This window comes from Microcaecilia unicolor, chromosome 6 (assembly GCF_901765095.1).
Source record: "Microcaecilia unicolor chromosome 6, aMicUni1.1, whole genome shotgun sequence".
Lineage (NCBI taxonomy): Eukaryota > Metazoa > Chordata > Amphibia > Gymnophiona > Siphonopidae > Microcaecilia > Microcaecilia unicolor.
Window position 1 is genome coordinate 317,013,939 of NC_044036.1, and position 72,089 is coordinate 317,086,027.

At 44.3% G+C, this 72,089-nt stretch overlaps 1 protein-coding gene across 1 annotated transcript; it reads right to left on the reverse strand.

Annotated features, from left to right (window-relative positions):
* Positions 1-3,886: 3,886 nt before the first annotated feature.
* On the reverse strand, positions 3,887-39,197 carry TSEN54 (tRNA splicing endonuclease subunit 54). The gene is given in 12 exon segments (XM_030208269.1): positions 3,887-4,324; positions 10,062-10,107; positions 10,110-10,196; positions 13,749-13,798; positions 19,874-20,521; positions 22,494-22,592; positions 26,797-26,849; positions 28,462-28,560; positions 31,883-31,966; positions 32,101-32,164; positions 32,279-32,443; positions 38,860-39,197. Coding segments are annotated over 12 exon segments (1,755 nt in total). The 5' UTR covers positions 39,069-39,197; the 3' UTR covers positions 3,887-4,173.
* Positions 39,198-72,089: the final 32,892 nt, after the last annotated feature.

Below are 72,089 nucleotides of genomic sequence, written 5' to 3' on the forward strand. Positions count from 1 at the left end.
TAACTTCTGCTATCACTGGCCCCTGCATCAGCCTGGGCAGAGGGCAAGTGGGACCGAGCTGGATTATTGACTTGTTGCACAGTGCTATGTTTGTCACCAAAGCGATAAGTTCTACTCAATGTGGAAACTTGGCAAAACTCCTATCAAACCATAACCTCAACCCATATATATACGCCGATGATGTAACAATATACATCCCTTTCAAACAAGACATGAAAGAAATCTTCAATGAAATCAACCAAAGTCTACACATCATGAACACCTGGGCAGATGCATTTCGCTTGAAACTAAATGCAGAAAAAACTCAATGCCTGATACTCACTTCCCAGTACAACACGAATGAATTCACCGCTATAAACACACCAAAACTAGACCTTCCAATCTCAGAAACATTAAAAATCCTTGGAATCACTATCGACCGCCACCTAACACTCGAAACTCATGCAAACAACACAACCAAAAAGATGTTCTACTGCATGTGGAAACTGAAAAGAATAAGACCATTCTTCCCAAGATCCGTCTTTCGCAGCCTAGTGCAATCTCTCGTACTCAGCCATCTGGACTACTGCAACTCACTATACGCACGTTGCAAAGAGCAAATACTGAAGAAACTTCAAACAGCCCAGAATACAGCAGCCAGACTCATCTTCGGAAAACCAAAATATGAAAGTGCAAAACCCTTACGAGAGAAGATACACTGGCTCCCATTCAAGGAACGCATTACTTTTAAAGTATGCACATTAGTCCACAAAATCATTCACGGTGAAGCCCCAGCCTACATGTCTGATTTAATAGACTTACCACCCAGAAACGCTAGAAGATCATCCCGAACTTTCCTCAACCTCCACTTCCCTAATTGCAAGGGCTTGAAATACAAGGCGCTGCACGCGTCAACCTTTTCTTACATGAGCACGCAGTTCTGGAATACACTGCCGCGCAACCTGAAAACGATCTACGAGCAAGCCACCTTCCGCAAACTATTGAAGACTCATCTTTTTGAGAAAATTTACGGAAAAAGAACCAAAACACATAAAGCCCACACTCACTGTTCAGTAATGCATCAATACAGCCACTTCTGATTTCTCATCCCCCGTAATCTCACCACACTCATACCTTTACTCACAGAAAATGTATACCAATGTTTTCCTGTTATTATATATTGCCCCTTTTGTTTCCGTTATTTCCTTCCAATGTTTCAGTGCTCTTCTCCATTATTATATTCCTTAACGATACTTTGACTTTGTCTCGCATAACTCATCACAATGTAATCCATAACAGAGTTGTAACAAATTGTATTTCCATGATTCATAATATATTGTAAGCCACACTGAACCCGCAAAAAGGTGGGAAAATGTGGGATACAAATGCAATAAATAAATAAATAAATTTCTTCCCGAGGGAAATATTTCGCAATCTAATACAATCAATGGTACTAAGCCATGCAGACTATTGTAACGGAATCTACACGGGATGTAAAGAACAACTCATAAAGAAACTCCAGACTGCCCAAAACACAGCAGTCAGGCTGATATTCGGTAAACACGATGCAAAAGTGCCAAACCCCTCTGGGAAAAACTGCATTGGCTCCCAATCAAAGAATGTATCACCGTCAAAATCTGCACCCTGGTCCACAAAATTATCTACGGCTACATGACAGACCTCATAGATCTACCAACCAGAAACAGATCTGGATCATCACAAACATACCTAAACCTCCACTACCCAAACTGCAAAAGACTCAAATACAAAGCAACTTATGCATCCAGCTTCTCCTATATACGCACACAACTATGGAACGCACTGCCAAAAACCGTGAAAACAGTATACGACCATTTAAATTTTAGGAAATCACTAAAAACCAACCTGTTCAAAAAGGCATACCCTACTGACCCATCATAAATGCCTAAACTCTGCAATACAGCAAAACCATAGATCGTATTGGACACTATATAACCTTCCTCTCTTCAACCCCCATAGTACCTGAAACACATGTACCTTATTCTACCACAACATCATCTTGTATCTGTCTCCCTACCGGACTTGGCGAATGTCTTCACGGTATTATGTAGGTGGGAAAATGTGGGATACAAATGTAATAATAATAATAATGTGCTAACTAATGCATAGGGAGTTAGTTTTCTCTTTTTTTTTTAATTCACACCAGTTCTACAACAAGCCCTCAACTCAACAGTACCTTTTTAACTCCACTGTCGCTCATAATGGTGAACCTGCCTGTGAAGAAACAGTGTGTTTTAAGCCTATAAATTGTATGGATATTTTCCTGCCTAAATTAATTCTGAAGAGTATTTCTCTAGTTTGGCCAGCTGATGGTTCATGTTTATGCTTAAAGCTGTTACAGAGACTGATGTCTCTTTCTTTTAAGTTGGCACACAGATAATAGGAAGTGCTTGTAGTGATGTAACCAGTTTTATTTGAAACTTGACTGTTCTAGGCTCTGATTGGCCTGGAGTTTGAAATTACCCAGCAGATGCTGGCTTTTGCTTCAGTCTTAACCCGGAAGGAAAGAGAGACTGATCTCTTTGCTGAGGCTCTGTGAACAGTTTATATCCTGACCTTCCCAGTTACCATTTAGACAGTATATAGATGTTTAGTTAGTGTTATAATTTATCCATATTTCAGTTACTTGTTACTTTTTGCTATCTGCACATTGTTTTTGTCCACTGTTCCAAGTTCTGAGAATAAACACAATTGTTTGTTCGCCCTGCTTGTCTGGACTGATAAAGAATCCTGGTGGTTTGTGTGTTGGGTCTGTGAGTGCTTTCTGGGAACTGTGGGACCACTGGAAGTATAGCTCCAGTAACCTAGAAATCACTGGGGATAATTTGAGAGTGGGAGACTCGCCCAAAGGTGGTTGTGACCCAGTCGGTGGAGGAGGGTGCTAGTGTAGAGCACGAGCAGCAGGTGCAGCTGCACTGTGCTGAGGACAGAACCTCTAAGTGGCCGCGGGGTAATCCCAGGCGAGTGGCTAGGTGTTTGAATGACACTGCCATTCCATTAAACATAACCCAGAATGGTACCAGCAAGTATGCCTATCTTTAGTCACCCTAGTAGTAGAATATGGCACCCATATATCAAGAACTCCACTCAACACCTCATGCCATTGAGAAATCTTTTCTTCCAATGGTAAAGCCATAAAGTCCTCCAAAAACCCCTCACAAATAGATCTAACTGTATTCCACCGAAATTACGAGAGTACACTTCTCCCAACTGACTACAAACCTGGATATCATTTACAAAGTATGTATTCTTTCCAATTAATACTTCCAAATTAATAAAGTGCCTTTGCTTATTTGGAAATACTAATTGGGAAGAATACACTCTGCCAGAGCCTCTAATGTATTTCGGTAACATAATTAAATGAAGTAATTACTTTTGAAGGTTATGGGTACACATGGGGAAGGAGATTACTTGTGGGGATGGGCAGGGATGGGTTAGATTCCAGTGGAACGGGCGGGATGGGTGAAATTTCTGTCCCTGTGCAGCTCTCTAGTTGGAAGGTGGGAAATGGGCATAGGGGACTTTGAGAATGAGGGAGGGGTGCTGGACTGGTGATGGGGATTTGGTTTTGAGATAGAGAGGGAGAACTATTGGTTGCAGTGTCGTGTGACTGAGGTGCAGCCATTCCTGTCTTCCCCTCCGGTAGGGGTTCTTTTTTTCCCTGGTTTGATTGCTCTCGATATGTTTGGCTCTTTCCTATTGCTATGGCTTTCTTTTCTCTGTTATTTTTAGACTGTAAACCGGTTTGACCTCATTTTGTAAAGGCGGTATATTAAGGTTTTAAATAAGCTATAAACAGACAATAAACAATACCAAATGGGGATGGAGGGAAAGGCTACTTAAAAGATCAGACATCCAAACATGAAACTGTTACTGAAAAATTTATTCTTTGTTACAGAAAATACATTTTTATTGCTTGGTTTTCCCCAAATAAAAGTGTGGTCAGTTATGCTGTAGCAAGGTTGGCACTGGTGTCCTTGCTGCTGTTGCATAGACTATTTAAAGAAAATAATTCATATGGGGATTCCAACTGGTATTACCCTAACTGAGTAATACAGAAAGCAGGGTACAATGAAGGCAGAATATTGCTTCAGTTAGTAACTGGAACCCCGAGTAAACAATCCTTTTGTTTTACCCTTGTCCTTTTCCACGATGTCAGTGATACACATCAGTGGGGAGTTTAAAGTCTTTGAAGGAGTAAAAGACAATGTCTCCATTGCCAACTAGCGCAAAGACAACTGGTACATCCTCACTCTGGTAAGCAAGCTGTTTCACCGCCCACAGATCTGGAATCTGCTCATCAAATCTGTAGAGAAACAAGAGTCTCATTTGTTTTCAGAAATTATCCACATCACTTCCAAGTTCACAAGTGATCTTGTTCCACTGTTCTAGGCTTTGAATTCTGTATGTACGCACACCTACTGGGTAAATCCCAAGGGGTGCCCAACTACAGCAGGGGCTGGAAGGTAGACTGAAAATGTATTCCTGAACCCAGCTAAACAAACCTTCTAGCAGGCACTACTAAGCATGATGTTCTCAACTCAACTACACACAGACAGCTTGGGATACAAAAAGGTGAAATTAGGTCTTACCTGCTAATTTTCTTTCCTCTAGACCCTTCAGACTGGTCCAGATGCTTGGGTTATGCATGCCTATCAGCAGAGGGAGACTGAGAACACTAAACTCTGAGCAACACTAAACTCTGAGCACTGTAGATGTAACCTGTGCAGAATCCCAACCAGCTAATATATGGAAAACAAAGCAGAGAAAACAAAAACAATCACAGAACCCTGTACATGGAAACTCTACTCAAACATAACTGTGCTTCTGCAGACCTAATGCAAAATAACGCTCAGAACTGCACTAGTCTAGCGCCAGGAGCCTGACGACTGCTAGACCGGTATTGCATAAAACATGCTACTCATCAGCCACAGTGAACCCCAGGCTCAAACCAGATCAGAATTACCTACAAAAGCTGAAAACAGGGTGAGTTCTTGACCGTTCTGAAGGGTCTAGAGGAAGAGAAATTAGCAGGTAAGGTCTAATTTCACCTTCCTCAGCGACCCTTCAGAACTGTCAAGATGCTTGGGAAGTACCAAAGCAGTACACACACTAAGAGCGGACCCCCAAAAACCAGAGGTCAAAACTGCTGTGCCAAAACCCAGCATCTTCTCTTGCTTGAACATCAAGTTTATAATGCCTCACCAAATGAATGGAGGACCAGACAGCTGCCCTGCAATGTCCTGCGTAGGAATAAAACTGCTTACCGCCCAGGAGGAAGCTACCCCCCCTGTGGAATGTGCTTTAAGGACTGGTGGCACATTGCGACCCCTACAGCAATTAAGCTGAGGCAATTGCCTCCTTCAGCCACCTGGCTTATTGTCACCTTAGAAGTGCCACCTCCTTTCTTAGATCCTCCAAACAAAATGAACAATCTATCCAAGGCATGAAAATCCTGCATCCTGCTCAAGTACGAACGCAAGACTCAAATCTCTTGAATGATCACCCAAAACAGGCAAAGAAATCGCTGATTCATATGAAGTCGGAAACCCCTTGGGTAGAAAAGACGGCACCAGTTTTAGCAAAACCTTCTCCTTGGAAAAAGACAAAAAGGAGCCCTACAAGGACAATGCCTGTAGTTCTGAAATTCTCTGTGCCAATGTAAATGGCCACCTGGAATAGTCTTCAGGGTAAGATCTTTGCAAGAGCACGTCTCCAACAGCTCAAAGGGAGGTCCCACGAGCACCTCCAGAACAAGATTCAAGTCCCATGGAGGGACAAACGGAACACCTCGACGGACGAAGCAGCTTTACTTCCCGCAGAAACGAACCACATCCGGAGAAGAAGTTAAGGCCATCCCCTGAACTTTCCCTCGGAAACAGGCCAACGCCGCCACTTGTACTTTCAAGGAGGACAAAGCGAGGCCTCTGTCCAAACCTTCCTGCAAAAATTCCAACACTTCAGGGATAGAGGTACGCAAGGGGAGAAAATCCCGATCCTGGCACCAATTCTCAAAAATTTGCCACACACAGACATAGGCCAAAGAAGTGGACCATTTATGTGACCGTAACATAGTGTCAATGACTCTGGGAGAAAAACCTTTCTTCCTCAACCTGTTCCTCTGAAGAGCCAAGTCGTAAGCAAAACGGAGAGGGGTCGGGCATCACAATCGGACACTGAAGCAACTGTACCGACTCCCCTAACGGAAGTGGTCCCTTCTCCACCAGATGCACTAGATCTCCGTACCAAGGCCAATTTGAAGCCACTAGGATTACCGGGCCTGAGTGATGCTCAATTTGCTGCAGTACCCGACCCACCAGCGGCCATGGGGAAACACATAAAACAACTCCTGAGGAGGCCACGGAAGTAACAAGGCGTTGATCCCTTCGGACAGAGGGTCCCTCCGTCGACTGAAATAACAAGGAATAGCCGTGGCCTTGGTGACCACAGTCACCACTGCATCTACAGTAGGAGGCTTTAGGGAATCCCTATCCTCCTGACGGAGAGGATAAAGCCTAGCCATGGCCCGAGACACCTTAACACAGAGAATCTGGGGAAGACCACTCTTGTGCTATCATCTCCCTCAGATCTTTATTCGTGGGGAAAGAATGGGAGGAGCGCTGAATCCCTTTAACCAAAGGGTCTACCTGCTTTACCTCCCCCACCGGTGCTTCTGCGGGCTCAAACTTAAGCGTGGATGAGACCTAGTCAATTAACTCCGCTAACTCATCTCTATGAAAAATCCTAACTACCGAGGGGTCCTCCCCTGGCAGGGAACAATCCTTCTCCTGGTCAACATCCAAAGGAAGGCCCTCCTCAGAATCCTGGGGAGAAAAAGGCTTAAGATCCTCTGCCCAGTCCAGGCGAGGTCTCTTTGTGACCACAGGGCCTGCTGCCCCACTGGGAGGGTCCAGCCAGGTGGAACCCAATTTCCATGCTTGAAACATCCCAATTAAAGTCCGGAGGGAATCCCATCCCTCCTGGGTTATCAGTAACCAAAACCGGACCAGGACAAGCAGGACCCTGCAACGGCCGTGCCGGCTCTGTCGTGTGGGAAGAGTCACGGTGGTGGTTCCTGACAAAATCAGAACCGCTGTTGTAACACCCAACTGTGTGGCTGAATCAACCCCCCCAGCAGAACTTACTGCGGAAACCTCCATGGTTAACTCCGTAGAAGTGGATGGCGGCGGCTTCATCTCCCCACAGAGACAATATTGCCCTCCTAGCGCTTCCAGACCCCGACGCAAGCAGAAATGGCAGTGGAGCAACGTCCCTGCTGACATCACCGTGGGAGAAGATTCAGGGCAAGATACAAACCGGAATAACAGGAGCCAGCCCAAACACAACCCCCAACTCCCCTGCACCAGAAAACTCAGCTCTCCCAGACAGCCCAGACAACAAAAGAGCTGGTTCTGAACCGGAACTTTTTTTTTTTTGGAGCCCCACTGCTGAAGGCTGAAGTGGCTATCAAGGTTCCTGCCTGAACACAGGAGCCGAGACACAAGGCTGTCTAAGGAGAGCACCCGGGTGTGACATCCCAGGGGAAAAAACGGGGCTCCACCAGACACACTTCCCTGAAGCACACAGAAAGACCAACTACAGGGTTATTTCTCTTTTTTTTTTTTTAATTAATATAGCCAAAGCCCAAAGAGAAAACCTAAGCAATCCCTAGGGCCTACCAGACCAGTCAGGCTGCACGTCTACCCTCTGCTGGAGACTGAGAAATACTGGCTGGTTGGGGTTCTGCACAGGATACATATACAGTGCTCAGAGTTTAGTGTTCTGTCTCCCTCTGCTGGTAGGCGTGCATAACCCAAGCGTCTTCACCGGACTAGAGGGTCGCTGAGGAAGGGGCAATTCTTTAAAGGGCACCAGAAGTTAGGAACCAAGTTGCAGAATGCCGAGGGCAAATTTTATAACAGCATCTGAGCACCAGATTCAATTACAGAACACTAGTGTAAGTTGGCATTTACACGTCAACATTTGGGTGCATCTGCTTATGCCATGTCAATAGAAGGTGTAAATGTATATGTTCCAAATGCAGCACTTTAGCATATAACTTACAGTATTCTGGTAATTTATGCACATAAATGTGGGACCTGCCAAAGCCCTACTCACATGTATGTCCCCTTTGCAAAAAAATGCACTGTATGTTGTGTACTTATGTTATTAAATACCAAGCATTTGGCTAGCCCTTATGTGTATAACAATTGTGTGTGAGGACCAGTGTTCTATCATTTATGTGCTCAGATTATCACTTAACTTTAGACAACCTCTTTTCTTTTATAATGATGGTTGTTTTGATTATACCTGGCCTAGCAGCTTAATTTCTACCTTTATCTGCTGGGTAAAATGGGCTGAAAAGTTACTGCTTAAAAAGTGCCAAACTTGTGCTAATTCAACCATCTGTTCAGTCTCGAAACAAAGCAACAATTTAATCTCTACAAGTTCTTCCAGCATGGCCACTGCCAGTATAGGTAGGTGCTGCTGTTGATTATCAGAAATACACCTGAAGTGCAAACATATAAAACAGATACAACAAAATAATAGACTTGGATTCAAGGTGCGCAGTTAATCCAAACTGTTACTGTCAGGGGCGTATCTGCGTAGGGCCACAGGGGCCTGGGCCCCCACAGATTTCGTCCTGGACCCCCTACCGCCGCCAACCCTCCCCCGCCGTTGCCGTGGGTACCTTTGCTGGCAGGGGACCCCCAACCCCCGCCATCAGAGGTCCGCTTCCTCCTGCCGCTTTTAAGTTATTCTTCGTCCTAGGCTCCATCGCTCCGTGCTGTTCAAAGAAGCTGGCGCTGCTACCTCAATCCACTTTCGGAATCTGTACAACGTGCAGTGACGTCACTCTCCGAAAGTGGATTGAGGTAGCAGCGCCAGCTTCTTTGAACAGCACGGAGTGACGGAGCCTAGGACGAAGAAACTTAAAAGCGGCAGGAGGAAGCGGACCTCGGCTGGCGGGGGTTGGGGTTCCCCCGCCAGCAAAGGTAGGTGACGGCGGCAGGGGGAGGGGGGGTCGGCAATGGCGGCGGGGGCTATAATGCGGTCCCTCACTCTTGGCTCCGGCCCCCCCGCTTACCGCCGACTTTCAGATTCGCCCCTGGTTACTGTTGCACTTATTTCTACTCCGCAACAACCTATTTAGTTCAGTGCAGATTACAATTTTAAGAGGCTGAAACACAATACCTTACAGCAGATAAAGCACACAAAAAAAACAGCTATCTATAAAAGGTATTTCTTAAAAAAAAACAAGTCTTAAGATGGCGACGAAAATCATTGTAGTCTGTGGTTGTTCAGATATATACTGCCAGCAAGTTCCAAATTGTTGATGCTTGGTAATACATAGACAGAGTAAAGATTCTATGTGATTTTACCCCTTTAAGTGTCGGAAACAGCAGAAACATTTGATTCCTAGTTTTGCAAATAGAGCTTTTGGCTGGTTCGGCCCCGGTAAGAGGGGGCGAACCAGCCAAAAGGGGGCCAAACATTTCTCCCAGCAAAACAGAAAGAAATCAGTAAGATCATCTTTTCTGGGGGTGTATTTTCCCTCTTTGATCTGCTAATTACAGGGATGTGCTGTTTAGACATTTATTACTGGTGGTTAATGCTGCAGAGGATATGTAAATAATGGTCGTCAAGAAATTGTTGGTGTTGTTACGTAGTGAATCCCAAACTAATCAAAATGTACACAGTTCCAAATTTACTGTTAACTGATATTCTTAAAATGATATGTTGGGCTGCTTCACTAATCATAAGCTGCTGGTATAAGGCCTGGATGTTACCTGTGGCCCAGGTAGAAAATACTGAAGACAGTGTAGCTCTCTGAGCTCCTGTGGGGAAGCCCAAGCAATGTACTGCTGGCCAGCTCAAGAAGAGAGCCCAAGGACATTCAGCATCATCTCAGCTCAGCCTCCAATAAGAAGGGAATATGGGAGATTGAAACCCACCCATATAGACGACAACAAAAAGTAACTAAAGAAGGACACTGCTCCTAATCCAAAGAAAACTAAGATGATGGCAGATGAACTCCTCACCTCCGCACGCACATTCTTACATAAGGTTTCCCTGGGCTGGATTTTTGAACTTTGCAGCTGCATCGGCCTGATAAACATCAAAATCTATCTTCATCTTCTCAGCGTTTCTTGTGGCCTGTGGAAGAGAAAAAAAATGTATTTATTTATTTATTGCATTTGTATCCCACATTTTTCCCACCTATTTGCAGGCTCAATGCAGTCACAGAGCAGATCCTGAGACTTCAAAGAGGTCACACTGTGTTAGTCTAAAGGAAGAAAGGCTTCTGAATCCTTCCTTTTCATCTCGGTACCTATCACTTACATACCACAGGTTAGTCTCAGTGCCAAAGCTCTAAGGGCTAGAAATGCAAGGAGAGGCAACAACAATTTTTTCAGGTACATTAGTAAAAGGAAGAAGTCTAAAAATGGAATTGCGAGACTAGAAGATGCTATGAACCGCTATGTGGATAATGATGAGAAAAAAAGCAAATGTGCTAAACAAATATACTTTTGTTCTGTGTTCACGGAAGGAAATCCTAGAGAAGGACCACGATTGACTGGCAAAGGTACATATGAGAATGGTGAGGATATAGTACCGTTCACGGAAGTGTTTGTGAACTTGGAAATTTAAGGTGGACAAAGCATGTGACCGGACGGATTTCATCCCAGGATATTGAGGGAGCTCAGAGAGGTTCTTGCAGGTCCTCTTTAATGATTTGGTTTAATAAATCCTTGTAGACAGAGGGGGTCCAGTGGGATGGAGTAAGAGCAGGATATGGTCCCTCTTCACAAAAGTGGTGACACCGAAGAAGCTGGAAACTACAGACGGTATGCCTCACTTTGGTATTGGAAAAGTAATGGAACACGATGCTGAAAGGATAGTGAATTTCCTGGAATCCAATAGACTACAGAATCCAAGTCACATGGTTTTACAAAGGTAACGTGCCAATGATTCTGATTGAATTCTTTGACTGGGTGACCTGAGAACTGGACTGAGGACGTGCACTAGATGTAATCTACTTAGATTTCAGCAGAGCCTTTGACACGGTTCCTCACAGGAGGTTCTTGAGTAAACTTGACAGGCTGAATTTAGGACCCAAAAATCGTGGACTGGATTAGGAACTGGTTGACAGACGCCAGAGGTGGTGTTGGTTAATGGAATTCACTCGGAGGAAAGAAAGGTGAGTAGTGGAGTGCCTCAAGGATCAGTGCCAGGCTGATTTTGTTCAATATATTTGTGGGCAACATTGCCAAAGGGTTAGAAGGTAAGGTTTGCCTTTCGCGGACGATACCAAGATTTGTAACAGAGTGGACACCCCAGAGGGGTGGATTGGCCACTGTTGGAAACAGGATGCTGGGCTGATGGTCCTTCGGTCTGTCCCAGGATGGCAATAATTATGTACTTATGTGTCCCGCAAATGACAAGACGGATTCAGATAAGCTTTAACAGCAACTCAGTAGTTGGAACATAAGGATAGAGCCAGGCGGACTTCTATAGTCTATGTCCCTGAAACATCAAAGAAAGACCATGATCAAGTATATAGCGTCACAATCATTGTTGATTCATCTAGAATTGAGAATGAATGAGACTGTTGGGCAGACTGGACGGATCATTCAGGTCTTTATCTACTGTCACTTACTATGTTACACGGCTATAGTGAATTAATTGTGCTGCAGGGCTCTTAGTAGCAAAAATATGAGCACCCCAGATATGTATATAACTAATTGTAGCCACAGATGACCACAATACAGTGATACTTATCTATTCCAAGATGTGTCATACTCTACTTCTCTTCTTTTAGGTTTTTGGAATGTTATAAGAGTGAAGTCATCTACAAAGCTGCCTCTCAGCTGGATCATCATCTCTGCACTGACAGTTTCTTCTGGACTAACTATTGAGGTCTGAATTAAAGGTGTACACGGGGATGGGGATAAAACAGTTATTAATACTGCAGGGACGAATCCAAAGTGAATGGGGATGACAAGGCATGGAACGAAGTGTATGGAGACCAGATTATGTCCTTGGGCGCACCTCAACTCAGAAACTTGAAACATCAACACCTCACCTAAAAAAAAGTTGTTGTTTTTTTTTAAATCTTGCATATTTAACAAAGTAATATCTATTATTTTATGTTAACTTTTAATGAGTTATAGGATGCATTTTATGTTTTGTTTGAATTTTAAAAATCTTTTAAATGTGGGTTGTGTACAGGGATGGGAAAGAAAACTGTGAGGATAAGGGAACCGTACCAGTATGATGGGGATGGGGTAAGAATGGTTGGGGGGGGGGGGGGGGGGGGACAGTAGCGATGATGATGATGATGGGGTAGGAATGGAAACAAATGACTGGGGATGGGGGACCTTGCACACATCTAGTTTGAATCCCTTGTTAATAATATTATGGTCAGAAGACCTGTGTGTCTTTATTTGATGTGGAATATATACAGATGGATGAGGTACCTTGCTGCATCTTAGTAGCCGCTAGGGCTCTTGGTAACTGGGTGGAATGACCCTTATCAGGGATCTCACCTGTGTACCTTTACTGCTAAACTAGCGAGAGGCTTGTGGTCACTGCCTCTTGCTAATTAATGTTTCAGGCTTACAATAATTATTATGGATGCCTCTTCTGGCTCTGACCTTCAGTATTTGTTTGTAGAAGTTGAAAGAAAGGCCCCTGTAGTCCACTTACTAGCCCCATTTAGGCCTAGTGCAGGCAAATAAACCGATGCTTTAATCTTATTCTAATATTAATCATATTATATAATTCCATCCAAGCTTTACCCTAACACTGTGTCTACATATTTAGAGATATAGGAAAACTGTTAGATATAAAAAAGAATACAGCATTATGGTTTTATTACATATACTGCCTGTGCCCATTTCTAAAATCATTATACATCACAGCAAATAAGTCTATTATTACTACAAAGTTATGGTGTTAATGCTGCAACCAGAACAACATTCTGGAAGTAATCTGGACACCCACCCAGGAATAGGCTGATAATTACAGACAGTGCCGTGCCAAACACGGTAAGCGAGGTAAGCATGGCAGGAGGGCACCATCCTCTGGGGGCGCCCCGCCGCACCATGCCTTACCTCGCCCCTCTTCTCCCCAGATCCTTTTCCTTTTTTGTTTAAATTTACCTCTGTCAGCGGCGTACTGTCAATGAGAAGGAGGCGGCGCTCCCCCGCCCCGACGGTCTACTAGTCTTCCCTTCGCTGTGTTCCGCCTTCTTCTGACGTCAGAAATGACGTCAGAAGGCGGGACACTTAGCGAAGGGAAGAAGACTAGTAGGACACGTCGGGGCGGGGGAGCAATGCCTCCTTCTCACTAATGCTACGCTTATGGCGGACAGAGGTAAATTTAAACAAAAAAAAAGGAAAAGGATCTGGGGAGAAGAGGGCGGGCAGTGTAGCGATTGTTTTCGGGAGGGGGGGCGGCAGCGTGGTGCCAATGGGGGGGGGGGGGCGCCAGAGACCCTAGGCACAGCCCTGATACAGAGCAACTGTGCATTTACCACCAGTAACCTCAGAGCTAACTGAACGGGCAACACCAGAGGCCAAAGCTTCCAAGCCAATAAACTACTGAAACTATCTAAGATAACCACGTTAAAATGGGCATTTAGGTTCTATGCTATGCACTCAAAAGAGAATAAAGGTATGGTCTGATGTCTTTCTGCACCAGCAAAGATACTAACCGCACTGCTCCATCCAGGATATGAGAAGACCGGAGAACAGAGATTTGCTCAAGAGTGAAGCTGGTTAAAACAAGCAGAAAGGGTTAAAGGTTAGGGCACGGAGTATATCAGCTTGGGAGAAAGTTCCCTAGACAACATGAGATGCAAAACTTTAAAGAAAGCCACGCGCAATCTCAGTGCAATCCCTCATTTAGGGAGTAAAATGGATGTCGCCCAGCATGTCTACTTTGACCCAAGAGAAAATCTGATTAAATACAGAAAATGGATGCATTACAAATGCAGAAATGTAGTCAGCTAGAGCAAACTGCTTGACTTCTAGACTGAAATCTGGAGATGAGTCCACCTACGTCACTTCCTCATGTATTCACAAAAGGTCCGATTTCAATTATTCTCAGTCTGTTGCTTTGCTAAAATTGGTATCTTTCAGGATATGTCTTAAGATCCCATTAATGTCAAGCTTGCCCTGGAGGCTCCCGCAATGATCACTCCCTTATCTTTAAAAGAAATTAAAAACCAGATCAATTTAATATTACATTTAATGATGTCAACATAGTTTACATCCTAAACTATGGGGCTGTAGAACAGTCTGTTACTGTGGGTATCTTCTAATTATCTAATACATATATGTGAATGTTTCTCTCGGGGGTTAGCTCTGCGCACACTGTGACAGTAATGCTTGAATTGGCAAGCAATCATGGGCCCCGTTTACTAAGCCGCACTGTAGGCGTGCAACGTTTTAGCGCACGCTACAATAAAGACACTCATTATATTCCTATGGGTGTTCTGTAGCTTTAGCACGTGCTAAGAGGCCATTTTTTCCCGCACGCCAGGGCCCTTTTTACCACAGCAGGTAAAAAGCTCCAGGACACCTGGCCATGCGGTACCGCATGGCCATGAAGTGAGGATCCCTTACCACCACCCATTAAGGTGGCAAAAAGGGCTCCCTGCACTAACCTGGTGGTAATGGGGGAAGCGCACAGCGATGACCGATTACCGCCAGCTCAAGCCATTTCCAGGGGTTTTCTTTTTTCCCTGGAAATAGCACACGCTCGGGGCATGACTACTGCTGGTGGCCTGCGTTGGGCTAGCGGTAGTCCCAGAAGAGCGCCGCTTTCTAAAAAGGGCCCAAAGTTATATAACCTCTGGAACTTTGTAAGTCTAAGTGCTTTAAAATAAGCCCCTATGTAACTTTGTAAGTCTATACGCTTGAAATGAGCACCTCAGACTCCCAAGTTTGACTCAAAGCATATTATGAAAGCTACAAAATTCTGAATTTTAACCATTTAGTTTTGGGTTGTTTTTTTTTTAATGTTTTGCACAAAATGAACCTAGCTCAAGTATGACACCATGAATAACAATCATAACTTCTAATTATGATCTATGACCAAACTTATTAACAGCACTACACAAAGATGAGTGAAACAACAGTCATGATCATCCCATGTGTGTAATATACATGTGTGTACACACAAAGCTCTTGCCTCCGTCACTCTGAATGCAAAGACAAACCATGGCCAACAAATGGAGGATTTGGCTGAGATGGAGCAGATCTGGACAAGCAAGAGGAGTCTGGGTATAAATACAGGAATAAACAGTAAAATAAAAGTGAACAGCAGAAGACATTTCTGCTGTCCTGATGAATACTTTTTTAATTCTGAATGCCCCCTCCATGGTTCTGTGTCGAGTCTTCAAGATGCATTAAATAAATATACGCCAACGACGTGTCAATATACATACCTTTTAATAAGAAGCTGAACAAAATCACGACCAGGATTACAGATGGCATAAACATAATGGAATCCTGGGCATCAACGTTCAAGCTTGATAATCACATCACCCCACAATACCGACCACTTCCCAACATCTCTGCCATGGGTACATCCCTCCCAATATCTGACAATCTAAAATCTTAGGAGTCACCATAGACCATCATTTGACCTTTGACAAACAAATCTCAAATGTAACGAAAAAAATGTTCCAACCATATGGGAACTAAAACGCATTAAAACTACTTCCCAAGAGAATGTGTTCCGCATACTAGTTCAATCCATGGTTCTCTCCCATGTTGACTACTGCAACGGAATCTACGCCGGATGCAAGAACAATCACTAAAGAGACTACAAACACACACAACACACAGCAGCAAGACTCATCTATTGGAAAAATAATTTTGATTCAAAAGCACAGACTACTATCCAAAATCTACACTGGTTCCCAATCAAAGCACGGCCATCCTTCAAGATATACTCCCTCGCTTACAGAATTACCTTTGACTTGCACCGGCATTACATGACAAAACCTAACAGAAACTCCCTGCACGCAATGCAATCAAGCAAGAGCAAGAACCCCTCATCCTCCACTTTCCCAAATGTAAAGGCCTGATATGTAAAGGCCAGTTCAAATCCCACTGCTGCTTCTCGTGATCTTGGCAAGTCACTTAACCCTCTATTGCCTCAGGTACAAACTTAGATTGTGAGGCCCTCCTGGGATAGAGAAATATCCAGTGTACCTGAATGTAACGCACCTTGAGCTACTACTGAAAAAGGGTGTGAGCAAAATCTAAATTAATAAATAAATACAAATCATCATACTCAACCAACTTCACATGCATTTGCCCAAAGACATGGAATGCATTACCGAAAGCCCATCAAATGCATGCACAGCTACTTAACATTCCGAAAACACCTAAAAGCTCACTTCTTCAGAAAATTCTTTCTCCATGACCCCGCATAATCAAACAGAACACCAACCTTCACACTAAGAACATGAATCAAGGACAGAGCTAACTAAGTAACTTGTAAGCCACATTGAACCGACTACCTGATTGGACAATGTGGGCGGCATATGTGTTAGGCACAAATAAATACATTTTCTGACTCACTCGAGTCTCTGGAAGTGCCATTCCCACCACCCTACTCCATTGATCCTTCCTGTCCAAATGAAATGACATCATGAAAGGGAGCATGTCTGAACAGGCAAGTTTTCACATAAATAAGTATTCTTATATCAAACTTTTTTTTTTTTTTTTTTTTTTTTTTAAGGACTGGCACAGCTTTCGGGTGAGAATTTGAAGATACTGCTTGAATTCTCATAATTGAGAATTAAAAAGGTAGACATTCCTTTACAGTTTCACTTTTACAAATGCAGAATCTTCCTAATCAGCAATTTAAATCAAATTCATCCTGTTCCTAATTAGTGAGTTTAAACTTGATCTGGTTTAATCTGTCCAGATTTTTTCTAAGGTTGAAAAACATTTTGTTTTCTATCATCTACCCAGGGTTTGGAGCACAGTGCGGATAGAAGACAAATACTGTCTCGTCTTGGATAAGGAGTGATACCCTAATAGCAGTCACACCCTTAGGCTGGGAGTTACAGCATAGGCAGGAATAACAGGGAAGACTGGATGGACTGGATGGTCTTTTTCTGCTGTCATTTATACACTGCTGTCAGAACATCTTAGCATGCCACAACCAATGCTATGCAAGAGACGTGGGTTCAATTCCTGAGAGCCTGGTTTCCCCAGCAGGAAAGGAAAGATCCCACCATTATGCATGTTATCTGTCATTCCTGGATGAGGAAATATCACTGTGAAATCTGAGTTAGATGGATAAAGGTTAGCAACAGAGGAAAATCCTAGGTGTTTGTAATAGCTCAAGATGTACAGCCCCAGAAGAGGCCCATTAAGAATGAAATGAAAGTGCAGAAGATAAATCTGCAAGCACCCCCCCTCCCACACACCCAAAATAAATAAATTAATTTGAAGCCCCTTTGGACACCAAGAGGAGGTTTTTTTTAAATGGAAAGTTAAAGGCTCTGGACAAGGTAATTGGTGTGAATCTCTTCATAAAGGCAGTTAACAAAGCTATGTTCTTTCCTCTCCAGATAGTATAGAGGCCCTTTTACAAAGGCGTGCTGAAAATGGCCTGCGGTAGTAGATGTGTGTTTTGGGCTGTGCGCAGAATCATTTTTCAGCGAATCTGTAAAAAATGCCTTTTTTTTAAAAAAACGTTGCCGAAAATGATGTGAGGCAAAATAAAATTGAAACGCATCCATTTTGGGTCTGAGACCTTACCGCCAACCATTGACCTAGCGGGTAAAGTCTCACAAAGTAACCACGCAGTAATGGTCCTAATCACATAGAATGACGATTACTGCCCAATACCGCCTGCGCGCCAGAAAATAAAAATATTTTCCAGCGCGCCTAGCAAATGCGCGTCAAAATGAAATTAATGCAAGGGCCACGCAGTAGGCGAGCAGTAACTCAAAACTGACGCGTGTTGGGCGCGCGTAGGCGCCTACGAGGGCTTAGTAAACGGCCCCCATAGAGACATTCCCCACTCGTGCAACTTTAACTAATTCCATCACAGGCCGAGTTGGTTAAAATACAATGTTGAATTTGTACTTCTCTAAAAAAAAAAAATCAATTAGCTTTTGTGGACAGAAGATAAATGTGTTCTCAAATGTGGCCAGAGCAACACAAGTGCATCAGAAATATTTCCTGGAGCCAAGATCTCATATCTTGGCCCTGGGGGCTTTTTCCTTAAGTTCCCTTGTAAATGCCTGGTCACATACAAAGGGAATAAATTTGTCTTTTTGGATCCAACTAAGAAAAATGTCTTTCTGAAAAATCTTTAACTAGATAATAGGTGGATGGGGTCTTTTTATAAATCAGGCTGCAGAAGTAATCAAGAGTTCCTAATCAATGATTTCAGTCCAGATACAACTCATAATTTTAATTGTTGCTTGATTTTTATTTTTTTTTCTTTGAAGGTTACTAAATCTTATATAATAATTTGCACCTCCAATGTTCCATCAATGTCTGGCTGCCTGGGTTCGTAACATCTCATGACGTCAGCCAGCCTCCAGCTCCAGTTCCATTCCCCCTCGCTGCCCCGCCCTCATGTCAAAACATGACGACGTCAGAGGGCGGACAGTGAGAGGGAAGGGAACATTAGAGGCGAGCTGACTTCAGGATGTTACCAACGGAAGGGAAGCCAGCCAGGCCAGCCAGAAAACGATGAGGTACAAAGGAAGAGAGAATCGTGGCACATCGAGGGGAGAGAAGGGCAGGGCAGAAGAGAAGAAAATCGCGGGACACGGATAGGAGGGCAGGGAAGAGGAGAATCGCTGGACATGGAGGGGAGGGGGGGGGAGGGCAGGGGAGAGACAAAAAATTGCTTACAAGAGAGCCTTTCTAGGGCCCGTTTCATTGTTGAGGAAACGGGCTGGGTTCCACTAGTCTCTCCATAATGTGGACTGGAATAATAATAATTTTGTATTGCTTTGTTTTTCTTTGTATTATTTCTGATTTTTTTCCTATTTTCCTTAACTAAATGGATATTCTTCGAAATGTTGTTTTAAAAAATGTTAACTACATCAACATTTACACATACCTGTTGCCAAGTTTTAAAAGCTGTAAAATAATTTGTGAATACAGGAGCACAAACCCAGTAACCAGACACTTGTTTTCTCTTTCCAAAAGGACTAGGAAGTTAATAACTTTGGGCCACATATACTAGAGCTTAGCACATGCTAAGTGTTGTGCAGCTCACTTTATTCGTATGGGCCATACAGAGAAAATATTTCTTCACTCAACATTTAAGTTCTGGAATTTGTGGCCAGAGAATGTAGTAAAAGCAGTTAGCATAGCAGGATTTAAAAGATTTGGACAAATTCCTGGAAGAAAAGTCCATAAACCATTATTAAGGTGGACTTGGGGAAAACCCACTGCTTATTCCTGGGATAAGCAGCATAAAATCTACTTTACTCTTTTGGGATCCTGTTAGGTACTTGTGACCTAGAAACAGGATACTGGGTTTGATGGACCTTCAGTTTATCACAGTACAGCAATGCTTTGGTAATTAGTTTTTTCAGATGGCGCCGACTAAAATTTTTTTCATTTTATTTATTTTTATATGGGGGGGGGGGGGACAGATGGTATTTTCTCTTCCTAACAGGGGACATGACATCTGAACACTTAAACCTATTTCAAGTACACACACACACACACATATAACACCAGGCCTCAGAAGGGTTAAAGTGGGTCACGTACTTGTGAGTCCTATCTGCCTATCTGACTGGATTGTAAATGGATGAGCGGGGATTGCCTATTATACCAGAGTAATAATAACTTACCTGATGAGCTGACTTTTTCTGGTTGGGACTAATGGCGAGATCACATCACTCCAGAGATGTGGGGGTCGCTTACTCCTTCTTTGTCGATTCCTCTGTTCCAGGAGCTGCTTGTACTCCTGCCAGCTGCAGCAACGCCTCACTGCTCTATCTGTGTTTACGCTCCTCTTGTATCTACGCTCTCTCTCCAGTTGTTCCCGCTCCCGCCTAGAAAGCTTCTCTCGCTTCTGATTCACTCTTAGGCGCCAGTAGGACACATCTACCTCCTGCCCAGCTATATTCTCTGGGAGGAGGTCCTTGTAAGGCTCAGGATAGAGGAGCTGAGAACAGTCCAAGGCACAGTTGGGAAAAGCAATGTTGGCGAAGTCCCATCCGGATCGCCTCATTGTGTTGAACCTCTTGGGACTGGTGTGATCTTTTATTCTTGATTGTGGTTGGTCTCTGACCTCAGGACTCAGCTTTGCACAGCTGCGATCTTGGGCTTGCTTTTCCTCATTGGCTGGGCACTGTTCTTCAGATTCCTTCTTTGTCCAACCACTGTTCTGTTCTGAGGTCAGCTGACTCTGACCTCCATCACTGCTGGCAACTCTTCCACAGATCTCTTCATTGGCTGGATTTATCTTAGCTTCGTTTTCCTCTCTGTTCTTAGATCTGTACAAAGAAAAAAGATAATCAAGATATATAGTTATGGTTCTATAAAGCTACTAGATCTGAATAAATACTCATAAAAATAGGGACTAGAAATAGCCTGCTAGATGTGAAACTTTGTTAAAAGCAAGATTCCCCAAACCTTACAGTTGACAGAGCTCTATCCACACTAGCATCTCAAAACACAACAGTCTTTTCTCATGATCTATGTTCTACAGGGTGCACTTCTGGTCACAGAATTAGAAAAGGTACAGAGAAGAGCAACCACAAAGTAAAAGGAGTGGAATGATTCTCCTATGAGAAAAGACATAAGTGGTTGGTGACTCAGATGTTTGGAGGCTAAAGTGGGGCAGGGTTGGGGCGGGGCTAATGAAGGGTAAGATGGGGTGTATTGGAACAGATTTAAATCTTTGGGGGGTCGCAACACTTGTGCCTATGGAGGTACTTCTGACTCCCCCCCCCCTCCCCCCACTATACAACATCTCTTCTCTCTCTTCCTCAGCCATCCAGGATCTATTCTCTCTCTTTCCAACCCACTTTCCCCACCCCACCATACCATCCAGAATCTTCTGTCTCTCTCCCCTCTGCCACGCAGCATCTCTTCTCTCTCCCCCAGCCATACAGAATCTGTTCTCTGTCTCTCCCCATCCACCAATGTCCCTCTGTCTCTCCCCCCCCCCACCATCCAGCATTGCTCCTCCCTCTCCCATCACCCCTCAGCCTTTCTTCCCCCACCATTCATAATTGCCCGATTCTCTCTCATCCCACCACTAGCCAGCTTTGCCCCTCTGTCTCTTCCCTCTACCCCCCCCCCTCCCCAAATCATCCTCTCACTTTCTTTCCTCTCAGTCCCTGCTTCTAGCATTACCCTCTCTCTCTCTCTTATTCCCCCCATACTGCAAAAGAAAAACAAACTGGGAACTTCCCTTCTCTGCTACCTGGCTGCCCTTCTCGCTGCCTTCCCAATTTGGTGTCATGAAAAAGGAGCTTTCCCAAACCACTGCCTCTCTGATTCAGTGGCTAACAAACAGAAATTGTGCACGGGGCCATAGAGCTCAACAGCTCTGCCAGTCCCACCCCCTATGATGCAACTTCCTGTTTAGGCAGGAATAGCAGAGCTATCAGCAGCGTGCAGAGCTCTGTGGCCCCATGCAAAGTTCCTGTTTGACAGCCACCAAAATCGGGGAGACAGTGGGTCAGGCAGACAGGCAGCGGAGAGGAGAAGCTCCCAGTTTGTTCTTCATGCTGCCACCACAGACTGGGAAGCAGCGGCCCACGGCGAACAAGTGATGACAGATTTGGGGAAGGCTGTGGCTTCCGCAAGCCTCTTATATGGGGTGTCTATGAGAAAAAGCTAGAGGTTAGGGCTCTTTAACTTGACTGAGGAGAGATATAGAGATCTATAAAATCCTGAGTGGAGCAGAACAAGTAAAAAGCATATGGATTATTTACTCTTTCAAAAAAGTACAGAAAGTAGGTGACATGCCACGAAGTTATTAAGTAGTATATTTAAAACAAAATAGGAGAAAATGCTTTTCAAACAACATATAGTTAAGCGCTGGACCTCCTTCCCAGAGCATGTGGTAAAAGCAATTAGTGTAGCTGGGCTTAAAAAAGAAAAGTTTAGACAAGTTCCTGGAGGAAAAAAATCCATAAACTATTATGAAAGTAGACCAGTAAGCGGCATAAATTTACTACTTTTTTGGAATCTTGCCAGGTACTTATGGCCTTGATTGGAAAGAGGATACTGGATTTGATAGAGTTTTGGTCTGACTCGACTTGACAGTTCTTACATTCTTATGTAATGCTTCCTGGTGAAGAGCCCTCAACCTCCACAAAGTCTACTGAAATGATGTTTTCACCAGCTTTCGAGGAAAACGGTGCAAGATTATGAAGAAAACTTTATTCAGTCAGCTTGTTACGTGAGCACAGAGCTCTTATATGCACACACACACACAAATCTTGTATGTTTTACCGAAGGCTGGAACTCCGCTTCCTTTTGCGATTCGATCGCCCTGAGCTTTGATGATGACTCTCCAGGTTCAGCTGCCTCTCATAGGGAGACAGGACAGTGCTGTGGAGACAAAGGAGCAGGGCTGGATGATTCAGTTGGCACAATGCTCCACAGAAATCTGCAGAACAAGAAAGGTATATACCTCTGTAAAGTGACTTCAGGATTACAATCATGTGCCATCAAAAGAAAAGGAAACAGTTTATTCCTATACAGAACTTTAACAAACTGCAATAACCAAGAAAAATACAGTAAAACTGAAAACCTAGTACAAACAGTAAAAAAAACACAAGAAATGTACATCAGCATCTTGTCTCCGAAAGTAGCCAACCTAGATTAGTAGAAGTACCCAGCAATTCTGGAACGCATTGCCACGTAACCTAACAGCGACCTATGAACTGACCAACTTCCGCAAACTGCTGAAGACCCATCTCTTCGACAAGATATACCACAAAGACCAAAACATGTGAAATCCCCACATATATCTAGTAATGTTAAGAATGCCTTATATCACTATCATGTTTTCCATTACCATGCAACCAAAAATGTCAATTCTCCTCTCATTTCCACTATCCATGATATATTGTAAGCCACATTGAGCCTGCAAAGAGGTGGGATAATGTGGGATACAAATGCAATAAATAAATAAAATAAATAATACATCCTAAAAGGAAGATACACTATCTATTGTTCATTCCCAGCCATAAGAGGCATAGTTCCCCCAAGCCTACCTAGCTACTAGTCCTTAAAATGGGCCTGTGCTCCAGAAACTGGTTCAAATTGGTGTTAAACCCAGTCACCCTACAGGCAAGGGCTAGTATCTAATTTGGAACGAAGGCTTAAGCCTGGATTCATTTTTAAAATGCTTCTTGTAGTCAAAATAATAACGGGAAAAGTATGAATACTACAAAAGCCCATCAGAGATAATTTTAATTACCATCTAATTCCCCCCCCCCCCCCCCCCCCGCAATGACAATAAAAATGGCTTCTTCTTCCCTCCAAATATATCACTGATTCAGAGACTAGAACAATGCAGTTTAAGTTTGACAATATGTTGCTGTCCTCACGGAAGTCACTGCAGCAGAACTAGAGACATCATGTATGCCACCTATTACTTCTATGACTCAAACAGCACAAAATTAAAAAGCAAGATGAAACAAAATACACAGCCTCTACCAGTTTACAAAGTCCTCCTTGGTATCCTCCTAACACATCATAAGAGGGGAGAGAAGAGAGGACACCTAGCAAAAAGGTGGCCTACTCCAGGCCTTCAACGCTACCCAAGGGCCTAGATTTTCAGAATAACCAAATACATACACTAAGCATAAACCATAATGGGGGTAGACATTCAGTCCATGGCTATAAGTGGCTTAAGAAGCCCTGGATATTCAATGCCAGGCATGTCCAGATTCCAGCACTGAATATCTAGATATGTGGGGTCACCCAGAAGTTAACCGGGCCCTGGCTGAAATTCAAACTGTCCTAACTTTATCCATTTACTTATCCGATTAGCGGACTAAATATTTCCGCTAACGGGTTAAGTTTTGTCTCTGCTAAGATTCCGCCCCTTGTCTGCCCCAGCACTAAGCAGACAGTACCTGGGCAGTCACAGGCCATTTATTGATTGATTGTATATAAAATAAAAATCAATCAATCTCTATGAACATGTCAAACAAAGCGGTTTACAATATAGGTTCTGCAGAATTAAAATGTAACCTAACCAAAAAATTAAATTACATTAAAAAAGTAAAAAGTGAAGGGGTATGGAGGCTTATTCTATCAACCTATAAACCTAAAAGGCCACCGTAAAAAAGTATATCTTAAGATCCTCCCTGAATTTTTTTATCTCGGTCCCCAAACAAAGATAAGGCTGGAAGAAAATTCCATAGGGCTGGAGCCAAATTTAAAAAATGCAGACTCATGAGGAATCTAACCCTGCTCTAGAAAGTGAAAGTATAACTAGATGATTCTGGTATCTCTTAAGAATTTTAAAATGATACAACTTGGGTGCGTTGGACTCTGCTTTAAGTTTTCAGGCACAAGTTAATCTAGAGGTTAAATCTTTGGTTTTTTTTTCTTTTTATAAATTAAGAAGACAACTATAGCTAATTCACCCTTATTTTTTTCAGCAACGTTATAGGGTCATTGGTCAATCAGTGATACTGTCATCACTGGATTATTGTAATGTGCTATACACTGGTTTAACAACAAAACTTGCTAGGAAATTGAGATTAGTGCAGAATACGGGCTGTAAGCTTAATTTTTCCAAAATCTAGATTTAACCACATGACCCCTCCGTTGCTGAATTTGCATTGGCTGACCGTAGAACTGTGTGTTAATGTTAAGATATGTTTGGTTTCTAAGACATTGGTTGGAAATGTACCAGAAAATTTTCCTTTGTTCACTGATCCTTTGGGCAGGCGGTTTGGATGACGTAACCTTGAACTTTTATCTTTATGTTTTCCACCTGCTAAAGGTGCGCAATATAATCATATTCATCAAGGATCTTACTGTTATTATGCAGTCAAGGTTTGGAACTCAATTCTTTACATATTTGCCATAGTCCATCTTATGAAAGTTTTAGAAAGACAGTTAAGATGTGGCTGTTTGAAAAGTTTTTAGAATGATAGAGAGCTTGATTTTTATATAAGGATGTAACCTTGATGTATTATGTAACGTAGGAACCCCGCTTTGAATTTTAGAAATGAGGGAGTTAGCGAGATAGAAGGACTCTGGTATAGCATAGCAAAGAATGTGAGGGGCAGTACGGGATTAAACTTAAAAACTTTAAGGGCCATAACTACCATAAATCCAATCATATTTCTAAATATTATAAGGGACTTCATTGGTTGCCTATTGAGGCCAGAATATTTTTTAAATGCTCCTGTGCATCATATGAGGTGCTAAATGGGGATTGGCCGGAACATCTATTGGATCTTTTGGAATTTACTACTCTGAACATACAGAGATTACACAAATGTCAACCATTCGCACTGCCATCTCCAAAGGAAGTGAAAAGATTCACCTTTTTTGAAAAATTGCCGGCCTTTTAAGCCCCCAAACTGTGGGAAAAAAGTACTGTCAGATTTGGATATGACGATTATTTTTATTTTAGGTACGTCATGCTATGGCGGCCGCAAGGATTATCTTGGCTGCTCTTTGGAAATCCTCTCAGGTCCCTTCTTTGATCAAATGGCTTAATAAGTTGTGGTACATCTGTGAAACGGAGAGGCTTTGGGCCGTGCGTAATAAAACCATGACTAAGTGGGAGGCCAGTTGGGAACCTTTTACATCTCACTGTAAGTGTTAAGAAAATGGTGGGGGGGGGTGGGGGAGAAGGGGGGGACATGTGAAGAAAATTTCTTGTTATAAAACTTAGAAGTATGTTGTTAGTTATCTAAATGTATTAGAGAGATTATGCGGTGCATTGTTTTATATAGATACTAGTAAAAAAAGGCCCGTTTCTGGAGCCAATGAAACGGGCGCTAGCAAGGCTTTCCTCTGGCCCCCCACCCAACGCACCTTCGTTGTTAGTGACGCCATTGCGCCGCCGTGGCCGCCGTCGATGTGTGACTCTGGCCCCCCCACCCAACGCACCTTCATCGTCAGTGACGCCATTGCGCCGCCCTGGCCGCTGTCGATGTGAGTGAATTGCTCCGCCCTCAACATCATTACGTTTGATGCGAGGGCGGGGCCCCGAGACTGTGATTTTTGTGGCTTCAGAGCTTCCAACTTACGAACCTTGGCTTCAGTGACGTCAGACAATAGAACGTTGAGGGTGAGTTTTATATATATATATATAGATATGTTGTGAGCTTATGTTGATGGCTCTGTAATTTCTCTCAAATACTTCAATAAAGACTTTATAAATTTTAAAAAACTGTACTTTTTAGAGTAATTATTTAATTTTTATTGAGGTTATTGTTTTTTTCGCTATGATCTATTTATGTAATTCCCAAGGACTGTACCTTGGTCTCTTAACTTTTAATTGCTTAGAACTTGTGGTTATAGCAGTATAGAAATGTGATGTAATAATATTATTATTATTTACATGGCTTAAATGCTGCTGAATATTGCAAGCTCAGCAGGGTTTAACCAGACAGAAGCCTCTCCTGCTCCGTTAAACCCTTTTGGATATCGGGCTCTTTGTTTTTATCCTGAAAACCACATGTCCATGGCACTTAAGGACCAAAATTCCCCATTCCTGGATCTGGAGGGAAAGCAGGAGAACCAAGAAAACAAAAGCACTTTTCCCAGGGGAAATTACCAAGGGCTGAATCGCATCACAATGTAGCCCAGTCTCTTCAAATGACTGTATACCTGGAAAAAACAAAAAGAAGTCTCTTGAGTTTAAACTGACACTGAACTGCCCTTAATCTTGGTCATGGATATTTTACCAGATATAGTTATAAGTTGGCATGTCAGTTTCAAAATGGTTTTCCCTCACGTATAAAGTTAGATTATAGGTCCCCTGGGATAAGGAACGTCTGATTTTTTCCCTGAATGTAACTTGACTGCGACTAAATTTAGTCGCTTGGACCGGCACTTGGCATCTACTATAATAAAACGCTCCCTCAACGTTCTGAGGACACTGACGTCACTGCAGGAAAACACACACCAGTTCGTAACTTCATGGTGGTGAAGCCATCCAACTCACCATGTCTGTGCCCCGCCCTCGCGTCAAACGTAGTGACGTCGAGGGCGGAGCACAACTTCACAACAGTACGACGTGACGGCCAATCACCACCCCTCACCCTTAACCCCCCCCCCCCCAAAGTTCACAACACCACCACCCAACACCCCCCCTAACATGTTGCTACCGCTCAACACATCCAACCCCCCCCCCAGGTCAAAACACCCACTGCTCCACCCCCCCCCAACGGCGCAACACCCAATGCTCCACCCTCACCCCCCACAACAGGTCGCCACCGCTCACACCCACCCTCTGTCCTACATCAGCAGAGCGCCACTTCCCCCCCCCCCCCCCCCCTCCGTCACATAGAAAACCCAATTTTAAAAAGTTCAGCTCGAAAAACGTTTTCACGCACCAATTGGGGACCCGCAGCCAGCCATGGGTTCTGAGCTGGGCATCTGCTCCTCCTCTCAGCGGTGATGTCACTGCCCCTGGACTGGAGGAGTACCCCGTAGCAACGTCAGAGGAGGACTCCTCCTCTCACGTCGCAACGGGGTACACCTCCAGTTCAGGGGCACTGACGTAAACACAGAGAGGAGGAGCAGATGCCCAGCTCACAACCCATGGCTGGCTGCGGGGCTTCCATTCCTTCATTAAACCAATTTCGCAGGTTAACTTTTTAAATTCTGTTTCTATATTACACGGGGGGGGGGGGGGGGGGGGGGGAGCGGCGCTCAGCTAATGTACAACACGCGGAGGGGGGGGAACGCCAGCGACCTGTTTGGGGGGGGGGGGGGATGGTGGTGCACTGGCTGCTGCCACCTTGGGGGGCGGGGCAGTGGTGTGCTGGAGCAGGCTCTCACAGGCTCTCGAGAGCCGTTTGTTAAGTTTTTAAGAATTTTGGGAGCCAGTTCTCCATGGCTACTTTAACAAATGGATCCCAAAATGTGGGCTTGGGCCCCTCCTGAATTCTCTTTTACTTTGCTGGCGAGAGAGAGCCCCATGTTAAGAATTTACCAGCACATCCCTGGGGGGGGGGGGGGGGGCCACGGTGCATCACTGGCTGCTGTCACCTCGGGGGGGGGGGGGGGTCACACACCCAGGAAAACCTTGCTAGCGCCCGTTTCATTTTTCTCCGAAACAGGCCTTTTTAACTAGTATTCTATAAACCATGCGGAAATTTAGGCTTATTCTATAAATATTAAAAATGAAAGTGTACTTTGTAGAATAAGCTTCGATTTCCATATGATATATAGAATTTAGTCCTATGTGACCACATACATTTGTTCTTCGGCATACCTGGTACTGGAGCAGGGTCACAGTCCTGTGGGACAGAAGCTTCTCATATGCTTCCTGAATGGACAGAGGCAGCTCCCTGTACAAGAGCTGAATAGAACCCTGGGAAACCAGAGACAGATCTGCAGATTACATGGTTGATATTGTAATAGTCACAATTTCAAAAGGACCGATAATTTGAACCCAAATTTCTACTGAACAGGTTATTATATATCTGTTTTTAAACCTCTAACAGAATCCAGCAGAAGCAAGCACATCCCTGAGCTCTGGAGTAATGGCCAAACTTCAAGCTCACTGTTCGTCCTTTGGGATCCTTGCCCAACATATTTCTCTAAGCCCCATTTCTCTTTATGCCCTTTCTATATTAAGAAAGTTTCTTACCTGTTATAAATCAAAACATTAAGCTGTCCTACATTCTCTGGACACTAGCATCCTCTCTCAAACCTTCCTTCCCTCTCAGAAATTCTCCATCAGACACAGCCTCACTTCAAAGTTCATTTTTCCAGACTTAAGCAAATCACCTTCATCCCTGTCACTTAGCCTCCTCTTTCCATTTCCCTCTTTTTGGTAAACCAGCTGCTATCATCCTTTCTGACCTCATAGCTGTCTTTGATAAGGTGGCCCCCATTTTCACAAGTTTTACATCTATTATTTTACTGATGCCACCTGTCTCTCTTAATCCTCAAACAAATGCTGGGAGGCAATGATCTGCAAGTAAGCAAAGCAGAAAACACAGAGCAGACCATCAAGTGTAGAAGCAGACGGTTTATTAAAACAAGTACCCGAAAGTGGCCTCGTTTCACCCCAAAAGGTTGTTATTTATAATTTTAGTATAGAATGTTTGGATTTATTGATATATTTACTTGTGTGGTCATTCTTCATCATTTTATGCAGTTTTTTTTTTGGTATTCGCAACCTTTTTTGAGTAACTCCTGGGTTTGTACTTCATTATTATTATATTTCCCATAGTGTACCGCACTTCCTGTTATGTTATCTACACCACTGGAATGCATTCTCAAGATGGCCACTGGAACGCATAAGATTTTTAAAACAATTTTAATGGGGGGGGGGGGGGGGTTCCTGTGTTTTTTGACAAAATATAGCACTTTCAGGTCAGCAGACCTAGCTGTACCTAATTTTATTATTAGTTCTGAAGTTTCTAAAAAGATAGATGTAATTTGATATTTTAGATCTTTTTAATTGACATTTTAGGTTCACATAAGTGATTTTCAGGTAGAATTTCTCGCATTTGTTTCTGAGAATCCATATCTTTGTGATAGATCATTATTGTTTTTTAAGAATTTTTGCATTGTAACCTTTCACCTCAGCAGGAGACATAAAAGCTAGTACTATTCCACAACATGGCAGATTCTTCATTTCTGCCTATGGAGTAGAGATGCTGCTGCTCAGAAGAAAAAGTCCTGTATTTGCGAGTACTTTTTAAGCCAATACACTTTTAGTGTTTTAATACTGTTTTAAGCTATTTATGCCTTCTTAAGATAAAGATTTCTTTTAAACTCTTATGTTTCAACTATTTTTATTATTAAATAACTGCATAACAAAGACAAACTTGTAGGTACAATTGCAGTCTGTACAACCCAGGAGAAGTTCAACAAGTCATATATCTCCAGAATATTTGCCCATAACAATCCACTCTCCCATAAACATTACTAGAGCGCCCTCACCTGAGTGGAGCCCTACTTGAATTTAACAACCCAAGATAAACCCCCATCCTAAGAGTTGCCCCCCCCCCCCCCGAAAAAATCAGCAACCCAATGCCTACCTCTGTCTAAATCCCCGCCCCCCAAAACACTAAACCCGCTACATACTGATTCTATTACTGTCCCCAACCTGACCATTACCTTTAAGTTCTTAAGGCTCTCCTATAATAATGGGAGCTAAACTAAAACGCAAATAAAATATCATCATCCAATCCCAACTCCGCCCCCCTCCCCTCCCCCCCCCCCCCCCCCCCCCCACCTAAACTCTTTTAAACTCTTTATTTTTAGGCTGTTTTGGATAGAATTTTGCTATTAGGGGAAAGTGTGTTCTAGTTCCCCTTTAGGTATGTGTCCTTTTTGGTGCCACTTTTACATGTGTATATAAATATGCTTGAGAACCTTATATGATTCACTCTGTCTGCAGTCCAAAAATCAAAGGAGAAGGTCAGGCCTCACGAGTGAGCAACAAGTGAGGCAAAAAAAAAAGGATGAAGAATTCAAGGGTGGAATATAAAGCCTTTAATCTCGTCAGCAAATCCAAACGCCTAATATATAACAGACTCGACATGGCCGTGTCAAAGTATCCGTAACATTCACTGATGCAATGGTATTGAGTATATGAATATAGGGTTTACCTATAACATCTGGTGTTTGACAGCAATAGTGCAAGAGAACAAGCAGCGTTTCGCATGCAAATGTCTGTATCCATGCACTGATGCTTCCATTTCACTCTAGCTTGCTCTGTTGCGATTATAGTCAGTTTATGCACTATTTATGTGGCTTGTTCCTTTGCATGCCAAATAGTTGTGGTTGTTTTATTCAGGTCAAATTTTATGACTGTACAGTTATATTATTTCTATTTTATGTTTAACTAGCCGTTGAGCCCGTTAAAACGGGCTGGTGGGTCGCCGCCCCCCCCCCCCCCCCGAGTTCGCTGCCCCCGCCGCCCTTCCACCCGGCCGTCTCTTCGCTATTCAACTTACATCTCCGCAGCAGGCAGAGATCAGCTGAGCTCTCGTCGGCCTTCCTTCTCTGCCTGTGTTCCGCCCTCGTGTGACGTAACATCAGCAAGGGCGGGACACAGGCAGGGAAGGAAGGCCCGACGGCAGCTCAGCTGATCTCTGCCTGCTGCGGAGATGTAAGTTGATTAGCGAAGAGACGGGCCGGGTGGAGGGGTGGCGGCAGCGGTGACTCCGGGGGGGGGGGGGTACCAGTGGCGGCGACCTCGGGGGGGGGGGGGTAGCGGTGGCGACCTCGACGGTTCCCTCCCCTTCGCGCAGTTTCTCTCTCTGTCCCGCCCCCCCCCCCCGTCCTCACGTATTGACGCGGGGGCGGGACAGACAGGGAAGTCTCTACTGCGCATTTGCGAGTGAGTACGGTCACTCGCCGTTTATATGTTTGATTTTATCTGTATGTTTTATTTTGAAATTATTTTTGATATGATTTAATATTCATTTGTATGTTTTTAATTCATTTATATGTCTGGACTACAACTCTGATGCAGACTTTTGGGCAAAACGTAGACACTTGTTCTAATAAGCCATCTACTTCTATACCTGCTAGTCTGCTCCATGTTTTGCTGCTTCTCTAAATCCTCTTTACTTGTCACCCTGGGACCCCTCTTCTCTGCATGCTTTCTCTTGCATCTCTCTCTTCATGCTTTACTCAAACGCTGCCCCAAACCATTTCTGCAAAATGCTTACACATTCCAGCAGGTAGACTGCTTCTTCCGGCAACAGGCATTGTTTCCCCTGCTCCATAAATCCCATAGTTTGCCAAAACTTGCCCTGAGAAGAAAGGATAAGAAGGGCATTTCAACCGCACAGCTGCCACCCTGACCAACATTTCTTCACCAGTAAAAACAAGCTGCAAACATCCCTACCATGCATCTGAGTAACAAGAACCCAGGAACAACACTTACCGCAGGAGACTGCAGCTCCACGAGACTTTCTCGAGGCCTCCACTCGGCTTTCACCAAGTTCCCGCTACAAAACAAAACCAAAATTGTGAAAAGAACTTCACAAGCCATTCCTGATGTCTCACCCCAGAACTGGTCTGGCATTTCTTTTCTCCCCACTCCACTAGGATGGGTTACTTACAGGCGCTCCACTCGCTCCTCTGACAACAACTGCCACTCCTCCTCCTGGCACAGCCGCAGCTTCTCTTTCTGCTCTTCCGAATTATCAGGAAGAAATTCCTTTGGGCCATGTGAACGCTGAGGGAGATTGCAATTCCGAGTTCGAGCACTGTGCAGCTCAGCTGGGCTGGAAAAGAAATCAAACTATTACTAATGGTTTTGTCTTCTTATAGAGCTCCTATTTCCTGCTTTTTAAGAACAGTGTGTTGAACACTTATTTCTTCACTACAAACCAATGGTCATCACAAACGCCTGCAAAAGAACCTCATTCCTGACCTGTAGGTCCCAGCTCCACTACCAAACTCTACACAGCTTTACCTCGGTCTTAGGCACTGCCGCCACCATCCTCTTTACTTCCAAACTGCCTCTCTGAAGCTTTAAGAAAAAAAAAAATGCTGATACTGGTTAGAGTTTACGATCTAATTTATTTAATTTAGCTCATGCCTTCTCAATAGTAGACACAGGGTGGATTAGGTACTTTCTTATCCTCAAAGGGCTTACAGTTTTATAGCTAGAGTTGCTAATAACACGTTATTTTACTAATACGCACATTAACAAAACGGGAGCTGGCCAGACTTCTACGGTCTATGCCCTGATCATGACTGAATAGATAGGGATGGGCTGGAGTGTCAATTTTAAGGGGCTTCGACATTAGCTTCAGAACTTTTAGTACAAGAAGAGTGCTGGTCAGACTTCTACGGTCTGTGCCCTGAGAAAGGCAGGGACAAATCAAGCTCAGGTATACATATAAAGTATCACATACCATGTAAAATGAGTTTATCTTTTTGGGTAGACTGGATGGACTGTACAGGTCTTTATCTGCCATCATTTACTATGTTACTATCCTTAGCATTTTAGGAACTGTATCTGTAAGTTTGTCTTGGAGCAAGTCTTGGAGCAATGGAGGGTTATGTGACTTTCCTAAGGTCATAAAGAGTTTCCAGAGCTAGATTAAGGCATAGGCAAACTAGGCACGTGCCCTGTCAGATGTGCTCAGGATTCAGGAGGCTAGGATTGCCAACTATATGGATTTTTTGCAGGATTCTAAAAATTTGTGAACTCCCTGTCTCAAAGTCAGACGAATGGTTAAGCTCCTCAATGCTCCCTCCTTCCAGTACAGTGGTAGGATCCAGCCAATGGGAAGGCTTCAAGTCACAGGAGGGAGGGTCTGGGCTGCACTGTGAAGGAAGATGAGCTCTGCACAGAGTCTCTGGAGAGAATCAATGGAATTTGTGAGTGTTTGGGGGGAGGGTAGAGGCGTAGCTAGGTGGAGCACTAGGGGAGAGACCACTCCCCCAAACAGACTTCTGACAGCACCATCAACTATTTTTCAGGCGGTCCATCGCACCTAAGCAGTGCATCTCTCCGCTCCCCCTGGTGTCACAACCTGGCTACACTTCTGGGGGGAAGAGATTGTTGAAAAGGAGTAGGACTGAAGAATGGGGGGCAAGTGAGAGGGGTCCTGCTGTTGGCTGAGGAAAAGAACTGGCAAGAAATGCCAGAATTTTTCATAACGGTGGGCAGACCCAGCAGGGGGTGGAGGGTACTGCCTAAATTAGCACATAAGCAGCAGGACAACACCAGAAAAGAGAGCTAGAGAGTGCATGCACTTATGTGTGTTTGTGTCCCTGGTGAGGAATGGGGAAGTTCACTGGTACAAACATACCTGTGCACATACTAAGTGAAGAGAATTTACCCGGTTAACTATGAAATTACTTGGGTAAATTCCTTTGAACACTGGCCTAATACTTCCTCTACTCTGCCTATATCCTTTCAGAAGCATCAAAAACTAAGCTTTTGCTTTTCACATGTAAAACTTGGTAAGTTTATATCTTGGAAACATAGAGGGGCATAATGGAAAGGGGCACCCAAGTTTTCCTGAGGACGTCCTCGCAGGACGTCCCAGCGAGGGGGCGGGAAAACCCGTATTATCGAAACAAGATGGGCGTCCATCTTTCGTTTCGATAATACGGTCGGGGACGCCCAAAATGGCAAAATTTAGGTCAAGCTTAGAGATGGTCGTCCCCGATTTTCGGCCATAATGGAAACCGAGGATGCCCATCTCAGAAACAACCAAATCCAAGCCATTTGGTCGTGGGAGGAGCCAGCATTCGTAGTGCACTGGTCCCCCTCACATGCCAGGACACCAACCGGGCACCCTAAGGGGCACTGCAGTGGACTTCAAAAATTGCTCCCAGGTGCATAGCTCCTTTACCTTCAGTACTGAGCCCCGCAACCCCCCCCCCAAAACCCACTCTCCACAACTGTACACCACTACCATAGCCCTAAGGGGTGAAGGGGGGCACCTACATGTGGGTACAGTGGGTTTCTGGTGGGTTTTGAAGGGCTCACATTTTCCACCACAATTGTAACAGGTGGAGGGGATGGGCCTGGGTCCGCCTGCCTGAAGTGCACTGCACCCATTAAAACTGCTCCAGGGACCTGCATACTGCTGTCATGGAGCTGGGTATGACATTTGAGGCTGGCAAAAAAATGTTTTTAATTTTTTTTTTTTAGGGTGGGAGGGGGTTGGTGACCACTGGGGCAGTAAGGGGAGGTCATCCCCTATTCCCTCCGGTGGTCATTTGGTCAGTTCGGGCACCTTTTTGAGGCTTGGTCGTAAAATAAAATGGACCAAGTAAAGCCGTCCAAGTGCTAGTCAGGGACGCCCTTCTTTTTTCCATTATCGGTCGAGGACGCCCATGTGTTAGGCACGCCCTTGTCCTGCCTTCGCTACGCTTCCGACAGGCCCCCATGAACTTTGGTCGTTCCCGCAACGGAAAGCAGTTGAGGACGCCCAAAATCAGCTTTCGATTATGCTGATTTGGGCGACCCTGGGAGAAGGACGCCCATCTCCTGATTTGTGTCGAAAGATGGGTGCCCTTCTCTTTCGAAAATAAGCCTGATAGTCCCTTAAATCTCACTCTTGGCCAGTCCAACCTTGGAATATCTGGTTTGTACTAGAGATCATGGACAGCGAAAATAACTTGACAGCTCTGCAGCAGTGGGCTGAGAACCAGGGAAGCTGGACAAGTTACCCAGTCCTATTTTTGAACTTACATCCCAATTCATATATAGTCCCTGATACTACCAACTGAAAATAGCACTTCAGATCCTATAACGTACCAGGATAGGGTTGCAGAAATCCAGGACTGGCTCAAAATTTCCCTCCTAGAACTAACTTGGCAGCTCTCCAGCTCCGACCATTAAACCTCTCCATTCAAAGCATGTGCTTGCACAGTATAACTAGGCTGTGTACTTTTCGCTACTAGTTCTGGAGAGGTGAAGGTAGTGAGGGAGGGGTCCCTGGTAGGGGAGCCCGCAAATATATGTTTGCCTTGCCTAGGGCCCGGTATAGTATTAATCCAGCCCTGGGAGCGTCAGTGGGATTGGAACCTGGCTTCTCTGGTTCTCAGCCCACTACTCTAACCACCAGGCTGCTGCACATATGTCCTAAAGTGGGACCCTCAAATCACCACATTGAAGTATGCACTTAGCAAAGCAAAGTAAGAGTAAAAGTGATAAATAAGGTGCAACACAATTTCTTGTACCAGGCAAGGCATGACATTTATCACTAAAGAGTTGCACAGGGACAGAAATCCAACCCGTCCCCACTGGAATCCAACCCATCCCCATTCTTCCCCGTAGGGAATCTAACCCATCCCAGCCCGTTCCCATAGGGAATCTAACCCGTCCCCACCCATCACCACAAGAATTTAACCTGTCCTCACCCAGTCCTGCAAGAATTTAATGGTACATTAAAAAATTTGCTGTCGTCGCTCTCAGTCTCTCTCTGGGTTTGAGCCGTAGCACTGCAGGCAAGGAAGGAACGGAAGTTGGAACAATCTGGTGCACACATGTAAGACTTCTCTGATTCACTGACACTGTGTGCACGCGGCAGTAGGTCAGGTGACATCTGATGCTCGTGCCTATGTCAGAGCTGAGGTCTGCGCATCAGCATGGGAGCAGAGAGGATTAATAGTACCATAGTAAATGACAGCAGATAAAAACCAGATCGGTCTATCCAGTCTGCCCAATAGTCACACTCATTATCAATTCGTGATTAAATCAACAATGAATGTGATATTATATACTTGATTATGGTCTTTCTGTGGCATTTCTGGGACATATATAGAAGTCCGCCTGGCCCTATCCTTATATTCCAACTGCTGGAGTTGCCCTCGAAGCCCACTCCAGCCTATTCATCTTCTCATTTGCAGGACACAGACCATAAATGTTTGTCCAGCACTATCCTCACGTTCCAGCCACTAAAGTTGCTGTCTAAACCGTTTCCAGCCCATCCAAAACCAGACTGCCATATATGACACACAGACTATACAGGTCTCCCAGTATCAGCCCTAGCTCATCACAGCCAGAGTCACCATCTAAGTGTCACTCGACACATCCACACACAAGCAGCCATTTTTAATGTTTCTTATAACTTCCATTTTCTAATTAGAGATTCTCTGTGTTCATCCCATGCCTTTTTGAATTTCATCACCATTTGTATCTCTACCACCTCCTTAATGGAGACTTTCCACATCTGTGCTGTTAAAGCAAAGAGGAGGAGACAGCACGCAAAGAACTTGGTACTCAGTAGGTGAGAGGCTGGAGCAAGTGCACCTTACACTTCCATGAGAACCCCACAGGAACTGCTTCCGTCCCCACGGGAACCCCGCAGGAACTGCTTTCGTCCCCACGGCAACCCCGTAGAACTGCTTCCGTCCCCACGGCAACCCCACAGAACTGCTTCCGTCCCCATGGCAACCCCACAGAACTGCTTCCGTCCCCACGGCAACCCCACAGAACTGCTTCCGTCCCCATGGGATCCCCGCAGAACTACTTCCGTTCCCGTGCAGGTCTCTATTTATCACATACATGCTTCTTGGATGTTATGAACATTGCAAGTTCTAATAAACATATCCAGTGTGACCAAACCCACCTCAAAACAGTACCAAGGGAAGGCATCTGTGAAACAGAATTTGCCAGCGCCATGAAAAAGATGAAAGCTCTGCACCCAGGCAGTGAGGAGTTTGTAGTTCCTAACTTCATATATTATGATCATCACTAGAATCTTTCACCTTCTTTAATTCAATCTCTCTGGTCGTCATTTTCTATGCCTATTTCTAGTTTTTGTTCCTGGCTGGTGCAAAAGAGATCATTAAGTTCTCCCAAGAAAAGAATGAGCCACTTGTTGGCAAGGTTGTGGATAATTACAATGTCCTCTTTGGGAAATAAGCCACTTTGAGTCCACATGGCACCAACAGTAGCATCTCCAGCTGCATCACTCCATCCTCATCTAGCAATCTAGGCAGAAAAAAGGACACCTGCCTCAAGCCCTCTTTCCTTTGCCTCCCACCTTGCTGCTTTCTCCACTATGACTGGTGCCATATGTATTACAAATTATCACATATTATTTAATGTAATAAGACCCATGTGTTTAATGTTATCTTTCCTGTTACGAGTGTATCCCGTAGTTAGGTTCCATCAGGACAGTCACTAGACAAACTATGCCTCCATCTCCACAATTAAGAGTTGCTGTCTAAAGCGAGGCGCACCCTAGTAGTCACAGAAGCATATACTGTACTAAAGCTGTGGGATTGTTGGTGGGGAATTTCAGGTACGAGTTTGCCGGATAAGGAGGAGAGAAGCTTAGCTGAGATTGGGTGGCAGAGCCGGTGGTGGGAGGCGGGGATAGTGCTGGGCAGACTTACACGGTCTGTGCCCTGAAAAGGACAGGTACAAATCAAGGTAAGGTATACACAAAAAGTGGAACATATTGAGTTTATCTTGTTGGGCAGACTGGATGGACCGTGCAGGTCTTTTTCTGCCGTCATCTACTATGTTACAGATGTTTCATGTGACCTTGGATAGTCACTGCACCCTCCATTGTCTCAAGTACCGCTAAATCCCACCCTATGCCCGTTCTGCTCAGAGTTTTGCAAAGTGATATGATGCCCACCTCCTTAAGACAGTCCTGGGTCCAGTGTGTTTTTTTTCTAGCAAAAAAGGTGCTGGTACTCAAATGTTAGGCCACCCTTCAGGAGTGGGGTGATCACTGAGGGACCCATCCCATAATAGCCAGGCCTCCTGCAACCAGTCACAGAATTTATTACAAGATAAAATTGGTGTGTAGAGAATGAGCTCTATTATTAAAACTTAGGGTCCATGGGTCAATTATTAGCAGAAAATTGAAAAGGTGCCGCATAAAAAAAAAAGCCCTGCCTGGGTCCATTAATAAATCCATTCTGTTAGCCTGGGATGGGCTCGTGGGAGGAGTCCGGAGTCGGGCATGTCCAGACTAGCAATCTGACAGCTCTGACTAATGGCAGAAGAACCGCTGAGACTGTCCCGGCTTTGGACCTGAGTGTGCTAAATGCCAGAGCCGATTTCTAGTCCCTGAGGGTAGAAGAGTAACAAGCCTCAACCTGCCCGAAGCTCCTCGTGGGGGAAATCAGACCCTGTCCCTCGCCTGCTCCGGCCTCCGTCCGAACCGCGGCGACCGGAAGTAAAAGGAGAGGCTGCACGGAGGAAGCTTTTTACCTCAGCGCCCGGCTCCCACCGAGCGACTCCATCTGCACTGAGAACAAGAAGAGCAAGGAGTTGAGGGGAAATGTCCTAGATTCACGCCGGAGAGTACTAGCGCCTCCCACTCCCACATCAGGCAGACAGAGAGAGTTCCGCTGTGTCCTACCAGAAAAAGGCAGTAGGCCACTGTCCAAGCAGGTTGGAGAAAGAATAGGATACGGCATGAGCCTATCTGGCCCATTATGTGGGCTGAAGCCAGTAGGCGGGCTTGCTGTTGTTTTGGGTGACTCAATATGGCGTAGTTCATTTGTAAGAAGTCTAAAGCTGTTGTAGTTGGATAGACAGTGCCTTAAAAAGTGGAGGATAAATGATTTTTATTTATTTATGTGAAAGGTTCCCATATGTAGATGTATATAAAATGTAAAATCACTAAAACAGCATAAAAAATATTTTAGCCGATACAAACAGCAGTAATAAACTCTGTATTTTGTGCTCATTTTTCTACACTGTTCTAACAGAATACAGTAATACATGGCCAAATTTCAGTAAGAATAAGCAGTTTCCTGATGGGTTCATCTTAACCCATTAGTGCCCAACGTTCCCATATGGGAGCTTATTATGGGAACATTGGGCACTAATCGGTTAACTGTTGTAATCTGCCTTAAACTTCTTTCAGTGGGGCACATGGAATCATATGTCATACACCAGAGCCATTACAACACAACAAACATAAAATAACCAGTAAGAAAAAGTAGGGAAAAAAGAGGAAGGGGAAAAGGAAGAATAAATCCAGTGACTATTTGACTGCCACTCACCTAAATAGAGTGAAAAGGCCAGGTTTTTATAGCACATTTAAATTTTCTCAAAGAGAGTTCTGCTCGGATATACAAAGGCAAGTAATTCCACAAAAAAGGAGCAGCAAAATCAAAAGCACAATGCATAGTTGATTCCAGATGGGCTTGTTTAGGACCAGGTAGCACTAGGTGATGATCGTTATAAGAACAAAGAGAACACATCGGTGAATATGGGATCGTGAGGGAGGACGCCAACAGATACACTAAGGGCTGGATTCAGTAAATGGTGGCCAAATCTGAACAGAAAAAAATCGATGCAGAAAGAGCGCTCAAAGTTGAGTATTCTGTATAGAGAAGCACTTAGAGCCTATTCCCAAATTTGAGTGCCAGTGTTTACATCAGCTGAAACCTGGTGTAAATGCTGACACCCAACTCTTTAAATCCAATAGAAAGGACAACATTTTTAATTGTGCAGGGACATATATACTACAGTAGTCTTTATCCCAGGCATCTATTTAACTTAAACACAATGCAGAAGCAGAATAGGTATCAAATCAGGAAACTCTCAACATATTTTCACACATTTTCAAATAACTACTATAAGGATCATCAGAATTCACAGCATCGATGTTGCTATCCAAATCTTCAAAAGCAACGATGTGCAAATCTTCATCGATCCATCATTTAAAATTTTTTTTTAATGATTTAGGTTATCCACTTTTCAGTACACTCCAGAATTGGCTATATAGTAAATTTTGTTAACTTTTCTTTTAAAACAGTCCAAAAAATGTTCAAATCTTTGTTAATAGTACTAATGAGAAACTCTTGGCATTTGGGCACTGAAATGGCAGTATTCTATAAAACCACATGCAGTTTTTTGGAATGTCCCTACCCTGCCCCTAGCCACACCCCCTTTTGAGTTCTGCACTAGGAGACCTAGGCATATGGGGTTACAGAATTGTGAGCACAAATGTGCATGCCCAAAATCTAATTACTGCCAAATAACTGTAATAATTGACTATTGACCTAAATTATTGATCGTTAATGGCTTGTTAGCTAATTAATTCATGCGCACATCTTCGATTCACACTCAAATTTCGGCCCCATATGTGGAGAGTGGAGGAGTACCCTAGTGGTTATTGCAGTGGGCTTTGATCCTGGTGAACTAGGTTCAAGTCCCACTGCAGCTCCTTGACTCTAACCCTCCATTGCCCCAGGTACAAAATAAGTACCTTTATATAATATGTAAACTGCTTTGATTGTAACCACAGAAAGGTGGTATATCAAGTTCCGTTCCCCCTTTTATATGTAGATTCCAGGGGTAAATCAATAACAGTCATAACTGTTGGCACCTAAGTGTTCCCTGAGGTGTGCGTAATTTGTAGTATTCTAAAGTTATGTGTGTACCTCAGACATGCCCATGATCCACCCACCTGAACTTACGTGCTAAGGGGGAAATTCTATAAATGTCGCTGAAAATTCTACACCAAAAAATATCAACACTGAAGGATACTCTATAACAGGTATTCTGGGATTGGTGCCCTTTATAGAATAGCATATAGCACCAGGATTCAAGGCAGCAGAGAGACAGAGCCAGGGCTGCCACAGCCACCACCCCCCACCACTCAGATCACTGCAGCCCCCTCCCCCCCACCACTCAGGCTGCTGCCACCCCTGCCCCCTTACCTTTCTGTGTCTGCTTCTCCCTTTGTCTGTCACTCTCCTGCTCCTGTGTGCCAGGACACGGATTATCATGTTAATGCAAACACCCGAGTCCTGACACATAGGAGCAGGAGAGCGACAGACCAAGGAAACAGAACCTTCTACCTGCGGAAGCACTTCCAGTGCCGGGCCCCCATTTGGAGGCTGAGCCCAGTGGGCCTGCCGAGATTCACACTCATCTTTGGGCTCGAGTTACAACTGAAACCAGGTGTAAATCTCAGCACACAAGTTGGGTGTGGGTCCCCTGAATTCTATAACACTGTGCGCATTTTAAGGGAACACATCAACATGATGATGATCCCACTGGCAAAGTCCTTATCTAATCGAGGCCTCAACCCGTTCATTTATGCAGATGATGTTACAATCTACATCACCTTTAGACATGACTTGACAGAAATAACCAATGAAATCAATGATGGCCTGAACATCATGGACTCCTGGGCAAATTCATTCCAACTGAAACATTGAAAAAACACACTGCCTCATCCTTTCCTCTCAACATAACAAGCACAAACCCACATCCATAAATACCCCAGGACACACCCTCCCTACCTCAGACAGCTTAGAAATACTCAGTGTCACACTCGACCGTAACCTTACTCTTGAGAGCCAAGTAAACTCTGTAATAAAGAAACTGTTTTATTCATTGTGGAAACTCAAATGAGTAAAACCTTTCTTCCCAAGGGAAACCTTTTGAAACATAATACAATCAATGGTCCTAAGTCATGCAGATTATTGTAACGGAATTTATGCGGGATGCAAAGAACAACTCACAAAAAAACTCCAAACCGCCCAAAACACAGCAGCCAGACTGATATTTGGTAAAACACGATTCGAAAGTGCAAAACCCCTCCGAGAAAAGCTGCATTGTCTCCCAATCAAAGAATGGATCTTCTTCGAAATCTGCACCTTGGTCCACAAAATTATCTACGGCATAGTCCCAGGCTATATGATAGACCTCATAGACCTACCAACCAGAAACAGAATCGGATCATCACGATCATACCTAAACCTACATTACCCGAATTGCAAAGGACTTAAATACAAAACAACTTACGCATCCTGCTTCTCCTACATAAGCGCACAACTATGGAATGGACTCCCAAAAGCTGTGAAAACAATCCACAACCATCTAAACTTCAGGAAATCACTAAAAATCAACCTCTTCAAAAAGGCTTACCCCCACTGGCCCACCATAATTCCCCACACCCAGCAACACCACATAACCAATGATTGTACTGGACAATATATAATCTTCATTCCCTCTGACTATCATGGTGCCTGATACACACCGATCTCATTCGACCACAATATAACCTTGTATTTGTTATCAACCGAAATGGCGAACGCCTTCTCGGTACTATGTAAGCCACATTGAGCCCTGCAAATAGGTGGGAAAATGTGGGGTACAAATGTAACAAATAAATAAATAAATAAACACCCCTGGCCCACCCGCCTATGCCCCTTCTGCTGATATACACACTTTATAAGAATATTATGTGTGTCCATCTGTCTGTAACCTTGTATCTCAGCCAAAACAAAGGGAGGTATAAACTTGTGCAGTAGTGTGATTTAAGAGTGTGATGTGCTGACTTCCACTGCCAAGTTTCATGATGCTTGTTTTGGTAAGTCGAGTTACAAAATACACTCTGGCAACTGTTGTATACTTTAGTGAAAAGCTATCATCTGTACTTTCATCCTATTGCCACTAGATGGTGCCTATGACCAAGTAAATACACATGGGCATTATCTGCCTTTAGAATGGACAGTTTCACAGTCTTTTTCTAGATATAAAGCTTGGAAGCAGATGCTTTTTGAAGTAATTGCCTCAGTAGGTGGTGAGGTTTGAAATTAGATGTGAAATAGCCTTTGATTTTTTATTTCGTTTGCAAGGTGGGCATCCTAGTGGCTGCTCTTAACATTTACAGCCTAAATTCAGCTTTTACTTAGAACATGGTAGACCAGTGGTTCCCAAACTGTCCTGGGGGAACCCCAGCCAGCCAGTCAAGTTTTGCAGGATATCTGCAAAAGAATATTCATCCTCCCCGTCTCATCTGCCCACAACCTCGGAGTCATCTTCGACTCCTCCCTCTCCTCTGCCCATATCCAGCAGACAGCCAAGACCTGTCGCTTCTTTCTCTATAACATCAGCAAAATTCGCCCTTTCCTCTCTGAGCACACCACCCGAACTCTCATCCACTCTCTCATTACCTCTCGCCTTGACTACTGCAACCTACTCCTCACTGGCCTCCCACTTAACCATCTATCCCCCCTTCAATCCGGTCAGAACTCTGCTGCGTGTCTTATCTTCCGCCTAGACCGATATGCTCATATCACCCCTCTCCTCAAGTCACTTCACTGGCTTCCGATCAGGTACCGCATATAGTTCAAGCTTCTCCTACTAACCTACAAATGCACTCAGTCTGCAGCCCCTCACTACCTCTCTACCCTCATCTCCCCTTACGCTCCTACCCATAACCTCCACTCACTGGACAAATCCCTCCTCTCAGTACCCTTCTCCACCACTGCCAACTCCAGGCTCCGCCCTTTCTGCCTCGCCCCACCCTATGCTTGGAATAAACTCCCTGAGGCCATATGCCAAGCCCCCTCCCTACCCATCTTCAAATCCTTGCTCAAAGCCCACCTCTTCAATGTCGCTTTCGGCACCTAACCATTGTACCTCTATCCAGGAAATCTAGATTGCCTCAATCTTGATTGACTGCACTTTTTGTCCTTTAGATTGTAAGCTCCTTTGAGCAGGGACTGTCCTTCTTTGTTAATTGTACAGCACTGCGCAACCCTGGTAGCGCTTTAGAAATGTTAAATAGTAGTAGTAGTAGATTGATTTGCATGCACTGCTTCCACTGCAAGCAGAATTCTCTCATGCATATTCAGTGCTGATATCCAGAAAACTTGACTGGCTGGGATTTCCTCCCTCCCCCCACCCCAAAAAAAAGGTTTAGGATCCACTGTAGTAGATTGTAAGGTCCATTGAAACCCGTTTTTAAATTAACTGGTTGTAAATGGCAAGTAATAAGATGGAGCTTCAGCCCCTCCGCTCCCAGGCAACAGCAAGCAACAGGAGAAGGGGAGGTTAGGTTGAGGTCCACAGAGCTGCCCCCTAATCCAGCTCCATTCTTCCTGTCATTTACCCTTCCCGTTTGTCCTTTGCAGGAAACAGGATGCATTATAACGAATGAAAAAGAGATTGCATTACTTCACTACAGATTGCAGTACACTGGTTCAGAGATGCCAAGCTAGCCAGTTCCAGGCTAGAGATTTTGAGACAGTCCTTGATTTCTGACTACCCCGGGCCCATCCTGGTGCACTATGGGACTTGCAGCACTGATTTCAAAAGGCAGGAAGGATCAGGCACTACAAATCCCACACTGCTTTAAGTAGTTCAAAACCACCAGGACTGGCTAAAAAGTCTCCAGTAATATGGCATCTCTGCTGGTTACCTATACTTTACAGGACTACATTTAAGGTCCTTTCCTTTGTGTATAGGACTTTACACACTGGAATTCCAGGGTATCTTTCAGACCTCTTGATATCATATGCATCCTTTGAAACTCTTCATTCTCAGTATGAGCATCTACTTAATATCCCTGCTTCCACATATTTGCCAAGCGATCCAGTTCTAGGCTGGAGATTTTTTGGTCAATCCCGGGTTTGAACTTACATCTCAAAGCAGTGTGGGATTTGTGGTTCCTGATTCTGCCCATTGAAATCAGTGCTGCAAGTCCCATAATGCACCAGGATGGGGGCGCTCAGAAATCCAGGACTGCCCAAAATCTCCATCCTGGAACTGGGTAACTTGGCCTCTCTGCTTCCATATGTTTGGTTTGAAATTAGTCATTGAACAGCTTTCTTCTATCAAGCACCAGTGCTTTGAAATTCACTACCCCTCTAAGAGCAGAATCCTTTCTCATAAAACTTAATGTAGGGTTAAAATATATTTCTCTCAGCAAGCGTTTGACAGGTAGCTCTATAGAAAATTAACTGTCGCTTACTGGGACCAGCCACTGGTTTTCAAGAAATGATGCTGAAAATCTTTATTAACTGTCTGGATACTTCCAGGTCAGTCTGGGGGTGGAACCAAGGCAGAACTAGAAGTTTTCCAAGTACTGTCAGCCTATCTCATACCCAGATACTCAGTGCTGGTGTCTGGACACAGTCTCGTGCTGAATAACTGGGTATAAATTTAAAGACAGTCATAAGAAAAGAGCCAACTTTTCAAAATTATTGGGGATGCTAAACCTAATAGAAATTAATTACCCCTCCCTGACACAGTCATGGAGTTTGCATAATATTGGGGGTGGTCATGCACCCACAGCACCTGTAAAGCTGGTACCTATGCAGGCAATGACTAGTATTTGAAGTCAACACTGACTGAGGTGTTTAACTATGAGGGGACTTATTTATATGTATTTACATTCATTGTTCACCTCATGAATTAATTTGAAATGATAATAAACTAAACATTTCAATCAACCAAGAATCCCATGAATAGAATGTAACGTTTGGTATTAAGGTATTGTGTGCTCTATATACAATTGCCATCTAGAGAGGTGACGGGGGTTAGATAATGTTGTGATAACAAGGAATGTCTTACCATGTGGAACAGAGCTAGTGAAAGCCCCTTGATGAGAAACTGATCATGGAAGTGTACATTCAGGTTACTGGTCACACAATGTAAGAGGGGTTCCCTGCAGCAGTTAATTCATGCGGTACACATGGGTGCACATTATATGAAAAAGAATGGTAATAGGGCCATTAGGTATTTCTCCGCAATGCACAGAAGTAAACAGGGGATTTTAATGTACGCACAACATGAGAAATTCACCGCTAGGTCCTGAGAAGTGTAGCAAGGCTAGTTGAGAAGATTTTATGCCAGTCTCGGGAATTTTACTGCCTGCTTTTTCTTTTTCTGCGACCACAGCATGGACCTGCAACTTTAAAAGACAGCACGGAAGTGTCAAAAGCTTCATTGTGTCCATGTCCAAAGAAAATAAAGCTATTCAAGGTTGTTAAAACACATGCAGACTGTGAAAAATTGCAGGAAGACCTTAGGAAATTGGAAGATTGGGCATCCAAATGGCAGATGAAATTTAATATAGACAAATGCAAAGTGATGCACATTGGGAAGAATAATCCAAATCATAGTTACCTAATGCTAGGGTCCACCTTGGGGGTCAGCACCCAAGAAAAAGTTCTAGGTGTCATTGTAGACAATACGCTGAAATCTTCTGCCCAGTGTGCGGCAGAGGCCAAAAAAAGCAAACAGGATGCTAGAAATGATTAGGAAAGGGATGGTAAATAAGACCAAGAATACTATAATGCCTCTCTATCGCTCCAAGGTGTGACCTCATCTTGAGTATTGCGTTCAGTTCTGGTTGCCGTATCTCAAAAAAAGATATCGAGGAATTAGAAAAGGTTTAAAGAAAAGCGACCAAAATGATAAAGGGGATGGAACTCCTCTCATATCAGGAAAGGCTAAAGAGGTCAGGGCTCTTCATCTTGGAAAAGAGACGGCTGAGGGGAGACATGATTGAGGTCAGCAAAGTCCTGAATGGTGTAGAACAAGTAGAAGTGGATCAATTTTTTACTCATTCAAAAAGTACAAAGACTAGGGGACACTCAATGAAGTTAAAGGGAAATACTTTTAAAACAATTAGGAAGAAATATTTTTTTTACTCAACAATTAGTTAAGCTCTGGAACTTTTTGCCGGAGGATGTGGTAACAGTGGTTAGCGTATCTGGGCTTAAAAAAGGGTTGGACAAGTTCCTGGAGGAAAAATCCATAGTCTGCTATTGAGACAGATATGGGGGGTTGGTAGCATGGAATGATGCCACTATTTAAGGTGTCCTTTTACAAAGGTGAGGTAGCGTTTTTAGCACGTGCTGATTAGTGCGTGCTAAACGCTTGAGACGCCCATAGGAATATATGGGTGTCTAGCATTTTATGCATGCTTATTTTTAACACACACTAAAAATGTTAGTGCGCCTTTGTAAATGGACCCCTGAGTTTCTGCCAGGTACGTGTGACCTGGCTTGGCCACTGTTGGAAACAGGATACTGGGCTTGATGGACCATTGCTATGACCCCCGAATGGCTATTCTTATGTTCTTAGCAGCACATACCTTTACATGTTGTTCTGCACGTAATTATTGGCCTTGCAAAACATTTGATTTGTAAGACTAATATTTATATGCAGAACCGCATTCCGGTTCATGCGCAAATGTGTGCTGGAACTGTTGTTTACGCACATGCGCACAGTGATGCCACTCTTACCGCAGAACCTTAAACCTTGGAGCTGGGACCCGTTCGACCCAGCATGCCCTTCCCACCCTTTCCCCTTTTATCCCATCACCTTTTCCATCACCAATAACTATCTTTACACCCAGGGTGGGATAACCATAGGCCGCAGCTTGATTTATTATTAACAATCCAATTTTAACATTATAACAGAATAGCCCCCCCCCCCCACCCCGAACTACAAGTGTCTGGGCATAACCTCAGCAGTCGACCCCCCTCCACTGCTCGACATGTTATCTGCTTCTGGTCGCCATCTTCCAGGCTCCGCCTTCACAGCAAGTGCCCCAATCCGTGTGGACCTCCACACAATTTCTGGGTCACCCAACCCACCTTTCAAGCCCTGGCTCAGACCCCCTGAGCCCACTCTCCGTAGCTCATGGTTTGTTTTTTGCCGCTGCGACAACTCTGCTGCCATCCATCTGAAAGAAACAAGAACAAGGCCCACAGCCCACCACACTCGCTGAGCCTCGGAGGAGCTCCTGTATTTAATTTCCCCCTTTAGCCACGCCCCCAAGCCGCCTCTCCTCCAATGGGCAGCTCCATTGAGGTAACAGTACTTGCTAGAGTCCCATGAACCAGCCAACCACACTCTCCCCATTCCTGGACTCAAGTCGCACACCCCTCCCCCCCACCCGCTTTCTCTTCTCGAGCCTTCTCGAACGGGCCCGGCCCTCGGGCCGTTTTTTCTGAGCGTCTGTCCGTCAGGCTTTCCCTGGTTAGTGTGCAAGTTCTGCATTCTTTTAAGTTACATCTCAATGGCTTACTGCACTGCCATAGAATACTTTTTCCCTAATCTCACACTCTTGGCCATCAGTCCACAGCTCTACTGTGTGACTTTCTGTATCGCCCCCCCCCCCCCCCCCCCCAGTAATTTTGCATGTTCAGTTATTGCCTATTTAAAAGCCAGCAAGATCTCTCTTATACTCCTGTTCTGTGTCATTAGAGGATTATTGTGGGCAGTGAGGAGGGCATATCATAATTGAGTTTAATCACCAATATTTCTGGTGTCCCTCCCCTCATGGGACCAAGCCCTGACTCTTAAGTGCCTGGCAATAGTTCTGCTGCCTTAATAATTTTCAAATAATCAGATTGTAACCCCAGAGCTTGGAAAGGTGCATAATCTAATTTATTTCATATTGTAAACCACCATGCTGTATTTTATATCAAATATACTTAAACCATATTCTATAGCTTTATTTCAGGCTCCTCCTCTAGTCCTTGACTGCCTCTCTTCACAACAATGACCCCTTATGGGAAGACAGTAGGCCTTTTCCCCCACATCATTCATCTCCATGCACTGCGCTGCACGCTTAACTGATCAGATTTTGCATTGCAACTAATGAAGCAAAGGTACAATAATTACATCCATTAGAGATTCAGCGGATCAAGAAGTGTAATGTGTGTTGTGGTCCCCACTTCTGTTTCCCCTTGGGGATATGTGTGTGAAAGAAAATAAGTAATTCAAAAAGGCATTGATAATCTTCTGACCCCCCCCCCCCCCCCCACACCATGCCTTTTGGTATGGTTTTATTAGAGTATGATTAATGAATCCTTTTCCACGCTTATGCTCAGGCTGGCGGCAGTGACTGTCTGTGGTAAACAAGCTTTTAGCGGAGATACCGAGAAAAACACATTTCTGTTGAGCTGCTAAAACCCAGTCCCCACGTCTTATTATTCATGTTGGGCTGAATCTTAAAGCTGATACCTCATTTTGATCTAGTAGGCTCGGCTCTACCTGTCTTTAGAATGCAAGATGGTTGATTTAAGTGTAAGCAGCACTGAACTGTAGAATGTGAACTGCAAAAGAGATTTTGAAGGCAAGATTGAGCCGTAAAGCACAGATGCTTGTCTCTGGGGTGCCACAACCACTCATAAAAAAATGACAAAGAAAAGCTCTGTAAGTACAGGAGAGGTTTAAAAACAATGTTGTGAAACTCATTCTTTATTTCATAATTGCTCGTGCGCACATAAAATTCAAGAGCTCCATTTATTTTAGACTAGTGTTTACGAAGACATGTGATAAAGCTTCTGATCTTACCAGATCTCTTTCTTCAGCTGCAATGAATAAGGGGGGGGGGGGGGGGTTCACTGAAGGGCTCTTTTTTGAAAGAGGAAAAACATTCAAAAAGTGTCATAAAGCACCATTTGGATGGATTTCTTCTCAAAACATCCAAATCGGTATTTTCAAAACCTATTTTGTAGATGTTTATCTATGTGTTTCGTCTGTAGTGCGTCCAAATCACAGGGTAGGCATGTAGGGCTTAGGGCGTGCCTAACACTTGGACATTTTACAGCCATAATGGAACAAAACGAAAACATCTAGGGCAAAAACTTCAACATTTTGGCCTAGACCTATTTTTATAACAAATAAAGCACAAAAAGGTGCCCTAAATGACCAGATGAACACTGGAGGAAATCAGGGATGAAACCCCCTTACTCCCCCAGTGATCACTGACCCCCTCCCACCCCCCAAAAAATGTGAATAAAAATAGTATTCACCAGCTTCTATGACAGCCTCAGATGTTATAGCCAGGTCCATTAGAGCGGCATGCAAGTCTCTGGAGTAGTCTAGTGGTGGGTACCATGCACTGTAGACAGGTAGACCCAGACTCATACCTCCCCCTACCTGTTACACTTGTAGTGGAAACTGTGAGCCCTCCAAAACTCACCAGAAACCCACTGTACCCACATATAGGTGCCCCCTTCACCCATAAGGGCTATTGTAGTGGTGTACAGTTGGGGATAGTGGATTTTGGAGGGCTCAGCAGACAAGATAAAGGAGCAATGGTGAGATGTGTACTTGGGAGCATTTATATGAAGTCCACAGCAGTGTCCCCTAGGGTGACCCATTGCTCTCCTGGGACTGGGGGACCAGTCTGGTAAAAATGCAGGCCCTTCCTATATCCCAATGATTTGATTTTCTATGTTTTTCACTTGTACGTTTTTTGTTTCAAAAATGGCCTGAAAAAACTAAACTCATAGAGCACAAAACCTTGTTACAAATGTTATTTCTAAAAAAAATAGACATTTTGCAGTTTTGAACATGGTCATGTCTTCTTTTTGGATTTGGGGCATTTAGTGCAAAACCTCCAAAGTCCAACTTAGGCGTCATATCAAAAATGCCCCTCCACGTATCTTTCCCTTGCCATCGGTGTCATTTCTTGCACCACCATCGTTTCAAATGAAATTCTTTTGACGGAGAGGGAAGAATGGAAACCACCAAATTCTTTGTTGTCTTTTCTCCTTTATAGGATTCTATTTTTGATCCTACTGTACCTGAATGTAACTCTCCTTGAGCTACAAGTGGAAAGGTGTGAGCTAAATCCAGACAGAATGCTGGAAATGATATTGCTTATTTAAAGATCCTGCTGGCTGCCAGCCCCCTTAACAAAACCCATCCAAGCTGCTGTTTGGGGACAACATCAAGGCCTGCTCTCCCCCTTGCATTTCAGCATCTTTTGGGAACTAATGTGGTAAATAGGGAGGTGGGAGAGGAGTTTTTTTGGTGGATGTAAAAAGAGGAGAGCTGGGGGGGGGGGGCATGAGTGAGAAGAAGGAACAAATAGCCAAGTCCTGCTGAAAGGAGGTGAGAGGCAAGAGTAAGATGTGTCACTTTTTTAGACTTGAGTTAGCAACCAATGGAGGAGTGGCCTAGTGGTTAGGGTGGTGGACTTTGGTCCTGGGGAACTGAGTTCAATTCCCACTTCAGGCACAGGCAGCTCCTTGTGACTCTGAGCAAGTCACTTAACCCTCCATTGCCCCATGTAAGCTGCATTGAGCCTGCCATGAGTGGGAAAGCGCAGGGTACAAATGTAACAAAAATAAAATAGATACTATTGGAGATTCTACATGGAATGTTGCTACTATTGGAGATTCTACATGGAATGTTGCTATTCCACTAGCAACATTTCATGTAGAAGGCTGCGCAGGCTTCTGTTTCTGTGAGTCTGACGTCCTGCACTTATGTGCAGGACGTCAGACTCACAGAAGCAGAAGCCTGCGCGGCCACATTGGTGATCTGCAAGGGCCGACTTCTACATGGAATGTTGCTAGTGGAATAGCAACATTCCATGTAGAATCTCAAATAGTAGCAACAGTGGAGGAGTGGCCTAGTGGTCAGGGTGGTGGACTTTGGTCCTGAGGAACTGAGTTCCATTCCCACTTCAGGCACAGGCAGCTCCTTGTGACTCTGGGCAAGTCACTTAACCCTCCATTTAAGCCGCATTGAGCCTGCCATGAGTGGGAAAGCAAATGTAACAAAAAAAACCCCTTCTCCTCAGGCCTGGCACTCTGTCTCTGCGGTACCCCCAGACCCAGGGCTTTTTTTGTGGGGGTACTGAGTAGCGGCACCTTTTCCATTGTCTGCTAAAATTGACCCAAGGACCCCAAGTTTTAATGAAAGAGCTCAGGCTCTACACACCAATTCTGCCTTGTCATAGGTTCTGTGACTGGTTGTAGGGGGCCTGGCTATTGTGGGATGGATCCCTCAGTGATCACCCCACCCTTGATGGGTGGCCTAGCATTTGAGTACCGGCACCTTTTTTGCTAGAAAAGATGTACTGCCCAGACCCAACTGGCCCCAATAGATGGGGATCCAAATCTGTGCCCCAGCCTGAACCATAGGAATTGGCCAGAAAGTATCTAGTTTGTTGGCAATTACCATGAAACTGTTCCATAGGAAACTGAGCAAAAAGGAGAAGAAATGCAGTTAGAGCAACGACCCATAAACTCCCAGAGTGAGAATGGGGGAAGGATAGGGAATTAATATTCCAAGTCTGCTTCAACGATCCAGCCTCTAAAGTCTAGAGGTTTTGGTGAATGATGCCCCTTTCAGTCGGCTTCATATTGCTGCCTGTGGGGGAAGTGCAAGGCTTCTCCCTGAAGCACAGAACAAAGACTGCTGTGAACAATTCATTAATTTCTATTTCTGCTTCCATTTATTTACTGTTACCTTCTAATCTATCATGTCCTTCCATCAATCTATTTGTCTACCATCTGTTCTTCGATGTGCAAACTTTGTACCCCTTCGGTGTGCCTTTCCATGCTAATTCCAGCCTGAAATGTTTATACACAGATGCCCAAGGGAACAAATTGTTAAATAAACCTATGGCACTGGAGTGGTAGTACAAGGCCCAACTAATGAGAGGCAACGTATGCCAAAGATTGCTCCTGCCACTCGGGGACTATTCTGAGGATCAGCCAAAAACAATATCCACTTTGTGGCATCCATGCAATCTTTCTCTCTTGCACTCTGGAAGTGCTGCTGCCTCAGAAAACTGGATCAAGGTGGTTGATTTTATATACCAGAGAAGGGTGGATAGCACTCTGCCCTCTCACCTCTTGGCCCTTGGTGTGACTCTCCCCATCAATAAAAAGAGAAGTTGTGGGCAACAGTGGATCAGGGGATCCCAAAGGAACTGCTCATTTTAGAAAATCCTGTATCACAAGGTGGTTTGCAAACCACAGAGGCAGTGGGAATATGATTAAATTGTAGTACTTGAGTCATTAATGTATATAAGTGGCTACTTACACCTTCTAAATCATTTCTTATAGAATGTCAACTACTGGAAAAGTGCACACCATGTACAAACTTGGTGCAAACGTTGCCAGTGGGCATGCATATCAGCAAAGTTTGGGTGGACCTAGGAATGGATCCCTGCACAGGCCTACAGGGCCCAAAGGCCTGGGAGGAGGGGCCTTTCCCTTTCTCGTTGTCAAGGTAGGCTTTGCCTACCTGTACAGTCCAGTGGTTGTGTTTTTCAGGGACATGATAAATCTATTTATAAATCCTGTTCAAACCCTGATGTTTGCCATTTATTAATGCTCCTGTCAACACCCTATTACACTAACAGTAACTTGACGTTATTCGTGTACTCGTATAAATGTAAAACACGTGCACAGTTGCATGTATGTTGTGTTCCTTGTGTGATGAATAGTAAAACTATATATTTGGCAGTTGCAGACGGGGAGGGGGCCCTATGGGCTACTTGGCCCAGGAGCCCACAAACTTCTGATCCATCCCTGAGTGGCGCACACAGGTACATGCAGTGTAGTGGATGAGGGGCTAGTGGCTAGAGCACCAGCCTTGACATCCCAAGGTGGTCAGTTCCAGGGCTGCCGAGAAACTGGGCCGGGCCCGGGGCAATGCTGCCCCTGGGGCCCCGCCGCCCCCCGAGGTTGCAGCCACTGCCGCTCCCCCTCCCCCTCCGTCCGCCACCGGGCCGGGCCCCCTGCATTCAAATCACAGCAGAGGTGAGAGGTGCAGGGGGCCCGGCCCGGTGGCAAATGGTCGACAACGGAGGACGGGTGGGACTGCGGCGCCGGGCCCAGGGAATTTTGTCCCCCTGCCCCCCCCTCTCAGCGGCTATGGTCAGTTCAAATCCCACTGCTGCTCTTTTTGTGATCTTGGGCAAGTCACTTAACCCTCCATTCCCTCAGGTACAAACTTAGATTGTGAGCCCTCCTGGGACAGAGAAATATCCAGTGTACCCGAATGTAACTCACCTTGAGCTACTACTGAAAATATGTGAGCAAAATCCAAATAAATAAATTATGAAATTCTGTCACATACATGCTAACATCTAGGCATGGACATTTACACCAATTATAGGTCTGGTGTAAGTAATCAAGCCTTAATACATATGTGTTTTTTGGCATAGTTATTTAATTGCTTTCTAATTACAATCCTGATGCTATGAATATGATTTCTCAAGTGGTTTCTCCCATTCAGTGTGTTTGGGGTTGGTTGCCAAAGGATACCTGAACACACTGTAGGCTCAATGCATGGTTTATTTGCATATAGCTATAAAGTATAAAGAGGTTCTCGTCAGCCTGTAGCTTAAACATAGCAGTGCACACCACCTCTCCAGCTCACTAGAAAAAAACAGGCCAGAAAAATTACAATAGTTTTGATCCAGCTCAGAAGACAAGATTTATTGGCTTCGAAGTAAGGGCAAGTTTTCTTAGAAGCAGTTCAACAGCCACCATAGGGTTACAGTTCTCCCAGTGCACAGCTGACAGCCCTCAAGTTGCTGATTATTCTCATCACCCCTATTTTTCCTCAGGAGCATGGCCACAGGTTAGAACTTGGTTGGGCAAGCAGACCTTTTGCGCTTCTTTGATTTTGGCTTATCACAGTCACACAGTGGCTCAAGGGCATAGCTCCAATTTCTCACCCCAGTGGAGGCCAGGCAGAACCATTTTGCCCTAACAGTGTGTACAGAAAAGTACTTGGTCACTCCAACTGCTTTAAAGTTTATCATTCTGTGTATTTGATTCTTGATATACCACTCGATTAGTAGGCTTTCTGAGTGGCTCACAGTATGATATAAAACAGTAAAATAGAAAAGAAATGCAATAAAGAATAGGAAAGTGACAAATAAAACTAACCAAAAACAAAATAGCAACAGAACAGTGACGATGCTGCCCAGCCAAAGTGGGAACAAAAGGGGAAAGCTCTCAAAATTAGCCCAGTGCATTCCATATTTAAGTACATAAGTACATAAGTACATAAGTAGTGCCATACTGGGAAAGACCAAAGGTCCATCTAGCCCAGCATCCTGTCACCGACAGTGGCCAATCCAGGTCAAGGGCACCTGGCACGCTCCCCAATGCCACACTGGGAAAAGACCAAGGGTCCATCGAGCCCAGCATCCTGTCCACGACAGTGGCCAATCCAGGCCAAGGGCACCTGGCGAGCTTCCCAAACATACAAACATTCTATACATGTTATTCCTGGAATTGTGGATTTTTCCCAAGTCCATTTAGTAGTGGTTTATGGACTTGTCCTTTAGGAAACCGTCTAACCCCTTTTTAAAGTCTGCTAAGCTAACCGCCTTCACCATGTTCTCCGGCAACGAATTCCAGAGTTTAATCATGCGTTGGGTGAAGAAAATGTTTCTCTGATTTGTTTTAAATTTACTACACTGTAGTTTCATCGCATGCCCCTTAATCCTAGTATTTTTGGAAAGCGTGAACAGACGCTTCACATCCACCTGTTCCACTCCATTTAAACGTATAGAATACTAGCACTTACGTGGGAAATGTACACAGAGGCACGTAATTGCTAGCTAAGCACTCACACTCAGTGGTATTCTATAAAGTATGCACACAAATGGCCGTAGTGCGGAAATGCAAGGGGGGCAATCACTGGGGAGCAGCATGGGCAGGGCAAAGACATGGCCACCGTTTACCTGGGTAACTTACAGACTAAACTGCTGCAGTTAGGTCTCCCTTAGATCCTGCGTTAGTAGATGACCTAAATGTAGGCACACTGATGTTGACTTTAGTATTCTGCGATTGTGCTGAGTAATTCTGCTGCACCGAGGTCTCGGTTTACTCGCTGTGCACATGCTGTTTTAAGTACTCCTGATTCAATGCTGGTTTATAACACTTCGGGACCCTTTTACTAAGCTGCGTAGGTGCATAAGCCTGTCCTACGCGCGTTAATTCTGAACTACTGCATGGCCCGGGCAGTGATTGCATTTTCTACGCACGCCCACTACGTGCCCCGGAAAATTTCTGGTACACAGCGCTAACCGGTGGTAATCGGCATTGGACATGTGCTGACACTTACCACCCGGTTAACGCGGAAGACTTTATCGCTAAGTCAATGGGTAGCGGTAAGGTCTCAGGCTCAAAATGGACACGTGCAAAAATGGATGCGCACCAAGGTCTTTTTTGAAGGTGCACTGAAAAATGGACCTGCACGTGTGCAATACACATGTCTACACCAGTGCAGGCCATTTTTCGGTGCACCTTAGTAAAAAGGCCCCTTTATTGAGTGCAGCTGGGAACACCACATATATAGCTCATCCCTGATGCAGGCACATCGCTGAAACACGGCCCATTTCAGGTTTTTGAATACATTCAGTTTTTCCATTCCAATTCTTGATGATCATTGTGCTTCTTTTCTGCTGTGTTATACTAGTATTTTACAAAAACGCTTGCACATGGTTAACTGTTCTTATAGATCAGACTTACTACCCAGATTAGCTGGGCACCTAAATAGTAACCTATGTAACTTTGTAAGTCTATTTGCTTTGAAAATGAGCTCCTTAGTGTATTTTTGTTGTCTCAAAATCATTCTTGATGAGATTATCTATAAAAGAATGTGATTTAAAAATAAAATTTAAAACATATATCCATATTGACCTGTTTATTTTTATCCTGAGTTCATGCACCTTTTTTTGGGAGAAACCAAAGGTAGCAGCCATGTTGCTAGATCTCTGTTTTGAGAAGGTTGATCCTATTTTTGTATATTTTTCTCAAAGCTGCCTTCAATATTTATTTTATTTATTTATTGGGATTTTTTAAACTGCCTTTATGACCAGATTCACCCAAGGCGGTGTACAGCAGGTCCAGTATAACATAAAACGTTCAATTTTGTTAACAATAGTAAAATGACCAAATATAAACATAAAATACAATAAATGAGGCAAACTTTGAAATATGTCAGTACAATGCAAACAATACCATAATAGACAGCATGCGAGAATATTCAAATAACAGTTATATGATGTCAGAATAATACCAATGAAACACCTAATAAGCAACGCAATAGAGCATTCAAATAGCATAGATTTTATTTATTTATTGTGAACACTTATATCCCACATAATCCCACTGAGGCAGGCTCCATGTGACTTACAACATTCAAGGAAAAGAATAACATAGTAATTCTAGGACAACAGAGAAGAAGGTAGTAGAGGGGGGAGGGTGGGAAACAATAGGAAAAGGGATGAGGGCTTGCAGGAGGCCAAGCAATCACATAGGTAGGTCTGTGACGCTAATGCTTTTCCTTCCCTACACCCCTTCCCATGCACTCCGCTCCATGGATAAATCCTTCTTATCTGTTCCCTTCTCCACTACTGCCAACTCCAGACTTCGTGCCTTCTGTCTCGCTGCACCCTACGCCTGGAATAAACTTCCTGAGCCCCTACGTCTTGCCTCATCCTTGGCCACCTTTAAATCTAGACTGAAAGCCCACCTCTTTAACATTGCTTTTGACTCGTAACCACTTGTAACCACTCGCCTCCACCTGCCCTCCTCTCTACCTTCCCGTTCACATTAATTGATTTGATTACTTTATTTATTTTTTGTCTATTAGATTGTAAGCTCTTTGAGCAGGGACTGTCTTTCTTCTATGTTTGTGCAGCGCTGCGTATGCCTTGTAGCGCTATAGAAATGCTAAATAGTAGTAGTAGTAGTAGTAGCTACTACTACTACTACTACTATTTAGCATTTCTATAGCGCTACAAGGCATACGCAGCGCTGTACAAACATAGAAGAAAGACAGTCCCTGCTCAAAGAGCTTACAATCTAATAGACAAAAATAAATAAAGTAAGCAAATCAAATCAATTAATGTGAACGGGAAGGAAGAGAGGAGGGTAGGTGGAGGCGAGTGGTTACAAGTGGTTACGAGTCAAAAGCAATGTTAAAGAGGTGGGTTTTCAGTCTAGATTTAAAGGTGGCCAAGGATGGGGCAAGACGTAGGGGCTCAGGAAGTTTATTCCAGGCGTAGGGTGCAGCGAGACAGAAGGCGCGAAGTCTGGAGTTGGCAGTACTGGAGAAGGGAACAGATAAGAAGGATTTATCCATGGAGCGGAGTGCACGGGAAGGGGTGTAGGGAAGGACGAGTGTGGAGAGATACTGGGGAGCAGCAGAGTGAGTACATTTATAGGTTAGTAGAAGAAGTTTGAACAGGATGCGAAAACGGATAGGGAGCCAGTGAAGGGTCTTGAGGAGAGGGGTAGTATGAGTAAAGCGACCCTGGCGGAAGATGAGACGGGCAGCAGAGTTTTGAACCGACTGGAGAGGGGAGAGGTGACTAAGTGGGAGGCCAGCAAGAAGCAGATTGCAGTAGTCTAAACGAGAGGTGACAAGGGTGTGGATGAGGGTTTTGGTAGAGTGCTCGGAAAGAAAGGGGCGGATTTTACGGATGTTGTAAAGAAAGAAACGACAGGTCTTGGCGGTCTGCTGGATATGAGCAGAGAAGGAGAGAGAAGAGTCAAAGATGACCCCAAGGTTTCGAGCTGAGGAGACAGGGAGAATGAGAGAGCCATCAACAGAAATAGAAAACGGGGGGAGCGGGGAGGTGGGTTTGGGGGGGAAAATGAGAAGCTCGGTTTTGGTCATATTTAATTTCAGGTGGCGTTGAGACATCCAGGCAGCAATGTCAGACAAGCACGCTGAAACTTTGGTTTGGATGCAAGGTGAGATATCAGGGGTAGAAAGGTAGATTTGGGAGTCATCAGCATACAGGTGGTAGGAAAAGCCATGGGATGAGATTAATGAACCAAGGGAAGAAGTGTAGATAGAAAAGAGGAGGGGACCAAGAACAGAACCCTGGGGTACGCCGACAGGCAGAGGGATAGAAGTAGAAGAGGATCCACCAGAGTGAACACTAAAGGTGCGGAGGGAGAGGTAGGAAGAGAACCAGGAAAGGACAGAGCCCTGGAATCCAAGTGAGGACAGGGTATCGAGAAGTATGCTGTGATCGACAGTGTCAAAAGCAGCGGAAAGATCAAGAAGAATGAGGATGGAATATTGACCTCTGGATTTAGCCAGTAATAGGTCATTGGAGACTTTAGTAAGCGCAGTTTCGGTTGAGTGGAGAGGGCGAAAACCAGATTGTAATGGGTCAAGAATAGCATGTGAGGAGAGAAAATCAAGGCAGCGGCGGTGAACAGCACGCTCAAGTAATTTGGAGAGAAAAGGAAGGAGGGAGATGGGTCGGTAATTAGAGGGACAAGTAGGGTCAAGTGAAGGCTTCTTAAGGAGAGGTGTGACCACAGCATGTTTAAAGGCAGCAGGGACAGTCGCAGTGGAAAGTGAGAGGTTGAGAATGTGACAGATAAAAGGAATAAGAGTAGGAGAGATGGCATTAAGAAGGTGGGTGGGAATGGGATCAGAGGAACAGGTGGTACATTTTGAGGAAGAAAGGAGAAGTGTAGTTTCCTCAATAGTAACTTCAGGAAAGGAGGAAAGGGAATGAGGGGAAGGAGAGAGAGGGGAACGGACTAGTGGAGGGAGAGCTGGTGAGGTAGAGAAAGCAAGGTTTATCTTTTGAACCTTGTTGTGAAAGAATTCAGCAAGGGTCTGAGGAGATAGTGAAGGGGGAGTTGGGGGAGGGGGCACCTTGAGGAGAGAGTTCAATGTGGTGAAGAGAAGTCGAGGATTAGAGCCAAGAGAGTTGGTCAGTTGGATATAATAATCCTGTTTGGCACGTAAAAGAGCAGATTGGAAGGAGGTCAGCATGAACTTAAAGTGTAAGAAATCAGCAAGGGCCCGAGATTTCCGCCAGAGGCGTTCGGCGGAGCGGGTACAGGAACGTAGGTAGTGCAGATATATAGATGGGGACAAGATGGGTAGTACAGAGTCAGTTGGGATAAACAGATGGGTAGCTAAACTCAAGGCAAAATCTTTGTACGGTTAAAGAAGATATGAGGAATTGGTTACAGGGAGCGCTGCAAACTAGTCCAGGTGCAGAGTGAGTGTATAGTCAGTCACCACAGGGCCGATATTCAGACCATGGGAGTTAGCCGGGCTAACTCCCATGGTCAGCGCTAAACCCGGACATTCAATGCCAGGTCATTTACGGTGACCAGCATTGAATATGCGGGCCAATCTGAACATAACCGGTTATGTTGATATTCAGACTTAGCCGGTTATGTTCAAACCAGCCAAAGATATCTTATATATTCATGCGACCAAATCTAGCCCTAAACTGGAGCTGAAAAATCGGCGGTATAGCCGGTTATATTGGGCAATATAACTGGCTATCCTCTAGCTTCTATCTGGCCATATTCAGAAGGAGATATCCAGCTATCCTCTTGCTGATTATTGCTGGATAGCTGGTTATAAGGCATTTAATGCTTTTGAATATCAGGAGGCACATGTATCAAAGGCTTGTGAGAAGAGCCAGGCTTTCACCTGCTTCCTGAAATAGAGGTAGTCTTGCATTAGATGTAGACCCTCTGGGAGTAAGTTCCAGTGTGTGGGGGCTACTCCTGAGAAGGCTGTCTGGTGGGTATCACATCGTATCACACATTTCCATGAGAGGTTTGGATAGTGCAATACAACATACTTGGGTTTAAAAAGGGTGTAAACAGATTCCTGGAGGAAAAGCCCATAAACCATTATCAGCCACGGAGATTTGGGAAAGCCATCACTTATCTCTAGGACTGAGCAACAAAGAATGAATCTACTCCTTGGGATCCTGCCAGGTACTGGTGACCTGGATTGACCACTGTGGGAGACAGGATACTGGGCTTGACCGACCTGTGGTCTGATCCAGTATGACAGTTCTTATGTACTGGAGTGGAGGAGTAACCTAACGGTTAGTGCAGCAGCCTGCTAACTAGTAGAACCAAATTCAATTCCCACTGCAGCCCCTGTGACTGTGGCCTAGTCACCTAAACCTCCATTGCCCCAGGTACAAAACAAGTACTTGCATATAATATGTAAAACCACTTTGATTGTAACCACAGAAAGGCAGTATATCAAATCCTACCCCCCACTATGTAACAGTTCACATGTCAAGGCCAACCAGAAGTGCAGGTAGGCCCTTTGGCCTGGATGCTGAGCTCAGAGGGAGCCTCACATTTAGATAGCTGGAACAGAAAAAAAGCTAGAAAAGCATTTGTTAAATATTTTCAAATTGCATCTCACTTTTTTGATGTTTATTTTCCTTTCAAGTTTCGCTGTTGCAGATATTCAGCCCATGGCAGTCAGTGGTTTTTTAAAGCACTTACAGCCACAGGCTGAATTAATCTTAGATATTCAATACCAGGCTGTGTCTTGGCTCCGGTATATGCAGTCACCTAGTGCCTGGTTAGCTCGGAGGATAAAGGTAGGAGCCTTTTTGCTGTCCCAACTTTTATCTACTTAGCCAGTTAACTAACCAGTTAAGTTCCATTCCTAGATTTCCCCAGCACTAACAAGACAGTGCTTGGGGTGGTCACAGAAAATATTCAGCTTATATATACGGCTGAATATTGCTAGATGACCAGCTCAGCAGGGTTTAACCAGGCAGGAGCCTCTCTTGCCTGGTTAAACCCTTTTGACTATCAGGCCACCATTTTTAATTTCAATTATGGTAGGAAGTTTAGTTTATTTAATAACTTGATAGTCAAACCAAAAGTATACAAAAGTTGTTACATTATCTATTATGCCAAAATTCAAAGCAAAAGTAAATAAGACACTATAAGGAGGAAAAGAATGAAAGATGATTGATAGATACTATGGAAATATATTATGCAGAGATGCTATAGGTAAAGACACTAACCCTACCCTAATCATGCTTAATCTTCCATCTCCATATGCCTTGCTAAAAAGGAAGGCTTTCAAAGACATTTTAAATCAGACTAAGCTAGTTCCCCCCTCTTAAACCTGGTAGAGGGGAGTTCTAGAGGGTTGGGCCACAGAGGAGAGAAGGAGATTGTGAGCTGGGTCTCCCTTCCATGTGATGGCCAGAGCTAATCCTGCTTAGCTGACTGTTTCCCCAGTATGGGCTCCAAACCACCTCCCCGCTGCACTGCTTGTCCTGGTTTAACCGCTCCCCAGCTGACCTGCGCCCAGGATCAGCTCACGACTGGGACACACAAAACTTCAGCAGTCTTATAGTTCTTGAAAACCACAGGTCTTTATTTTCTCAGCACCTTTTAATACAGTCTTAATCTTCAAGCAGTTTCCTCATCAACAATGCAAGAGTCAGTTCAGTTTTTCCACATTCAGCTCAGGGGCGTAGCCAGACAACAGATTTTGGGTGGGCCTAGGCAAGAATTGGGTGGGCACCAAGTGTTCCCCCCCCTCCAAAAAAAAAAAAAAAAATCTCAGCTGGTGGGAAAACGGTTCTTTCCACCTTGGCAGCAGGAATGCATTGAAAACTGAGCAAGCACAGGTGCCGGTGTTGTGGAGAGTAGCGTTTTCGTTACTACCAGGGGGAATTCTTCAGCTGGCGGAGCTTGGGATTCCCACCAGTTACCACTAAACGTGCTACTGTTGGGAGGGCCTGAGCCATAAATGGGTGGGCCCTGGCCCACCCAAGCCCACCTATGGCTACGCCACTGATTCAGCTTATTAACACAGTCCAATCTTAACTCAGAATATCACAAACAGCAAATCTTTGTCTTGCTCCCAGTTGTAGCCTCCCCTCATCAGCACTATCTCCTACCCTTAGATAGTTTATGGGTTAGCTTCTTCCACCAGTGGCTTCCCCACTGGATTATTTTCTCCTCTCCAAGTATACACAGCTTGGGCCACACTCCCGCCACCACAGCCTTTACCTTTCCTGAGGAAGTTTGAGCAAGCCCTCCAACCTCCAGGCACTCCTCCTCTTTCTCTTCTCCTCCTTCCTCTATATTCCATTCCATCTCCTCCTCCACCCTGGGTTCCCCCAGCTTAGGGTTACCATATGGCTCCAGAAAAAGGAGGACGGATTGAGCCAGCCGGGTTTTACTTCCATTGCTTTCCATTGAAAGCAATGGAAGTAAAACCCGGCTCGCGCAATTACTTTCCATTGAAAGCAATGGAAGTAAAACCCGGCTGGCTCAATCCGTCCTCCTTTTTCTGGAGCCATATGGTAACCCTACCCCAGCTGCTGCTCATTCCCTGGATCAGAGCTCATTTCCCAATCATTCATCCCTCCCTCCAGTTCCTGAGAGTCCTGCTGATGCCCCAGTGGTTTCTGGGACTGATAGTTTCTCTCCCTAACTAGTGTTTTCACTGGGGCTTTGACCACTAGAGGGTGAACCTTTTGTCTAGAAGGGATTAGTGAAGAAGAATCATTACATTTCAAAGGAAAACCTCTTCCCCGTCCCGGTCTCAGCATGACTGGAACTGGACTCCTTTCAGAGTCCTCACAAGGTTCTTGTTAGGTCCAGTAAGAACTGAGAAGGTGGAGATAGCATAAGTTGATTCAAATATTGGAAACATGTTGGTCAAGTGGATTGGTTTGGAATTAACAAACTAGAAAAATATACTGGACAACCAGAATGCAAAGCCTTATATACAATGAGAACTATCTTAAACAGAATTCTATAGTTTATTGGCAACTACTAAAGGATTTTTAATATAGGTGAAACATGTTGAAATAGCAGTAATGTTGTAGTGTTTTAAAGTGTTTAGTATAGAGCTATTTGTTTTTGCAGATCAGTCAGCTTTGTATATATAACTTATTCCCTTATCTACGATCTATAGCTATAGCCTGTGTTTTCTTGGCCTTCTCAGAGACAAATTAACAGACAGGTCTGCTTGGCCTAAAATACTGGGCCATAAACTTTTAAGCCTGTTTGTTTCAGACTCTGAATTAATACAGAGAAGAACTTTCAGTGAAGGAAATATGAGTGTTAAGATATTCAGGGAGATTTGGGGTTGCAAAGGGCAAATGATGAATATTTGAGAAAAATACCAAAGAAACAGAATTATGTGAAGGTGACCTTAGAGGTCAGAGTTGAAGAATACCAAGTAAGAGAGAAAATATAAGGCATTAAGTGATTGGACAAAATTAAGCTTCAGTTTTCAGCCTGGATACCTTTTGTACTAGGTCAGAATCTGACAGCTTCCGAAGGGAAAACACAGAGAGAAAGAGAGAAATTGATTTTATTTTCCTTATACTGAAATTTGGACTGATATAAATAAGACTTCAATTTTCTGTAATAGTGGGATAAAAGAATTTTTATTGCAACCAATTATTTACTCTAATCGTTTATTTATTTATTTACTATACCGTTTCAAATTGCATTCACAAAACAGAACGGTTTACATCGTAATATAAAATCTCATATTTAAAAACATATAAGAAATCCATCAATTTAATAGACAAGCACAGCAAAACTAAAAGAACCTTCTAGAAATAAAACGTCATTGAGCAAGGACAACCATTCATAACAGACTACATAAGCAAACATATTATGTTACTGTATATTCAATCTGCATAATTTCCCAATTTTAACTCAGATTATTTTCAAACAGATATGTTTTCAGAAGTTTACGAAACCGAACATAGGACTCTTCTAATCTTATGATCTTAGGGAGACAGTTCCAATGAGAGAGGGCTAGAAAGAAGAAAGCTGAGTTTCTAGTTGATTCCCATCTAGCCTTTTGTGGTGGTGGGATTACTAATCTATTGTCTGTAAGTGATCGAAGTGTTCGTATAGGTGAGTATGGCAAGGTAAGGTTTGCTAAGTATGATGGAAAAGAAAATAAGATGATACCTTTTTTATTGGACATAACTTAATACATTTCTTGATTAGCTTTCGAAGGTTGCCCTTCTCTGACGAAGAAGGGCAACCTTCGAAAGCTAATCAAGAAATGTATTAAGTTATGTCCAATAAAAAAGGTATCATCTTATTTTCTTTTCCATGTTTTATTTTGTTTGATCTCTGTTGATAACCTTAAGAGTGGACTAACACGGCTACCACACTCCTCTACCTAAGTATGATGGAATCAATAAATCTAAAGCTTTATGTGTCAGGGCAAGAATTTGAAATTTTATCTGGCTTCAACTGGAAGCCAGTGATGATGATATAAAAGTGGTGTAATCCTATCATATTTTGAGGCCCTACAGATAATATGAGCTGCGGTATTCTGTATCATCTGTAACCGTTTTAAATTTGTCTTGGTAAGTCCTGCGTAGATGGTGTTGCAGTAATCCAAGCGTGTTGTAATATATGCATGTGTTAAAGTACATAGTGAAGCTTTATCAACTGAATTTTGTAATTGACTGCAGTTTTTGCAAGTGATAGAATGATTTCTTAACTACCTCAGATATTTGTTCATTAAATGATAATGCTGAGTCAATAATGCAGTAGCGTTCCTAGGGAGGCTGGCACCCAGGGCTGATCGCCGATTCGCCCCGCCCCCCGGGTGCAGCGCCCCCCCCCCCCCCGATGCAGCACGGACGCCCCCCTGGTGAAAGGACACCCCCACAAAGGAACCCCCCCCCCCGCCAGGTGCACGCTGCCGGGGGGGTGCCACGCGCGCCTGTCCTCTGTTGTTCCATGCTTCTTCTCTGCCCCGGAACAGGAAGTAACCTGTTCTGGGGCAGAGAAGAAGCGTGCAACAACGGAGGGCAGGCGCGCGTGGCACCCCCCCGGCGGTGTGCACCCGGGGCGGACCGCCCCCACCGCCCCCCCCCTAGGAACGCCACTGCAATAATGACTCCTAAGTACCTAAAAGATTGCACCGTTAAATTTTAGCAGTATTATAAAAGAGACAAATGGAACTCAAGTGTTTTCCCTTTGCCAGAAAGGCTTGCATTTTTCTAGTCTCTTCTGTTCAGCTCCCTTTAGAGGCAAGAAGGGAGTGCCCTATATTTATTTATTTATTTGATACATTTGTATCCCACATTTTCCCACCTTTTTGCAGGTTCAATGTGGCTTAGATTGTACCGTAGAGGCGTTCTCCATCTCCGGCATAGAAACAGATACAAGGAGTTAATGTGGTCGGATAAGGTTCATGTGTTATAGACACATTGGGGAATTACAACGGGAAGAGTTATATATAGTCTGTTACAAGCTTTGGTTTCGTTGTGTTGTGTAGTATAGGCACTTAAGTTGGATCGGTGGGGTATGCCTTTTTGAACAGGTGGGTTTTTAGTGATTTCCGGAAGTTTAGGTGGTCGTACGTTGTATAAACAAAAAACAATTGTAAATGGTGTAAAGAAGACTGGATCAATCCATTAGACATTGCAGGACCAATGCAAAGGTCAAGGTTTTTAAATCTTGCAGGGAGAAAAAGGGCTTAACTGTTTAGATTAGTCTAAGGTTATAGAAAACTGATCAAACTGCAGATGAGATTCAGGGTTAATAAAGGTAATCAATAGAAATAGAATAAAAGAAAACATAGAAAAGAAAATAAGATGATGCCTTTTGTTATTGGACTAACTTAACACATTTTTTGATTAGCTTTTGAAGGTAGCCCTTCTTCGTCAGATCAGAAATAAGCAAATGTTGATAAATAACAGTATATATAAGTGAAACATCAAAGCATTTCAGTGACAGTCTAACAGGATGAGGGTGGGGTGGGTTAGGTGAGAGACAGGGCGGGCCGTGTGGATGAGGGACAGGGAGATATGCATGGTGATAAGAGGGCGACAAAGCAGTAGAATTTTATGGTTTATAACAGGCTCAAAAACCCATCTCTCTACTCAAGAGGGTTAATAAAGAATCCAGTTTGATTCCTAAGATGGTAATGCAGACAAAGCAATTTAAATTCCCTTTAGGAGTGGGCTCAAACAAACTCAAAAGAGGAACAATGGTATCCACATAGCTTTGGATTTTGCCAGATTCAGCTCTAGTCTATTTTGCACAATCCAATTAGTGATTGTCTCCAAGCCAAGATTCAAAGAAGAAAGATTAGGGGCAGAATGGTCTGTAGAAAAAAGACTATCTGAATATTGTCTGTGGGGAAAAAAAATCAAAGCAATTCAGCCTTAGACCCTAAATAAAGAAAAGATGAAAAGGGGTTGGGATGAGAATGGTTTCCCAGGGGACTCCAAAGGGATGGTTGAAGGCTTTCGACTTGTACTGAACCAAGCAGAACTGGAAAAGCACGGCCAAGAAGGTAACTAGAGGCAATAACAGTACAGTATCCTTAATACCCAAATCTGACATATGAGATAACAACAGGATAGGATCTACTAAATCAAAGGCCATACTGCGATCAAGGGAAATAACGAGAGCTAAATGATTAGATTCAAAATTATGTCTAATTTCATTCAGCAGGCAAATGGAAGAAAATGTGCTTGTTTGGGATGAAAGCATTTATTCTAGGAATGAAGACAGTTTCAAATGAACCACTTTTTCCAACACTTTGGAGACAAAAGGGAGATTAGAAATTGGCTGATGGTTTGCAGCTTTCAAAGCATCCAAGGATTTTCCTTTAAGAAATAGCTGGATTATGACATGTTTCCAAGATGAAGGGACTATACTCACATCTAGGGACCCTTTTACTAAGCCGCATAAGCGTCTACGTGGGCCCAACGTGCGCCAAAATGGAGTCACTGCCTGACTACTGCATTGTTGATGTGCGTCCAATATGCGCATCTGAAAAATATTTTTTATTTTCGGGCGCACGTATCGGACATGCGCCAAGTGGCATTTGACACGCGTAGGTCATTACCACCTGGATTCTTTATCGCTAGGTCAATGGCTGGCGGTAAGGTCTCAGACCCAAAATGGACACGCGGCAATTTCTGCCTCGCCTCACCCCATGCCTGGAATAAACTCCCTGAGCACATACGCCAGGCCCCCTCCCTGCCCATCTTCAAAGCCTTGCTCAAAGCCCACCTCTTCAATGTCGCCTTCGGCACCTAACCACCATACCTCTATTCAGGTAATCTAGACTGCCCCCCACTTGACGCTTGACATTTCGCCCATTAGATTGTAAGCTCTTTTGAGCAGGGACTGTCCTTTTTGTTAAACTGTACACCGCTGCGTAACCCTAGTAGCGCTCTAGAAATGTTAAGTAGTAGTAGTAGTAATTTTGATTTTGCCGCATGTCCATTTTCGGCAAATAAAAGGCCTTTTTTACAGGTGTGCTGAAAAATGGATCGGCAGGGTGTGCCTAAAACCCGCGCCTACACTACCGCATGCCATTTTTCAGTGTGCCTTAGTAAAAGGAACCCCTAGCTGCAACATAGGTAGAAGTCTACACAATCTATTCTTAATTAACTTTGGAGGGAAGACATCTGCTTGAGTGTGAGTATTCTTCATTACAGACACCTGTAACTCTTTCGACAGCATAAAAAGAGGAGCTGGATTAAAACGTGACCAGTTGTGAGTGAAGGTAGAAGGTTCAGGAGAATCCTCATGAATATCACAATGAGAATGAACAATGTAAGGAGCAAGGGAATCACTAAGAGTCAAGATTTTATCACTGAGAGAGGATGCAAAACTATTAAGGAAAATGTTAGATTCTTGTGTTAAATCATCAGGAGTTGTAATACTTCTAAAAATATTAAAAAGCTTCATAGGATAAGAGCTATGTGCGGTAATCAGTCCAGAAAAATATTGTACTTTAGCAAGCGCTAGTGCAGCGGATTTTGATCCTGGGGAACTGGGTTTGAGTCCCACTGCAGCTCCTTGTGACTCTGGACAAGTCACTTAACCCTCCATTGCCCCAGGTACAAATAAGTTCCTGTATATAGCATAGTAGATGATGGCAGAAAAAGACCTGCATGGTCCATCCAGTCTGCCCAACAAGATAAATTCATATGTACCTGTCCTCTTCAGGGCACAGACCGTATAAGTCTGGCCAGCACTATCCCCGCCTCCCAACCACCAGCCCCGCCTCCCACCACCAGCTCTGGCACAGACCGTATAAGTCTGCCCAGCACTATCCCCGCCTCCCAACCACCAGCCCCGCCTCCCACCACGAGCTCTGGCACAGACCGTATAAGTCTGCCCAGCACTATCCCCGCCTCCCAACTACCAGTCCCGCCTCCCACCACCAGCTCTGGCACAGACCGTATAAGTCTGCCCAGCACTATCCCTGCCTCCCAACCACCAGCCCCGCCTCCCACCACCAGCTCTGGCACAGACCGTATAAGTCTGCCCAGCACTATCCCCGCCTCCCAACCACCAGTCCCACCTCCCAACCACCAGCCCCGCCTCCCACCACCAGCTCTGGCACAGACCGTATAAGTCTGCCCAGCACTATCCCCTTCCTCCCAACTACCAGTCCCGCCTCCCACCACCAGCTCTGGCACAGACCATATAACTGCTTTGAATGTAGTTGTAAAATCCACAGAAAGGCAGTATATCAAATCCCATTCCCTTTCCCTCCTTACAATTTACTTATTTATTTATTTGTTGCACTTGTATCTCACATTTTCCCACCTATTTGCAGGCTCAATGTGGCTTACATAATGCCGTAGTGACAGTTGCCACTTCCGGATCTGAGAAATGCAAAGTGGTATAGCATGTACAAGATAGGATATCTTACAAAGTGGTGTTGCATTAATGTCTTTGATGTTCTTTTCATATTAGCAGGGTCCCTGGGATCTTCATCTGCCGCCAACACTTTTCTCTTGTCTTGCCTGCCACTTTAATAGATGGAGACCAGAATGATACCATCTGTTACTGTGTGCTGGGGACAAGATAGAAACTTTAGATAGGGCCAGATGGTTTATAACTGAAAGAAGACCAGAGTCCCAAGGAGTCACTTGGGTCTCTAATATGCCATGAGCTACAAAGTCAAGGGGTAGGCAGATGGGGACAGATGGAAGATCTTCATTAGAGATTGCTAAAAAAAATTCTGAAAGATTTACATACCTTTTTGTGTCTCTGAGCTTTATAAATCATAAGAGATTGAAGTAGACCAAACATTTGAATGGTCAGAATATGCACAAATAAGTTTTTTTTTTAAATACTCTTAAATTTCTTGAGAGATTGTTCTTTTCTATGGTAGACTGTTTCAGAAAAATGAGGCCGTAAAAGAAAAGGCACTATGTCGAGTAACCTCCCAGTACGCCTGTTGGGAGCTAGGTAGAACCAGTCTAATGTCATTCAGTGAATGCAAGTTGCACACAGGGACAAGGAGTAGTGAAGTTGGGTGGCCTTCAAAGCTAACATAAAAATCTTATACTGAATTCTAAAATGAACTTGGAGCCAATGAAGACTCTGAAGTAATGGTCTCTTTGACTAGCCAAGCAATTTAGCTGCACTACAGTGTTCTGAAGCATCTGTAGACATTTAAGTTGGAAGCTGGGGGGGGGGGCAAAGGGTAGGGTGTGTCTCTCCCCCCACCCCCCGGAGTCTTCCAGTGGCACCCGGTATCACCCTCCCCTGGCTTCCAATCTCCCAAGCCACTGGCAGCCTCAGAGAAAGAAGCACGCACGCTGCTTTAGACCTGCTCCGGAGGCCCTTCTCTCTCCTACAGCTTCCCGCCTGCACGGGAACAGGAAGTTGAAGGAGAAAGAAAGGCTTCCAGGGGCAGGTCTAAAGCAGCGAGCATGCTGCTTTTTCACAGAGGCTGCCGGCGGCTCGGGGATTGGAGGACGGGGTGGCACTGCCCCCCCTCGCCCCCCCCAAACTACGCCCATGGAAAGGGGACAGACTGCTGGATAGGCCATTTGGTCTTTGTCTGCCTTCCTTTTCTCTGTTTCCTAACGTTTTTTTTCATGAGCTGCTCCACTTGGCATAGCATAAACTGTTTTGCATACATCTCCATATGATGCAGTTCATTACCATGGTCTTGTTGCACCTGATCTCTCTCAGAGACAGGATGCTGGGCTTGATGGACCATTTGCCTGACCAAGCATGGCATATCTTATGTTCTTGGATTTCAGTGATCTGAACAAGGCTGGCAAGAAATGTGTACATTGACCCAAAATATATTCCTATCAGAATCCCCTTGGACACTTAGACAAATGCTGAAATTTATGACAGACTAGTAAGGAAGGCCCGTTTCAAATCGGAATGAAACGGGCGCTAGCAAGGCTCACCTCCGTCCCTTTGTGACTCCGTGTGTCGCCGGCCCCCTTGCAGCCTCCGTGCGAATGTGTGACCCTGGCCCTTTTGGCATGCCCCCCGTGTGCTCCGCCCTCGACGTCATCGCGTTTTGACGCGAGGGCGGAGCAGAGCTACAGTGCAGTACAACGTTGGAGCTGAGAATGTGCTCCGCCCTCAACGTCATAACGTTTGACGCGAGGGTGGGGCCCACAGACTGTGATTTTCTGTGGCTTCAGAGCTTCGAACTTATGAACCTGGCTTCAGTGACGTCAGTGCAAATAGAACGTTGAGGGTGAGTTATATATATATAGATGGTAATCTGCAAGAAATGGCAGTTACAACTCCTACATACATAGTAACATAGTAAATGACGGCAGATAAAGACCTGTACAGTCCATCCAGTCTGCCCAACAAGATAAATTCATTTTACATGGTATGTGATACTTTAAATGTATACCCGAGTTTGATTTGTCTTTGCCTTTCTCAGGGCACAGACCGTAGAAGTCTGCCCAGTACTGTTCTTATACTAAGTTCTGAAGCTAACATCGAAGCACCTTAAAATTTACACTCCAGCCCATCCCTATCTATTCAGTCAGGATCAGAGCATAGACCGTAGAAGTCTGCCCAGCTCCCGTTTTGTTTCCCAATTACCGGCGTCGCCACCCAATCTCCGCTAAGATTCCACAGAACCATTCCTTCTAAACAGGATTCCTTTGTGTTTATCCCACGCATGTTTGAATTCCATTACCGTTTTCATCTCCACCACCTCCTATGGGAGGGCATTCAACACCCTCTCCGTGAAAGAATACTTCCTGACATTAGTCCTGAGTCTGCCCCCCTTCAACCTCAATTCATGTCCTCTAGTTCTACCACCTTCCCGTCTCAGAAAAAGGTTCATTTGCGGATTAATACCTTTCAAATATTTCAACGTCTGTATCATGTCACCCCTGTTTC